The sequence below is a fragment of the Ylistrum balloti genome, unplaced genomic scaffold (genome assembly GCF_031769215.1).
Source record: "Ylistrum balloti isolate Yb309-2 unplaced genomic scaffold, AGI_CSIRO_Ybal_v1 Utg370086, whole genome shotgun sequence".
NCBI lineage: Eukaryota > Metazoa > Mollusca > Bivalvia > Pectinida > Pectinidae > Ylistrum > Ylistrum balloti.
In genome coordinates this window covers 180,639-252,727 of record NW_026782120.1, presented here as the reverse complement: position 1 = coordinate 252,727, position 72,089 = coordinate 180,639, and the positions used below count along the sequence as shown (strand labels likewise).

Here is a 72,089-nt window from a genome sequence, read left to right as displayed (position 1 = left end):
GCCGGTTTCTACTGTACCATGTCTTCTGGTTACAAGTGGGAGAATGCCAACTGTTAATAGGTTATAGTCAGAACACCGAAAAAAATTAGTTTATATCTTCTGAGGGGTTATACCCAGAACTAAACCTCCCAAATACTGTGTATATCTTTTGAGAGGTTATAGTCAGAACTAAACCCCCCAAATACTGTGTATATATTCTGAGGGGTTACAGTCAGAACTAAACCCCCCAAATACTGTGTATACCCCTAAATACTGTGTATGTCTTCTGAGGGGTTACAGTCAGAACTAAACCCCCCAAATACTGTGTATACCCCTAAATACTGTGTATGTCTTCTGAGGGGTTATACCCAGAACTAAACCCCCAAATACTGTGTATGTCCCCTAAATACTGTGTATATATTCTTCTGAGGGGTTATAGTCAGAACTAATACCCCCCAAATACTGTGTATATATTCTGAGGGGTTACAGTCAGAACTAAACCTCCCCCAAATACTGTGTATACTGAGGGTTACAGTCAGAACTAAACCCCCCAAATACTGTGTATGTCTTCTACTGTGTATATATTCTGAGGGTTACAGTCAGAACTAAACCCCCAAATACTGTGTATATATTCTGAGGGTTACAGTCAGAACTAAACCCCCAAATACTGTGTATATATTCTGAGGGTTACAGTCAGAACTAAACCCCCAAATACTGTGTATATATTCTGAGGGTTACAGTCAGAACTAAACCCCCCAAATACTGTGTATACCCCTAAATACTGTGTATGTCTTCTGAGGGGTTATACCCAGAACTAAACCCCCAAATACTGTGTATATATTCTGAGGGTTACAGTCAGAACTAAACCCCCCAAATACTGTGTAAATACTGTGTATATATTCTGAGGGTTACAGTCAGAACTAAACCCCCCAAATACTGTGTATATCTTCTGAGGGTTACAGTCAGAACTAAACCCCCAAATACTGTGTATATATTCTGAGGGTTACAGTCAGAACTAAACCCCCAAATACTGTGTATATATTCTGAGGGTTACAGTCAGTCTTCTGAACTAAACCTCCCAAATACTGTGTATATATTCTGAGGGGTTACAGTTAGAGAACTAAACCCCCCAAATACTGTGTATATCTTCTGAGGGGTTACAGTCAGAACTAAACCCCCAAATACTGTGTATATCTTCTGAGGGGTTACAGTCAGAACTAAACCCCCAAATACTGTGTATATATTCTGAGGGTTACAGTCAGAACTAAACCCCCAAATACTGTGTATATATTCTGAGGGGTTATACCCAGAACTAAACCCCCAAATACTGTGTATGTCTTCTGAGGGGTTACAGTCAGAACTAAACCCCCAAATACTGTGTATATATTCTGAGGGGTTATACCCAGAACTAAACCCCCAAATACTGTGTATATATTCTGAGGGTTACAGTCAGAACTAAACCCCCCAAATACTGTGTATGTCTTCTGAGGGGTTATACCCAGAACTAAACCCCCAAATACTGTGTATATCTTCTGAGGGGTTATCGTCAGAACTAAACCCCCAAATACTGTGTATATCTTCTGAGGGGTTACAGTCAGAACTAAACCCCCAAATACTGTGTATGTCTTCTGAGGGGTTATCGTCAGAACTAAACCCCCCAAATACTGTGTATATCTTCTGAGGGGTTATACCCAGAACTAAACCCCCCAAATACTGTGTATGTCTTCTGAGGGGTTACAGTCAGAACTAAACCCCCCAAATACTGTGTATACCCCTAAATACTGTGTATGTCTTCTGAGGGGTTATACCCAGAACTAAACCCCCAAATACTGTGTATATCTTCTGAGGGGTTACAGTCAGAACTAAACCCCCAAATACTGTGTATATATTCTGAGGGGTTACAGTCAGAACTAAACCCCCCAAATACTGTGTATATATTCTGAGGGGTTACAGTCAGAACTAAACCCCCAAATACTGTGTATATCTTCTGAGGGGTTACAGTCAGAACTAAACCCCCAAATACTGTGTATATCTTCTGAGGGGTTACAGTCAGAACTAAACCCCCCAAATACTGTGTATATATTCTGAGGGTTACAGTCAGAACTAAACCCCCAAATACTGTGTATGTCTTCTGAGGGGTTATCGTCAGAGTTAAACCCCCCAAATACTGTGTATATATTCTGAGGGTTACAGTCAGAACTAAACCCCCCAAATACTGTGTATATATTCTGAGGGTTACAGTCAGAACTAAACCCCCCAAATACTGTGTATATCTTCTGAGGGGTTACAGTCAGAACTAAACCCCCAAATACTGTGTATATCTTCTGAGGGGTTATACCCAGAACTAAACCCCCAAATACTGTGTATGTCTTCTGAGGGTTATAGTCAGAACTAAACCCCCAAATACTGTGTATATATTCTGAGGGGTTACAGTATACCCCTAAATACTACTGTGTATATATTCTGAGGGTTACAGTTACTAGTCCCCAAATACTGTGTATATATTCTGAGGGGTTACATCCTCAAAACTGTGTAACCCCCCAAATACTGTGTATATCTTCTGAGGGGTTACAGACAGAACTAAACCCCCCAAATACTGTGTATATCTTCTGAGGGGTTACAGTAAACCCCCAAATACTGTGTATATCTAAACCCCCAAATACTGTGTATATATTCTGAGGGTTACAGTCAGAACTAAACCCCCCAAATACTGTGTATACCCCTAAATACTGTGTATGTCTTCTGAGGGGTTATACCCAGAACTAAACCCCCAAATACTGTGTATATCTTCTGAGGGTTACAGTCAGAACTAAACCCCCAAATACTGTGTATATCTTCTGAGGGGTTACAGTCAGAACTAAACCCCCAAATACTGTGTATATATTCTGAGGGTTACAGTCAGAACTAAACCCCCCAAATACTGTGTATATCTACTGTGTATGTCTTCTGAGGGGTTACAGTCAGAACTAAACCCCCCAAATACTGTGTATATATTCTGAGGGTTACAGTCAGAACTAAACCCCCAAATACTGTGTATATCTTCTGAGGGGTTATCGTCAGAACTAAACCCCCAAATACTGTGTATATATTCTGAGGGGTTATACCCAGAACTAAACCCCCAAATACTGTGTATATATTCTGAGGGTTACAGTCAGAACTAAACCCCCAAATAAGGTGTATATATTCTGAGGGTTACAGTCAGAACTAAACCCCCCACTGTGTATACTGAGTATACCCCTAAATACTGTGTATATCTTCTGAGGGGTTATATATTCTGAGGGGTTATACAGTCAGAACTAATACCCCCAAATACTGTGTATATATTCTGAGGGGTTACAGTCAGAACTAAACCCCCAAATACTGTGTATATATTCTGAGGGGTTACAGTCAGTCAGTGTATATATTCTGAGGGTTACAGTCAGAACTAAACCCCCAAATACTGTGTATATATTCTGAGGGGTTACAGTCAGAACTAAACCCCCAAATACTGTGTATATATTCTGAGGGTTACAGTCAGAACTAAACCCCCCAAATACTGTGTATATATTCTGAGGGTTACAGTCAGAACTAAACCCCCCAAATACTGTGTATATATTCCCCTAAATACTGTGTATATATTCTGAGGGGTTATCGTCAGAACTAAACCCCCCAAATACTGTGTATATATTCTGAGGGTTACAGTATATATACTGTGTATGGGTTATCTTACTGTGTATATCTTCTGAGGGGTTATACCCAGAACTAAACCCCCAAATACTGTGTATGTCTTCTGAGGGGTTATAACCACAATTGCATCTTAATTTTGTTTCCTGAGTGATTTCGCCCAAACGTAAGACACTCTCTCTTTTTTTGTCATAAACAAGCCATACACGAGTTATATACAATTTGCATATCCTCTCTTAACTCTTATTTGTTTAAATAGTTTGGTCAGTATTTTAAGGAAAGATAATTGATATTGATGAGGTCTTAACAATAACAGTGTAGAGGCTAGACATCTTGTACTAAGGATTAATTGGAAATTTGATTAATTGTAGGAGCAACAATCAGCGGGATCACAGAAAATGAGAGAGGGTATGTATGTGATCACTTCCTTCCAACCAATCGCCATTCCTTTATCTCTTGTTATTATAACCACATTGCGTGAATTCCGATTTACAATCTCAACACACACAGAATTTTTCACCTTGTACATCTGTCTCTGACTATCTCGGTTGCCACTTTTACTCTCTCACAATTTAATCCCACGCAACATCCCTCTCACAATCTCACCAAAAGCATCATCATTCCCACAATCTCACCAAATGCAACATCCCTCTCACAATCTCACCAAAAGCATCATCATTCCCACAATCTCACCAAATGCAACATCCCTCTCACAATCTCACCAAATGCAACATCCCTCTCACAATCTCACCAAATGCAACATCCCTCTCACAATCTCACCAAATGCAACATCCCTCTCACAATCTCACCAAAAGCAACATCGCTCTCACAATCTCACCAAACGCAACATCCCTCTCACAATCTAACCAAACGCAACATCCCTCTCACAATCTCACCAAACGCAACATCCCTCTCACAATCTCACCAAATGCAACATCCCTCTCACAATCTCACCAAAAGCACCATCATTCTCACAATCTCACCAAAAGCATCATCATTCTCACAATCTCACCAAAAGCATCATCATTCCCACAATCTCACCAAACGCATCATCATTCTCACAATCTCACCAAACGCATCATCACTCTCACAATCACTGACCTTTCTTTCTTTTACATTTTCACATTCTCGTTCCGCAAATTCTCTCACATAATCTCGCCACACGCACTCTTGTTTTCCAATAATCTCGCCACAGGCACCCTTGACCTCCCATAATCACGCCACACGCACCCTTGTTCTCAGGTAATCCCGCCACATGTACCCTTTATCTCACATAATCTCGCCACATGCACCCTTGTTCTCACTTAATCTCGCCACATGCACTCTTGATCTCACGTAATCTCGCCACATCCACCCTTGTTTTCACATAATCTCGCCACACGCACCCTTGACCTCCCATAATCTCGCCACACACACCCTTGTTCTCACGTAATCTCGCCACATCCACCCTTGTTCTCACATAATCTCGCCACACGCACCCTTGACCTCCTATAATCTCGCCACACACACACCCTTGTTCTCACGTAATCTCGCCACATGCACCCTTTATCTCACATAATCTCGCCACACGCACTCTTGTTTTCCAATAATCTCGCCACAGGCACCCTTGACCTCCCATAATCACGCCACACGCACCCTTGTTCTCACGTAATCTCGCCACATCCACCCTTTATCTCACATAATCTCGCCACATGCACCGTTGTTCTCACTTAATCTCGCCACATCCACCCTTTATCTCACGTAATCTCGCCACACACACCCTTGTTCTCACGTAATCTCGCCACATGCACCCTTTATCCCACATAATCTCGCCACATGCACCCTTGTTCTCACATAATCACGCCACACGCACTCTTGTTCTCCCATTATCTCGGCACATGCACCCTTGTTCTTCCATTATCTCGGCACATGCACCCTCGATTCCACATAGTTTCGCTACATGCACCCAAGATTCCTCATAATCTCGCCACACGCACCCTTGTTCTCACATAATCTCGCCACACGACCCTTTATCTCACATAATCTCGCCACACACACCCTTTTTCTCACATTGTCTCGCCTTGAGAACTCATTATCTTAAGTGAATATAGTGAAAGTTTCACAAAAATTGAAAACCGGTAAAATTGCCATTTATATTTCTAGAAATTGCAACGAAGAATAGTATAATGATCTAATAAACAGTAATCCGACAAGGCAAACATTTACCAAAAATTCACTGGAATTTTAATTTGTGATTTTTCATCATTTTACAAATGTCATTAAATTGTATGTATTAAAATGAAGTGACCTAACAACAACAATGAAGAAACCCTATATATGTATATAGAGCCTAGAGGTAGCTGTTGAAAAACAGTTAGGTCAAAATAGTCACCTTACATAAAGGACATACCTGAGCCTCAACAGAGTGTAGTGGTCTTATTTCATCTAATTCCTGTAGTATGTGAACGATTCTGAAGTGTTACAGTTCTACATTCAGTTGTGAGAGGTATAGCAATATATATCTATTGGTTGAATGATATCATCAAGTAATAATTTGTACCAATAGTCAAAGTAGTTTAGTTATTGCATCAAAATAAATGACAGGTGCGTCATTCCAAGTTGCCGAGGTTCAAAAACTGAAAACAAAACCTTATAATTGCCAGATATACTCCTCCAGTTTTGGGCAAAATTAAAAACCAATTTATCCTGGAAGGAAATGACGGTAGTTACAAATTTGTGCCAAACCTCACTCTGTAGGCTATTTCACAAAGTTGTAGATATTTTGAACACAACAATTGTACCCAAATCTCGTGGTACTTCCCATATCTCTAGTGAAGAAGTCCATGCATACAACACAGCTTTCACAAAAACATTTGAGTGAGAAAAAGTCAACATCATATCTGATGGTACATATATTAATATCAACAAGAGAAATGACCATCAATTCCAGAGGGCTTCCTATGGAGGACAGAAAAAACGCAACTACTTGTAATTCATATCCATTGTTTTATTCGTGGGATGTGTTTTGGACACTATTGGCCCTTACTAAGACATATACTCAAAATGATCCCGGCCATTAACGGGGCGACAAACCGAATAACAACCATCCCTACCTGTCTATCGTGTCACCCCTTATCCACGCCCCGCCCCTCCCCTATCCTTCCTTTCACGCCCGCCGCTCCCATAATCTCCCTTCCACGCCCCGCTCATTCCTTATCCTTCCTATCATGCCCCGCCCATAACCTCCATTCTAGCCCCCCCCCTCTCTCCCTAATTTCCATTCCACGCCCCGCCCCTCCCCTAACCTCTCTTCCACGTCCCGCCCCTTTCTTACCTCCTTTCAACGACCCGCCTCTTTTTTACCTCCCTTCAACGACCCGCCGCTCCCTTCACCTCCCTTCCACGCCCCTCACCTCCCTTCCCTTTGGGTGGTCGGGTGGTGCAGTGGTAAAGCACTCGCCTTTCACCTAGCCATCCGGGGTTCGATTCCCGGAATGGATGTAAAAAGGTATGGGGTCATCTGCCCGACCACGTGGGTTTTTCCCCCGGATACTCCGGTTTCCTCCCACACTAAGACCCCTCGAGCGCCTCCATCCGAGCCAACAAGAGTGATTAATATAAGTTGGAAAAACTGTAAAATAAATAAAGTTTATTATAACCTTCCTTCCATGCCCCTCACTTCCTTTAACCTCCCTTCTATGCCTTGCCCCTCCACTTACCCCGCACCCCTAATTTCTCATACCTTATTTCTAGTCTCATTATACTACAGTGCTGTCGTCTCCCTCATTCAACGGTACAACAACAACCCAACAACATCCTCACACCTGACAAGCTCCGTATTTATACCAGAAATGTATTTATTGTTATAAAGTTATGGACAGGAATCCGGTATACGAACATTATACCAGAGTGAAGAGACACGACAATTCTATACCTTCATAGGATAACAGCATTATCTGTATCAATTAAGCAATTAAGACGGAGCATTGTTCCGTTTATAATTAATACATGTAGACCTAAGTTAAAATCCAGACAAACAAAAAAACGGAAGCCTGGCCACGACGTCCACCCGTTTACCAGATGAACAATAAGGAATACGTCTATTTTAGGTACAATACACATTGAAATATGGACGTTTATAAATGATATAAACACTATAGAAACCGCCCCCTTCTTTTGTCAATAAAGGATCTAACGATCTAAACAAATTAGAAAGAACGCAAATATCCAAAGGTTGAGCCACGCCCCCTCCAGTACCCCAGTCTTCACGACGTCCTTCAATACACGCTACCTTGAATACGCCATAGATACACATGTACAGAATTGTGAAGAACAGATTAGGTTTTGTATCGTTAGGGGATTGGCGTGTTAGGTACTCGTTATCCAAGCTACTGCTTGATACAATTAATTACAGTATATTACTATGATACAGATGTCGTATCCCGATTGTCTGAAATCCTGAGTCATGGCAATAATTATTATCAACATTTCTCCACTTAATCGACACCTCCACATCGACAAACATACACCTTAACAGAAAATTGTATATGAAATATGACTTTCTTCTAGCGAGTGTAGTAAGGTTAATGTATTGTCATTCCCCGCTTTATAACACTTCTTTACTTAAACCAAACCACCATTTCTTTAATAGCACATCTCGTCCACTTTATCTACTATAACTACATCAGGCCACTTATCTCCTTTATCTACTATAACTACATCAGGTCACTCCCCCCCTTTATCTACTATAACTACATCAGGTCACTTATCTCCTTTATCTACTATAACTACATCAGGTCACTTATCTCCTTTATCTACTATAACTACATCAGGTCACTCCCCCCCCCCTTTATCTACTATAACTACATCAGGTCACTTATCTCCTTTATCTACTATAACTACATAGGTCACTTATCTCCTTTATCTACTATAACTTATCTCCTTTATCTACTATAACTACATCAGGTCACTTATCTCCTTTATCTACTATAACTACATCAGGTCACTTCTCCCCTTTATCTACTATAACTACATCAGGTCACTTATCTCCTTTATCTACTATAACTACATCAGGTCACTTATCTACTATAACCTTTATCTCTCCTTTATCTATAACTACATCAGGTCACTTCCCCCTTTATCTACTATAACTACACCAGGTCACTTCTCCCCTTTATCTACTATAACTACATCAGGTCACTTCTCACCTTTATCTACTATAACTACATCAGGTCACTTCTCCCCTTTATCTACTATAACTACATTAGGTCACTTCTCCCCTTTATCTACTATAACTACATCAGGTCACTTCTCCCCTTTATCTACTATAACTACATCAGGTCACTTCTCCCCTTTATCTACTATAACTACATCAGGTCACTTCTCTCCTTTATCTACTATAACTACATCAGGTCACTCCCCCCCCCCTTTATCTACTATAACTACACCAGGTCACTTCTCCCCTTTATCTACTATAACTACATCAGGTCACTTCTCCCATTTATCTATTATAACTACATCAGGTCACTCCCCCCTTTATCTACTATAACTACATCAGGTCACTTCTCCCCTTTATCTACTATAACTACATCAGGTCACTTCTCTCCTTTATCTACTATAACTACATCAGGTCACTTCTCTCCCTTTATCTACTATAACTACATCAGGTCACTTCTCTCCTTTATCTACTATAACTACATCAGGTCACTTCTCTCCTTTATCTGCTATAACTACATCAGGTCACTTCTCTCCTTTATCTACTATAACTACATCAGGTCACTTCTCTCCTTTATCTACTATAACTACACCAGGTCACTTCTCCCCTTTATCTACTATAACTACATCAGGTCACTTCTCCCCTTTATCTACTATAACTACATCAGGTCACTTCTCCCCTTTATCTACTATAACTACATCAGGTCACTTCTCCCCTTTATCTACTATAACTACATCAGGTCACTTCTCCCCTTTATCTACTATAACTACATCAGGTCACTTCTCTCCTTTATCTACTATAACTACATCAGGTCACTCCCCCCTTTATCTACTATAACTACACCAGGTCACGTCTCTCCTTTATCTACTATAACTACATCAGGTCACTTCTCCCCTTTATCTACTATAACTACACCAGGTCACTTCTCTCCTTTATCTACTATAACTTCATCAGGTCACTTCTCTCCTTTATCTACTATAACTACATCAGGTCACTTCTCCCCTTTATCTACTATAACTACATCAGGTCACTTCTCCCCTTTATCTACTATAACTACATCAGGTCACTTCTCCCCTTTATCTACTATAACTACATCAGGTCACTTCTCCCCTTTATCTACTATAACTACATCAGGTCACTCCCCCCTTTATCTACTATAACTACATCAGGTCACTTCTCTTTATCCTTTATCTACTATAACATAGGTCACTCATCTACTATAACTACATCAGGTCACTCCCCCCTTTATCTACTATAACTACATCAGGTCACTCCTCCCCCCCCTTTATCTACTATAACTACATCAGGTCACTTCTCCCCTTTATCTACTATAACTACATCAGGTCACTTCTCCCCTTTATCTACTATAACTACATCAGGTCACTTCTCCCCTTTATCTACTATAACTACATCAGGTCACTTCTCCCCTTTATCTACTATAACTACATCAGGTCACTTCTCCCCTTTATCTACTATAACTACATCAGGTCACTTCTCCCCTTTATCTACTATAACTACATCAGGTCACTTCTCCCCTTTATCTACTATAACTACATCAGGTCACTTCTCCCCTTTATCTACTATAACTACATCAGGTCACTTCTCCCCTTTATCTACTATAACTACATCAGGTCACTCCCCCACCTTTATCTACTATAACTACATCAGGTCACTTCTCCCATTTATCTACTATAACTACATCAGGTCACTTCTCCCCTTTATCTACTATAACTACATCAGGTCACTTCTCCCCTTTATGTACTATAACTACATCAGGTCACTTCTCCCCTTTATCTACTATAACTACATCAGGTCACTTCTCCCATTTATCTACTATAACTACATCAGGTCACTTCTCCCCTTTATCTACTATAACTACATCAGGTCACTTCTCCCATTTATCTATTATAACTACATCAGGTCACTTCTCCCCTTTATCTACTATAACTACATCAGGTCACTTCTCCCCTTTATCTACTATAACTACATCAGGTCACTTCTCCCCTTTATCTACTATAACTACATCAGGTCACTTCTCCCCTTTATCTACTATAACTACATCAGGTCACTTCTCCCATTTATCTACTATAACTACATCAGGTCACTTCTCCCCTTTATCTACTATAACTACATCTACTGTATCTAACTCTAGATTATCAGAAGGTGATTTTCATTTTTTGTCTTTTGTACAATCTTTAGTTTAGATAAAATAGCTACTAGGCGCTTACTTTTCATCTGAGCTGTGACGGTGAGTTTTTCATGTGTTGTGTTTGGGCATTGCTAAGGGTTTAGGTTCATATGCTTCAGTGTCCATGACGACTATGCCTTTGTCTGCTGGTAAAATCATGATAGATATGTCCTTACTTTCAAAGTGTAATGCGTTCTTTCTGAGAAATGATTAGTGTCGCTATAACATACATAACGTCACATTAATTTGAGACTTCAAGCAAGATACATCGTGCAAAAACATCCCAGCTTACTTAAGCATGATAGCTTTGATTTTAGTGATTACAACTTATTTCTAAAACCTCTATTGACGTAGAGTATTTAACTAAAATCGATGTGTTGATTTAAAGACTGCTTGCCTCACCTAGCAGCAACATCCTCGTCCTAACTGCCTTGTCATCATGATCAATATTTCTTGCCTGACTAGCATATGATTTTGTTTAATTGATCATCTATGTTTACCGAATAACAATTTCCTTATTAATTGTGACAATAATCTTTTTAATCAAAAACTTAATTATCTTGTATAATTTCAGTCAGCCAGTAATTACTTGGCATTTGGCCAAAAATCGCTTTACCTTTGATGTCTAAAATTATTTGATGTTATTATTTTTTTAAATGCTTGTTTAGACTTCTATGAACATCACATATGATACAATAAAGCGTTCGTCTTAACTTATCTAAGTTACATTGGAATGGAGAGATATATTTCGACTGACTACTTACTGAATAACAGAACTTTAATCTTATTAAGAGCGCTTGGAAATATCGGCTGGTGGGCAAAAAAATCTAACTCAAAATAGTCCAAGAGTGCACCAGATTTAATACAAATTTGTCTACAAAAATGCCCCTGAAATATCTAGACAATTAAGAGTCTCCGAGATTTGACGTAATATTCATGCAACGTTTAAAATTTGTTCGAATATTGGCACGGTTCAGGTATATATATATATAGTTGAACTTCGTTATTTCGAAGTCGACGGAACAATTGGAAAACTTGGAGTTGTCACAGTATTCGATTTAAGTGAGATCAAAAATGTTTGGTGAAAAGTTTGGCCGCGAGAGATTAAATACCTCGAATTAAACTGTGTGTTCGAGTTATAAAAGTTCGAGATAAAAAGGTTTGTATATAAAAGCTTAGGTGTTTAGATATACGTGTTAAAGTTTATGGTTATTCTCAGTATAATTTTAAAATGAGAAACACTTCGCATATCGTGTATATCAAAATACAAAACATTAACAAAGTTCTATGCCAATGACCAACGCGACTTTGTGGTTTCGAAGATGAAAGATACAAGACGTCAGCACAGTAGGGCATTCATTAATACTCAAGAACGGACAAGTTATAAAACTAAATAGTGACTTAGATTGTAAAAGCCTTATTCACTCTGTTACGCCTCCACGACAATTTATAACTTCAACTCCGAATAACCTTGCTATTCTTTATTGCCATGGATAGCCGTAAACAACAACAAAACAGAAATAACAAATAATCACACATTAGAATTTACATATCTGACATTTCGACACACAGGCAGAACCACGCGTTATGTTACGTTACAATTTTCAGCAAGCAAATTATCAAACACACAAACCTACACTGTCGTGGTATTCTGGATTGTGTATAGAGCATCCCAGATGCCGTAAGGTAGAAGTGACTATCGTCCCAGATGTTTCATTGTCACTTGGCATGCATACATTGCAACTGGCAGACGACAACACGTCTGCAAAACGTTATCAAAACGAAACCACTTCCGGTGGGTAAAACTAATGTCCGGACCAAAATACTGAACAAGAATCCAGGATTTAAGCGACTCTGGCGGCGTAACATACTCTATCACCTGTCCAACTTGCCTCGACAGCTATATGTGACAGACCGGAATTGCCCAATCCGCAATGGGTCAAATCCGCTGACTGCAGATTTTGTTCACCAGAAACGCGAAATATCCGTTGAGTGAACATTTGGCAAACCGACGAACATTTGCATAATGGTGACATTGTTGTTTCACTACAACAACACTACCTACATACTTACATACCTATACATCCATAACGAGAGACAGGCAGTTTTACTTCAACGTACATAGGTAGTAAGTAACACAGAGAACATACGTATAAACACAAAGCCACAAAACAATAACAAGATAACAAGAGGACACAGTTTTCCACCATTATAAAGAAGGAGCAGGCTAAATCTGAGGAAGTATTCTTTCTGTGAACGGGTGGTAAACCACTGGAATTCACTTCCTAATGCCGTTGTAATATCACCAACAATCAAAACTTTCGAATCCCGATTGGATAATCATTGGAGGCAAACTGAATGTGTTTATAATCGTGAACTAGACAATAACACACTGATCCATATTCGGGATTCTAACTTTTTAAAACTCTGATCTGGATATATAGGCTTAATAAGCCTGCGTCCAGTATATTATCATTACACGTATTATAATAAGCATATCAATATCAGCGCAATGATATCCTGGCCTTCGGACATTGTTGTGTGTACAAAAACGAGAGTACAGTGTATATAAAACAAACGTAAAAATAGGCGATAAAATATCATTTTTAAAAGAATAATTCCATGTTTTTGATTTATTTGCAGAAATAAAAAGGACGTTTGAACTTTTTGATAAAGATAAAAACGGTAAGATAACGGAGAGAGAACTCACAGACGTCATGCGAGCTTTAGGTCAAAATCCGACGTCACAGCACGTGCGGGCGATTATAGCGGAAGTTGATAAGGACAGTAAGTATAAATACTAAGCGTAAATACAACACAGAAAATACCGAAAATTAAAAAAAAAATAACTTAAACGCAAATTAAATAAGGTTTAATTATAAACAAAACAAAAATTTACACACAAATCCATAAAAAGTACAAGGAAAATCGGACCAGGTGTTCCGAACGGGTTGAAGACTTCAGCTTCATCAACAACACTACTCTTGGAGATAAATTTTTTACCTCACGACCTGATGGAAAACATTCCAACAAACTACAGGTCTGATTTTGTATAATTATCAGTGTGTATGGAGATAAAGCCCATTCTCACGACCTGATGGAACATTTTCCAACAAACTACAGGTCTGGTTTTGTATAGTTGTCAGTGTGTATGGAGATAAAGCCCATTCTCAAGAACTGATGGAACATTTTCCAACAAACTACAGGTCTGGTTTTGTATAGTAATTAGTGTGTATGGCGATAAAGCCCATTCTCACGACCTGATGGAACATTTTCCAACAAACTACAGGTCTGATTTTGTATAGTTGTCAGTGTGTATGGAGATAAAGCCCATTCTCACGACCTGATGGAACATTTTCCAACAAACTACAGGTCTGAACTTTTGTATCAAATAACAGTGTGTATGGAGATAAAGCCCATTGTTAAATCATAACTATGATGGAACATTTTCCAACAAACTACAGGTCTGGTTTTGTATAGTATTCAGTGTGTATGGAAAAAAGCCCATTCTCACGCTGTATGAACATTTTCAACACTACAGGTCATGGTTTTGTATAATTATCAGTGTGTATGTCATATCACTGCCCATTCTTGAACACAGACAGCTGTATGGAACATTTTCCAACAAACAGGTATGAACTCGTCGACTCATCAAATAACAATTGTTTCACTATAATCTATAGGTGTTTGTTAAATCATAACTATGGATGGAACTTTCACCTATGATTAAGATTTTGTGGGATGGTTCAATATCGTATTTAAAAAAGGACATGACAGCTGTATGATGTATCATCACTGACGAGTCATTGAAGGAAGAAACAGCAGTATGATGTCATATCACTGACGAGTCATTGAACGACAGAACAGCTGTATGATGTAACATCACTGACGATTCCTAGAAGGACGAAACAGCAGTATGATGTAACATCACTGACGAGTCTTAGAAGGACGAAACATCTGTATGCTGTAACATCACTGAAGATACCGAGAAGGACGAAATAGCTGTATGATGTAACATCACTGAAGAGACCTAGAAGGACGAAACAGCTGTATGATGTAATATCACTGACGAGACCTAGAAGGACGAAACAGTTGTATGATGTAACATCACTGACGAGTTCTAGAAGGACGAAACAGCTGTATGATGTAACATCACTGACGAGACCTAGAAGGATGAAACATCTGTATTGTGTAACATCACTGAAGATACCTAGAAGGACGAAACAGCTGTATGATGTAACATCACTGAAGAGACCTAAAAGGACGAAACAGCTGTATGATATAACAGCACTGACGAGTCATTTAAGGACGAAACAGCTGTATTATGTAACATCACTGAAGAGACCTAGAAGGACGAAACAGCTGTATGATGTTACATCACTGACGAGACCTAGAAGGACGAAACAACTGCATGATGTAACAACACTGACGAGTCTTAGAAGGACGAAACAGCTGTATGATATAGCATCATGACGAGTCCTAGAAGGACGAAACAGCTGTATGATATAGCATCACTGACGAGTCCTAGAAGGACGAAACAGCTGTATAATATAACATCACTGACGAGTCCTAGAAGGACGAAACAGCTGTATGATGTAGCATCACTGACGAGTCCTAGAGGGACGAAACAGCTGTATGATATAACATCACTGACGAGTCCTAGAAGGACGACACAGCTGTATGATATAACATCACTGACGAGTCCTAGAGGGACGACACAGCTGTATGATATAACATCACTGACGAGTCCTAGAAGGACGAAACAGCTGTATGATATTACATCACTGACGAGTCCTAGAAGGACGAAACAACTGTATGATATAACATCACTGACGAGTCCTAGAAGGACGAAACAGATGTATGATATAACATCACTGACGAGTCCTAGAAGGACGAAACAGCTGTATAATATAACATCACTGACGAGTCCTAGAAGGACGAAACAGCTGTATGATGTAGCATCACTGACGAGTCCTAGAGGGACGAAACAGCTGTATGATATAACATCACTGACGAGTCCTAGAAGGACGACACAGCTGTATGATATAATATCACTGACGAGTCCTAGAGGGACGACACAGCTGTATGATATAACATCACTGACGAGTCCTAGAAGGACGAAACAGCTGTATGATATTACATCACTGACGAGTCCTAGAAGGACGAAACAACTGTATGATATAACATCACTGACGAGTCCTAGAAGGACGAAACAGCTGTATGATATTACATCACTGACGAGTCCTAGAAGGACGAAACAACTGTATGATATAACATCACTGACGAGTCCTAGAAGGACGAAACAGCTGTATGATACAGTTTATCCTATTTATCTTATACAGTATCTAATTCTATGTTCTTTTTCTTTTTCATTCCCTCTGTGTGTTTTATGAGATTTATACTGAGTAATTCTTCGGATGAGGACTATAAGAACGCTTTAAATACTTCTATTTTAGATGATGGTGAAATAGACTTTGAAGAATTCGTTTCGATGATGTCGAAAAAATGGCGAGACCTAGAAAAGGAAGAGGAAGAAATAAAGAAAGCTTTTAAGGTAGAATTTCGAAGTTTGCAATTCATTTGTATGTTGTTTTTTTATTATTTTATTTACATGTGAAACTAGGGTAAAAGCGAACAAAAGAAACTTTTACATTGAGACTCATGAATAAAACCAGATGTTCCATAAAAGTAAGCGTCTCTTGCTTCATCGACGATACGCGCCATGTAACGTTGGGTCAATCCAAGTAAGTTATGTCACGTTCTCAAATGAGAACAAAGGAAACAACAAAGAAACCAACAGACAACCTAACGAGCATCAAACACGTGCAGCTTCATATCGCACGAAGAAATAGAATAGTTTCAGTGAGATCATTGCATACAGAAATAATTCTCAATGATGACCATAAAACTTCCCCATAAATTCCAGTAAACTACATCTTTTGAAGGCGTGTGTTACGAGTTTTTCCTTCAGTTTACGACATCTTACGCGAAAATCGTAAGTAGACTCTGGAATATAGAATCAACTGCGACATGTCAACACCATAGGTTGTGGACGCAGGAATGTTGCTATCTAGAAATGAAAAAAGGACAACTGGACTTATCGTACAGCTAAATGGTTGGCTGTCCTTGTTCGATTGGCCGAAACAATACTTGAGTGGTAAACGCTACCATGAAAATGATTTATACATTTTCAATCTTACTTAAATTTTCAGAACAGTAAGTCCGGTTCGAAAACATATTTTTGATGTGACTTATAAAAATATTCAATTTCGATGGTTTTTGGAATCGGGGTCGCTCACAAAAATCAGGTCGCATTCCTACTTCTATTAGCAATAGTACTTCCCAATTTCGATTTTGTTTTTTGAAGGTGAAGTTTCTCACATTATTGAAAAAAATTTAAGTGGAACTCTTTTGTTTTTAAAAACCCGGGGAAATGTGTAGGAAATAAGTGTTATTGTGACCTAATGCATCTGTTTGTTGTCTTGAGGTTTTTGACAGAAACGGAGATGGTATGATTGAAATGCGTGAACTGAAAGCTGTTTTAACTGGTCTGGGAGAAAAGATGACAGAAGAGGAATTTCAGAGCCTGATGCGCGAGGCGGATCTAGACGGCAACGGTGTTATCACTTACGAAGGTATGTATTATACGGGAAAATTTAATATAACAATGAAATGACTTTATCCACGTGATAGGTAGAGATTTTAAACATTAAACTAACGCGTTGAACCTGAATGTTCTCACTTGACATTTATAATTCCCAGGAAAAAGCAGTTTAATACTTCAATTCTTTCAATATTCATCCTACTTTGTTTACCTTGTTCTTATTTGAGAACGTGACATTACTTATCTCGATTGATCAAGAGTTACATGGCGGGTGTTGTCGACGAAGAAGAAGTCGCTTAAGATTTTGGAACATCTGGGCTTGTATTCATGAAACCATTCTCATGCTCAAGCATAGATTTTGTGCTCAAACAAGCCTTTTTATCATTCGTCTAAATCATAGAAAATAATACAAATGTCAAATATAAGCATTGAATATAGCTTTGGCTTGAAGTCCTTTCAATTTTTTTAATCTTTGGCAAAATCAGCCTTATTTATTAATTTTTAACTTAAACAAGACATAAGGCTTGAGCACAAAATTCATGCTTGAGCATGAGAACGGTTTCATGAATACGGACCCTGGTCTCAATGTCCTTGTACATTTTCAGGGGTAAATCTTTTCTTCGCTTGTATATTGCCATTGTTTACATGTCGGTGTTATCTTTGTGTTTTTAGGAAAGCAAACGCAAATTGTTAGCATTACCAGCAATATTCATAAGTCGTTGGCAGCGCATGCGCTGGTGATACCCAACTGTTTTTGGTCAGGTAACACCTTCGCAATGTCATATAGTGGTAAATATTTACCATCGTAGAATTGATAAATGACCATACGTCCGTCTTAATTTTGTCTGGATGATATCACAAAAATATAACAGCTATTAACATGAAACTTTATAAGTAGATAAATCAAGGTAAGAGAAGTGCAGTGTACAAGAACGATAACTCTCTTTTGCATAATTAAGGAGATATTGCACTTTGTTATTTTCCATACTGAAACTTTGTCAAAATTCGCCCATTTGGAACTAGTGTCTATTCGGTTCTTTTTTTTTAACTTCGCGTATGTCATTACATTTGTAATTACAATGATATGTTTTGTCTTTTATTTATTTACTTATTTTTTTCATTTTTTTCTTTTATTTTGCAGAGTTTTCCTCAGTTCTAGCAAACAAATTTATCTGATGTTTGGAAGCGAAACCATGACTGTTGCGGTGATAGATTTTGAGACATATGCAGTCTCCCGATACAACCCCCGAATCATCCCGGAGAAGATGTACGAGGCATTTTCCGGACCCGAGATTGGTTCCCAATGTTAGTCTTGTACTGTATAAGAACATTTTTGCTGGTAAAATGTTGACGACGCATTGTTCAACAAGAACCGTTTCCTGCTTTGAAACTTTTATCGTTAATATTGTATTTAGAGAAAGATGAATTCCTTTTATGGATTCTTTTTACGTACTTCATTTTTTTCCATGTAGAAGAAATCACTTTGATTTTATCTTATTTTATCAATCTTATTTGAACAATGTTTATCTTAGTTGATCAATGTTTATCTTAGTTTATCAATGTTTATCTTAGTTGATCAATGTTTATCTTAGTTTATCAATGTTTATCTTAGTTGATCAATGTTTATCTTAGTTGATCAATGTTTATCTTATTTTATCAATGTTTATCTTATTTATCAATGTTTATCTTATTTTATCAATGTTTATCTTAGTTTATCAATGTTTATCTTAGTTTATCAATGTTTATCTTACTTGATCAATGTTTATCTTACTTCATCAATGTTTATCTTAGTTGATCAATGTTTATCTTATTTGATCAATGTTTATCTTATTTATCAATGTTTATCTTATTTTATCAATGTTTATCTTAGTTGATCAATGTTTATCTTACTTTATCAATGTTTATCTTAGTTGATCAATGTTTATCTTAGTTGATCAATGTTTATCTTAGTTGATCAATGTTTATCTTAGTTGATCAATGTTTATCTTAGTTGATCAATGTTTATCTTAGTTTATCAATGTTTATCTTAGTTGATCAATGTTTATCTTACTTCAATGTTTATCAATGTTTATCTTATTTGATCAATGTTTATCTTAGTTGATCAATGTTTATCTTAGTTGATCAATATTTATCTTAGTTGATCAATGTTTATCTTAGTTGATCAATGTTTATCTTATTTTATCAATGTTTATCTTATTTGATCAATGTTTATCTTAGTTGATCAATGTTTATCTTAGTTGATCAATGTTTATCTTATTTCATCAATGTTTATCTTAGTTGATCAATGTTTATCTTACTTTATCAATGTTTATCTTAGTTGATCAATGTTTATCTTAGTTGATCAATGTTTATCTTAGTTGATCAATGTTTATCTTACTTTATCAATGTTTATCTTATTTTATCAATGTTTATCTTAGTTGATCAATGTTTATCTTATTTTATCAATGTTTATCTTAGTTTATCAATGTTTATCTTATTTGATCAATGTTTATCTTATTTGATCAATGTTTATCTTAGTTGATCAATGTTTATCTTAGTTGATCAATGTTTATCTTATTTTATCAATGTTTATCTTATTTTATCAATGTTTATCTTAGTTGATCAATGTTTATCTTATTTGATCAATGTTTATCTTAGTTTATCAATGTTTATCTTAGTTGATCAATGTTTATCTTATTTGATCAATGTTTATTTTATTTCATCAATGTTTATCTTATTTTATCAATGTTTATCTTAGTTGATCAATGTTTATCTTAGTTGATCAATGTTTATCTTAGTTTATCAATGTTTATCTTATTTTATCAATGTTTATCTTAGTTGATCAATGTTTATCTTATTTTATCAATGTTTATCTTAGTTTATCAATGTTTATCTTAGTTTATCAATGTTTATCTTAGTTTATCAATGTTTATCTTATGAGCAAATTAACACAACTTGATGCACATTGATCCATTAAATTAAACATTTAAAAAAACATTCAGGAGCAAATTAAACCGAGTGTAGTTCCTACACTGGACACCATTAAGTGGAATCCAAACAACGTTATTTTCTTCTTGATATGCAGGAAGGATTGGGCCATTGAACTGAGTCCTTTCTTTACTTATCTTTATTTAATCTTTGGTAAGGTTAGATTTTCAATTGACGTGTGTGATAAATCAATATCACACAACAAGCAGTTGTTGTGTATATTTCTTTCACTCGAGTTAGCCATTTTTCAAAGGTTGCAAAAGCGAATATTTTTGTACCTAGCTAAAAAACTAACAATAGTGGATATGATTCCATTCACAACATTCGAGGTTGTGTGACCTGTTTCTGGTACAATAAACCACCTACTTCGAACGTCCGAACGTCCGAACGTCCGAACCACCTGTTCTGTTCCAAGTATTCTAATAACTGACAATTTCAGAAATATGTAGATTTTTTTACTCATAACAAGCGAATTAGCGGGTTTATTATCTTCAAAACAATAAATTGATAAAGACACTTACCAAAAATTCAAATTATTACAACAGCAATTGTTAACTACTTGTTGGGCTAGTGTTTGAAGCGCCATTCAGGTCAAAGTTCATCAAAACGCGTTTACAGTTTATACAATATGAGGTTAAAATGTTGATACAACAGTTTTACTGGTTAATTGATGCCTTAAGGGTGGAATTGTAAGCAGTGGTCGTGGCAGAAAATGATGTCCACGTCTTCAAGTGAAAAACGGTTTTACCAGTTACTCCTGTTTACCCCATGAGGGAGTTAGATTTGTTTTATTCGTATGGTTGACATTAGTATACAGTCGAACCTCGTTATCTGGAACTCGGCGGGGTCATAGGAAAAACTTCGAGAAAACCGAGTTTTCGTTTTAAGTAATTTGAATGTTTTGTGTAAAGTAAGGCAAGGTCCGACTAAATGCTTCGAATTAAACGACATTTTTGAGTTCGAGATAACGAGGTTCGACTTATTTAATGTTCCACTCACAATATATCGTTGGTGTGATAATTTTGTATTCTGTATTTCATCTGAACAAGGCTGACCGCGTAAAATATTGTCATTATAATAAAATGGATTTTTGATGTCACAATTTGTCTTTTTCTTTATAAACATTCCTTTGTAAATATTGGAGATGTGGAATAAGGTTGATATTCAGCGAGAATGGAGTTCTTCTTATAAAAAAGTTTTTTCTGCTAAAACGTTATAAATGTCCACAAAGAGACACACGTTGGTGTATTTGATATATCCCTCCCGATATTTTAGAGATCGTTGGTTTGAAAGGTTTGTAGAGGTGGAATATAAGGGCTGTATTTATCACATGTACCTGATGTGATAGTAAGATCATCGGTAAATTACGAAAGTTATTGAATTATGGAGCGAGTGTACCTCGTCGTCCTCAATTTGATTATTTCGATGTCTTGGATTCCTCAGGAAGCTGAGAAAACTATCGTTCTTTAACCTTATTGCTCTTGACGTCATGCGGCGGACTTCTTGCATGTTGTTCAGTGAAGTAGTCACTAGATTCCACAGGGACATTTTACCGTAAAATATCTGTACAGGACAATAAACCTAACAGCAGCAAATCTAGAGTGAACAAGTTTATATGATAGCTACTTCACAGTTTGTAAGACTCAACATAAGTAAGCTTCACGTCTCTTAATCTTTCCAGTTTAATTAAGACGTTTTTGCTAAACAAATCAACAATAAAAATACATCAACATTATTTTCCAACAGTATTGTTTATTTTTCAGTGAATAGGTCCAAAACAGACAGACTGAACTAATAAGGTAAGAAAAGCAGATTTTTTTCATTGGTGATGTATATAAATGGAAGGTAAGAAAAAACTCATGTTTTCATAACAATTTACATATCAAATCGCTATGAACATAGGAACTATCAGCTGTGTTATGTTATTACACGTGCAATCAACCCACGCGTAAGTCCGTGATGAAGGATATTCTAAATGGAAAGTAACGCATTTTCCCAAAGCTATACATCAAGCAATTGACGTGCAGTGATTTTGTTGTGTGTACATCGCGTGACTTAAGATAGATAAAAGTTAAGTTTCGGACATATATATGTGGGATTTGTTACGTTGATAGAACGTATCGATTTCCTATCAATACAATCAGACGGTACCAATTTGTACTGAAACTAACTGTAAATATTACACTTAAAACCAAGATGCTTAAATGCTTTAATATAACTTTATCAGATAACTGTTTTGTTATCAGTGTAATAACACCCATCATCTACATACCCTGTTATCAGTGTGATAACTCCCATCATCTACCTACCCTGTTATCAGTGTGATAACACACATCATCTACCTACCCTGTTATCAGTGTGATAACTCACATCATCTACATACCCTGTTATCAGTGAGATAACACTCATCATCTACCTACCCTGTTATCAGTGTGATGACTCCCATCATCTACCTACCCTGTTATCAGTGTGATAACACACATCATCTACCTACCCTGTTATCAGTTTAATAACACCCATCATCTACCTACCCTGTTATCAGTGTGATAACACACATCATCTACCTACCCTGTTATCAGTGTGATAACTCCCATCATCTACCTACCCTGTTATCAGTGTGATAACACACATCATCTACCTACCCTGTTATCAGTGTGATAACACCCATCATCTACCTACCCTGTTATCAGTGTGACAACTCACATCATCTACCTAACCTGTTATCAGTGTGATAACACATCATCTACCTACCCTGTAATCAGTGTGACAACACCGATCATCTACCTACCCTGTTATCAGTGTGATAATATCCATCATCTACCTACCCTGTTATCAGTGTGATAACTCAAATCATCTACCTACCCTGTTATCAGTGAGATAACACACATCATCTACCTACCCTGTTATCAGTGTGATAACACCTATCTTCTACCTACCCTGTTATCAGTGTGATAACACACATCATCTACCTAACCTGTTATCAGTGTGATAACACCCATTATCTACCTACCCTGTCATCAGTGTGATAACTCCCATCATCTACATACCCTGTAATCAGTGTGATAACTCCCATCATCTACCTACCCTGTTATCAGTGTGACAACACCCATCATCTACCTACCCTGTTATCAGTGTGATAACTCCCATCATCTACCTACCCTGTTATCAGTGTGATAACTCCCATCATCTACCTACCCTGTCATCAGTGTGATAACACCCATCATCTACCTACCCTGTTATCAGTGTGATAATATCCATCATCTACCTACCCTGTTATCAGTGTGATAACACCCATCATCTACCTACCCTGTTATCAGTGTGATAACACCCATCATCTACCTACCCTGTTATCAGTGTGATAACACCCATCATCTACCTACCCTGTTATCAGTGTGATAATATCTGTCACATCAATCGTGTAATAATACAGAAATTGCCTGGGACATCATGTCATAGAAATTGTCACGTGAGAAAGATCGATATGGTGAGATGTCTCCGGTTTAGATTATATATTCACGAATGTTTGTGATATGATCGACAGAATCTCCCATTTACTTATATATATATACTTCCTTCACCAAATGATGATCGTAAGAAAAAAACTTTTTTAAAATACTTAAACAAACTTTGATGCAGGAAAATTGACTTTAGGAAATACTTAAACTAACTTTGATACACGAAAACTGACTTTATCAAATATATCAGAATATTGTTACAAAGAAAAGTTTAGTTTGTCACAATCTGTAAAGAAACACTACTTCTATCATATACCTGTATGGATCTCTACTGTGACTACGTGACCGATCTGACAATTCAACAACGCCCTAAGGCGTGGAGCAAGAAATCATGGACTTAAAATATTCTGTTGTTTTCGATCGGTACAATTAGCCTTGGTAACATTTGCATTGAATATTGGAAATTGTGGTGTTCAAAATAAGTTACAAAAGTAATTGAAAAGCAATCTTCTGAAATATTTCTGCACGCAAGGAGAGAAAGTTTTAATATATGTAATTACTTTTCCAGTATAAGGAGATACATTCTCCTGGGGTTGCTCTTGTTGTCGCCTGAAAACGTTCGTTTTATACAAGAAAACGTTCATTGCTTTAACGTTTTCATTTTTGCTCTATGCTAGATGCATTCTAAAATATCCCCCACCGCCCTTCTTCAAAAAATTACTGCTTGCTTAAACATCCATTTGCAGCCCACTTTTAATGTTCGCCTTATTTACAAATGGCTAAAAAGATCAGAAGTGAACTGCGATGAACATGCCCCTGGGCACAGTATATCCTAGTTATATATACAGTCGAACCTCATTATGTAGAACTCCTATAACTCGACAACATCGTTTAATTCGAAGCATTTCGTCGGTTCCTGCTCAATTTCACACGCAACATTCGACCTCATTTAAACCGAATACTCGCTTATCTCGAAGATTCCCCATGGTCCCGTCGAGTTCGAGATAACGAGGTTCGACTGTGTGTTTTAGTCTATATATGTGGTTATCGTGGAGGAGTCGATCATATCTGTTTGCCGTCCTTAAATGTGTACGAGTTGTCTACCTTGGTACATAGCATCACGAGTGTCAGAATCATCATCAAGAGCTGAAAGAAAAACGATATTTTTTCAATATTGCATTTGAAATATAAAATTACATTTTATGAACAAAAACAACAAAAAATACTAATATGTCTGTATTAAAATAAACCAAACTCAAATTCAATAAAGCTAGTACAACATATGAACAAAATAAGAAAGAATAATACAAAGACCCCTGAAAAGATACGAGGAGATTAATACCAGGGTGTTTCGGAAGAGTAAGCTTCTTGTACACATTAGCCAATCCGTGTAAACTACATGTAATTTTATGTATCACCAAAGTTACTAGTAAAATATTTTTGACCTTCGACTTATGTTAAATCGATTTGATACTAAACCTGTGATCACGTGACTTACCTGACAAAACACAATAGCAGCTGCTACACCTATGATAACACACTCATAGCGATAAAATAAGTCTTCAATAGCATTCTGACAGCCCTGAAAAAAGGAGACAACACATGACCACAACAGTTCCACAGAATCACAGGTTTTAGAGGTTTTCGTAAATATACTAAACAAAAAAAGAAAGGTAACACTACTTCATTCTGTGATTAATTAATTAACCCCTTCATAAATCCTTACCAATCATGTACGAATAAAGTAATTGATCAATTCTGATAAAACTGCAGTCATGGTTCATTATAAAAATTTGCGTTCAGTTGATTTTATTCGACTGTAAAGGACGTTGGGGTCAATTTCAAAGGTAACACCATTAGTAACGGGTAGGCCACCGTTTGCGAAGTAAACAGCATTGCAGCGTCGTCGCATGGAACTCGTAAACCGGCGGATAATTCGAGGAGAGATGTTGTTCCATTCAGTGGTCAAGGCTTGGGCCAGCTCCTGCAAGTTTGACAGCTGATTTTGATGTTCTCTCGCGCTTCGCCCAAGAACGTCCCAGACATGCTCAATCGGTGACAAATCAGGTGATTTAGATGGCCAATCTAACACCTGTACGTTATTCTGCTGCAAGAAAGTTCTGCTGACGCGACTGGTGTGCGCTGGTGCGTTATCCTGTTGAAAAATGGCGCCAACGCCATGGCGTCTTAAGAATGGCAGAACCAATGGTCTTAAAATTTCGTCCCGATATCGAATGCCGGTTAAATTGCCATTTAACACAACAAGCCTGGTAAGAGTCCCCCCACAAATACCACCCCAAACCATTACACTTCCGCCGCCAAAGCGGTCCCGTTCTGCGACGCAGCAGTTCGCAAAACGCCTCCCCTCGTCGCCTCCACACTCTGCGCCTTCTGTCACCGTGTTGCAGACAAAACCTGGACTCATATGAAAACAGAGCATTGTTACATTGTCGTAAGGCCCAACGACGGTGAACACGGGTCCAGTCACGCCGATCATTACGGTGACGTCGCAACAAATTGGGTCCAGTGTAGGGACGCCGCGCTTTCAATTGGTAGGCCCTCAACCTGTTGCGGACTGTTTGGGAAGACACACGACGCCCAAACAATGTCCTTGTAGTCTCTACTGCGGTTACGAATCGATTGCGCAAGTGTATCAATCGTATACGACGATCATCCCTGGCGGTCGTTTTACGGGGTCGGCCGCTTCGGGGACGATCGGATGTTGACCCAGTTTGGTTTAAACGACTTACCAACTGGCGAATTGTCTTAACACTGCAACCAAAATGCCGTGCAACTCGACGGCGAGACGCCTCAGCCTGGATCATGCCTACAGCCCATTGTCTCTGAACTTGTGACAGCCGGGGCATAATGATAAAGTTGATAGATAGCAAGATTCGGTGATTTCTAAGTCCTAAGGATCTAAGGAACAATTGTCAGTTTGAATGTTTATGACAAGCGAAGATACAAGTTAGTCGCAGAAAACCTAGTGCAGCTCTTTCGCTAATACAGACTTTCACGCTTGAATGATTTTGGTAACCCCCCTTGAATTTTGTAATGTAAAAACATTACCATTTTCTTATATTGCACAAACGTCATTTTCTTTTCACTCATTTACAGGTATTCGCCAAGGAAACATGTTAACCTTTCATTTTTTGTTGAGTATATTTATGAAGAAACACTTGAACTTTATGTCGTTCTGAAATAAACAGACATGAAAATTGCAGAATTCATTGAAAAGTAGGGTTAATGCAACTCTCCATTTAAATTTTTACTTTTTTTTTCAAATCATGTTGAAATTTTTTTGATCGCCTCCTAGACTATAACATGTATGTCTGTATAACATGTCCCTAGGCCTGAAAGGACGAAACAACTGTATGACGCAGTTTTGAAGTCTAGGGGTAATTAAGAGCTGTTATTCCTTGGCGTGTCTTATGTACAATTTTCGGACTGTTTGCCAAGCACTGACGCAAACTATATTTTGTTTACTGTTTTTTTTTTTTCGTTTATGTTTTAATATGCTATGTATTTCGGTTTGTTACTGTGCTATGTATTTCGGTTTGTTACTATACTATGTATTTCGGTTTGTTACTATGCTCTGTATTTCGGTTTGGTACTGTGCTATGTATGTCGGTTTGTTACTATGCTATGTATTTCGGTTTTTTAACATGCTATGTATTTCGGTTTGTTACTATGCTATGTATTTTGGTTTTTTAACATGCTATGTATTTCGGTTTGTTACTATGCTATGTATTTCGGTTTGTTACTATGCTATGTATTTCGGTTTGTTACTATGCTATGTATTTCGGTTTGTTACTATGCTATGTATTTCGGTTTGTTACTGTGCTATGTATTTCGGTTTTTTAACATGCTATGTATTTCGGTTTTTTAACATGCTATGTATTTCGGTTTGTTACTATGCTATGTATTTCGGTTTTTTAACATGCTATGTATTTCGGTTTGTTACTATGCTATGTATTTCGGTTTGTTACTATGCTTTGTATTTCGGTTTTTCAACGTGCTATGTATTTCGGTTTGTTACTATGCTATGTATTTCGGTTTGTTACTATGCTTTGTATTTCGGTTTTTTAACGTGCTATGTATTTCGGTTTGTTACTGTGCTATGTATTTCGGTTTGTTACTATGCTATGTATTTCGGTTTGTTACTGTGCTATGTATTTCGGTTTGTTACTATGTTATGTATTTCGGTTTGTTACTATGCTATGTATTTCGGTTTGTTACTATGCTTTGTATTTCGGTTTTTTAACGTGCTATGTATTTCGGTTTGTTACTGTGCTATGTATTTCGGTTTGTTACTATGCTCTGTATTTCGGTTTGTTACTATGCTATGTATTTCGGTTTTTTAACGTGCTATGTATTTCGGTTTGTTACTATGCTATGTATTTCGGTTTGTTACTGTGCTATGTATTTCGGTTTGTTACTGTGCTATGTATTTCGGTTTGTTACTGTGCTATGTATTTCGGTTTGTTACTGTGCTATGTATTTCGGTTTGTTACTATGCTATGTATTTCGGTTTGTTACTATGTTATGTATTTCGGTTTTTTAACGTGCTATGTATTTCGGTTTGTTACTGTGCTATGTATTTCGGTTTGTTACTATGCTATGTATTTCGGTTTGTTACTATGCTATGTATTTCGGTTTGTTACTATGCTATGTATTTCGGTTTGTTACTATGCTTTGTATTTCGGTTTTTTAACGTGCTATGTATTTCGGTTTGTTACTGTGCTATGTTTTTCGGTTTGTTACTATGCTATGTATTTCGGTTTGTTACTATGCTATGTATTTCGGTTTGTTACTATGCTATGTATTTCGGTTTTTTAACGTGCTATGTATTTCGGTTTGTTACTGTGCTATGTATTTTGGTTTGTTACTATGCTATATATTTCGGTCTGTTACTATGCTATGTATTTCGGTTTGTTACTATGCTTTGTATTTCGGTTTGTTACTATGCTATGTATTTCGGTTTTTTAACGTGCTATGTATTTCGGTTTGTTACTATGCTTTGTATTTCGGTTTTTTAACGTGCTATGTATTTCGGTTTGTTACTGTGCTATGTATTTCGGTTTGTTACTGTGCTATGTATTTCGGTTTGTTACTATGTTATGTATTTCGGTTTGTTACTATGCTATGTATTTCGGTTTTTTAACGTGCTATGTATTTCGGTTTGTTACTGTGCTATGTATTTCGGTTTGTTACTATGCTATGTATTTCGGTTTGTTACTATGCTATGTATTTCGGTTTTTTAACGTGCTATGTATTTCGGTTTGTTACTATGCTATGTATTTCGGTTTGTTACTGTGCTATGTATTTCGGTTTGTTACTGTGCTATGTATTTCGGTTTGTTACTATGCTATGTATTTCGGTTTGTTACTATGCTATGTATTTCGGTTTTTTAACGTGCTATGTATTTCGGTTTGTTACTGTGCTATGTATTTCGGTTTGTTACTATGCTATGTATTTCGGTTTGTTACTATGCTATGTATTTCGGTTTGTTACTATGCTATGTATTTCGGTTTGTTACTATGCTTTGTATTTCGGTTTTTTAACGTGCTATGTATTTCGGTTTGTTACTGTGCTATGTATTTCGGTTTGTTACTGTGCTATGTATTTCGGTTTGTTACTATGCTATGTATTTCGGTTTTTTAACGTGCTATGTATTTCGGTTTGTTACTATGCTATGTATTTCGGTTTGTTACTGTGCTATGTATTTCGGTTTGTTACTATGCTATGTATTTCGGTTTGTTACTATGCTATGTATTTCGGTTTGTTACTATGCTATGTATTTCGTGGATTCGTATTCTTACACCATATTTTAAGTACAAATTCCGGTTGGGCTCACTTTCCTAAATCAGCCCAAACCGGCTTTCGTATATTAGAAAATGCTTCATTGTTAGTAAAAGTCCAAGAATAAGGATTTATCATTAAATATTTCAATTTCTACCTAAATCGGACTCAATGAAACTACTAAATGTGATCTGTTTCAATTACCGATGGATTTGACCAGATTAACGTTGCCAAGGCGTATGAATACAAATATTAGGTAATGACTAGACTGGCAACATATCACAAGTATGAGATTTAAAAACATCAAAATAAAAATTAAATTCAACATTTAATAACTGTAACTTTACGTTTCAATTGATGTGAAGCGGCTGAAGAATAATATTGCTTGCTCTCCGCTTCGGTGCCTGTAAAAAAAATGGCCGACACCGCTTCGTTTGCGAACCGGCGCACCACGTCTAGACGTTATTCCTCCACGGGGAAAAATGCATACTGTCTTTGTTGCACACTGTTATTTAAATTTTCATTAAAGTTGTCAAAAAATATATCAAATTTTGTTCTTATTTATGTTTCATTGAATATTAAGTAACCATGCTGAATTATATTTCAACCTGTCACAATAATCTGTCTTCAAATGACAGACTATTTGCTTGTATGACGTCAGACGATATGATGACAAGGAACGAAAGTAGTTCAGCGTCAGTTCCAATGCTATAGAAAAAAGAAGCGTGAATTGAAATATAAGGATTGAATCTTACTTATGTCGATTTCATGGGATGATGAATTGAGTTGGTCTTGAGATAAATTCAACATGAACTGCTTTGCAGTTAAATAATTATATACATTCTCATTCTGTACATTTTCTAATAGCTAATGATACATTTTTTGTTTTTGTTGTTGTTTTTTTTTTATCTTTATTGTCTTTTTTTTATCTTTATTGTCTTTTTTTTTTATCTTTTTTTGTCTTTTTTATGTTGTCTTTTTTTCTGTCTCTAATAAATTCCTATCTACTTGTATTACTGACATTGATAAATTATTTTTGATTTCAAAACGGAAAAAAGTTTCAAGAAATAAAATAGGTATCGTCTAAGAAAAACAAAAGTGGAAAGCAACTTCGATATCAAATTAAATCATATACATGATTGCAATGAATTCAACTGCATCTCACAGTTTTGTCGTCCTAGGACGCGTCAGTGATGATACATCACACAGCTTTGTTGTCCTAGGACGCGTCAGTGATGATACATCACACAGCTTTGTTGTCCTAGGACGCGTCAGTGATGATACATCACACAGCTTTGTCGTCCTAGGACGCGTCAGTGATGATACATCACACAGCTTTGTCGTCCTAGGACGCGTCAGTGATGATACATCACACAGCTTTGTCGTCCTAGGACGCGTCAGTGATAATGCATCACACAACTTTGTCGTCCTAGGACGCGTCAGTGATAATGCACCACACAACTTTGTCGTCCTAGGACGCGTCAGTGATAATGCACCACACAGCTTTGTTGTCTTAATACACGTCAGTGATAATGCATCACACAACTTTGTCGTCCTAGGACGGGTCAGTGATAATGCATCACACAACTTTGTTGTCTTAATACACGTCAGTGATAATGCACCACACAGCTTTGTTGTCTTAATACACGTCAGTGATAATGCATCACACAGCTTTGTTGTCCTAGGACGCGTCAGTGATAATGCATCACACAACTTTGTCGTCCTAGGACGCGTCAGTGATAATGCACCACACAGCTTTGTTGTCCTAGGACGCGTCAGTGATAATGCATCACACAGCTTTGTTGTCCTAGGACGCGTCAGTGATGATGCATCACACAGTTTTGTCGTCCTAGGACGCGTCAGTGATGATGCATCTTACAGTTTTGTCGTCCTAGGACGCGTCAGTGATGATGCATCTTACAGTTTTGTCGTCCTAGGACGCGTATTTGATGATACATCACACAGTTTTGTTGTCCTAGGACGCGTCAGTGATGATGCATCACACAGCTTTGTCGTCCTAGGACGCGTCAGTGATAATGCATCACACAGCTTTGTCGTCCTAGGACGCGTCAGTGATGATGCATCTCACAGCTTTGTTGTCCTAGGACGCGTCAGTGATAATGCATCACACAACTTTGTCCTTCTAGAACGCATCAGTGATGCTAAAAAATGAAGTTTGAAATCAAATCAAAGAAGCTATTGAGGAAAATAGAAATTATATCTAAAGAAAATTGTCAAAATCCGGACGGGGAGGTGCGTTGGCTATATTTTGTTTATTAGTTTTAACAATGAATACCCATATGATCAGGACACTTGCTACACTTGCAGTCACGTGTTTCAATCTTGTTGTATCAAGCGTTTTCATGTTAGATGGCTAGTACCATAGATATCTAATCGCTGGTACACCCACTAAAACATCACAAAAACGTGCAGTTTGTTATCTTCAGGCTAATTTAAATCTTATTTTTTGCTTATAAAATGGATGATTTTTTTTGTAAATCTGAATGATTTCTTACATTACGGAGTCGTAAAGTAGGATGAAGTATGGTGAATTTTTATTGATAATTTGTGTTGTATATCATTATTTCATACTCAGTCGCTACCAAGAGTTATCGTTCCTTAGCGATTGTAAAGAACGATAACTATAAGGTTCTGTATTATAAGAGGTCGCTGCTCGGCAGATTTAACATATGATGCTATTTTGTCGACAACGACTTCTCTTCCCAAGCTTGATGCTCGTTCCACCCTCAAATCAGAGCGGAATGAAATATTTCATTTCGTCTCTGTTGACGACTTCAAACTTTATGACAACTATGTGTACTGGCAGAATCAATAATCCTATTTAAATCCACAAAACACTATGATATTGAATGTAAGTATTCATGTATCACACAGCCGCAGTCTATGGCTGTGTTCACTTATAAATATGGCGGTTTCAGTTCATACAAAACACAAATGAATCAACTGTACGAAACGAATACTAGCAATCATTAGAGAAGTTATGTCGTTATATTTCTCATTTACACATTTTCTTTTCGTTTTTATATTAACTGACCTTTTTACATCTCTGTGGTGGAGAGTGTGCATATGCACGAAATAATTTTGATTTTGTTCAGGATTTTCGGCTAGTTTCCAATCTATACCAAAACGTCATTTCGTTATCGAAATCTGGACTTTAAAAATAAGTATGGAGTAAATCGCCTGTTAAAAGTTTCTCTTGTAGTCAAGAAAACATTTACGTTACCGTGAGATAAGCGTTGTCCGGTGTAGGATCGTACACACAGTTCTGTAGGGTTGATGTATCATTAGTCGATGAAGGTTTACAGCAGGCGGGAGGGATCACCATGGCAACAGACGAGTCTATTGTCCGGTTCCATTTTGTTGAATTTGTTACGAAATCTTTATAGTCGTAAAATCCACAACATTCCATCTACATCAAACAAACACAAAATAGAATCTACACAGGACATTTACTATTTCACAACATTCCATGTACATAAAGACAATAGGTTAGAATCTAAACCAAGGCGTAATATCTATATTGCAATATTTATGATAATAATAACACAATGTATAACCGGGGATATTAAAGATAGACACAATGTATTACCGGGGATACTAAAGATAGACACAATGTATTACCGGGGATATCAAAGATAGACACAATGTATTACCGGGGATATTAAAGATAGACACAATGTATTACCGGGGATATCAAAGATAGACACAATCTATTACCAATGTATTACCGGGGATATTAAAAGATAGACACAATGTATTACCGGGGATACTAAAGATAGACACACTGTATTACCGGGGATATCAAAGATAGACACAATGTATTACCGGGGATATTAAAGATAGACACAATGTATTACCGGGGATATTAAAGATAGACACAATGTATTACCGGGGATATCAAAGATAGACACAATCTATTACCAATGTATTACCGGGGATATTAAAAGATAGACACAATGTATTACCGGGGATATTAAAGATAGACACAATGTATTACCGGGGATATTAAAGATAGACACAATGTATTACCGGGGATATTAAAGATAGATACAATGTATTACCAATGTATTACCGGGGATATTAAAGATAGACACAATGTATTACCCGGTGATATTAAAGATAGACACAATGTATTACCGGGGATATTAAAGATAGACACAATGTATTACCGGGGATATTAAAGATAGACACAATGTATTACCGGGGATATTAAAGATAGACACAATGTATTACCGGGGATATTAAAGATAGATACAATCTATTACCAATGTATTACCGGGGATATTAAAGATAGACTCAATGTATTACCGGGGATATCAAAGATAGACACAATGTATTACCCGGGGATATTTAAAATAGACACAATGTATTACCGGGGATATTAAAGATAGACACAATGTATTACCGGGGATATTAAAGATAGACACAATGTATTACCGGGGATATGATAGATAGACACAATGTATTACCGGGGATATTAAAAGATAGACACAATGTATTACCGGGGATATTAAAGATAGACACAATGTATTACCGGGGATATTAAAGATAGACACAATGTATTACCGGGGATATGATAGATAGACACAATGTATTACCGGGGATATTAAAGATAAACACAATGTATTACCGGGGATATTAAAGATAGACACAATGTATTACCGGGGATATTAAAGATAGACACAATGTATTACCGGGGATATGATAGATAGACACAATGTATTACCGGGGATATTAAAGATAGACACAATGTATTACCGGGGATATTAAAGATAGACACAATGTATTACCGGGGATATTAAAGATAGACACAATGTATTACCGGGGATATGATAGATAGACACAATGTATTACCGGGGATATTAAAGATAGACACAATGTATTACCGGGGATATTAAAGATAGACACAATGTATTACCGGGGATATGATAGATAGACACAATGTATTACCGGGGATATTAAAGATAGACACAATGTATTACCGGGGATATTAAAGATAGACACAATGTATCACCCGGGGATATTTAAGATAGACACAATGTATTACCGGGATAAGAATAGCAGCATCAATGAAATGTTGATTTTTTTTCTGATGTACCTAGAATGAACTAAATGACTTTATAATTGTCAGAATATTGAAATTCCCAAGACAAGTCGTTATAATCCTAACGATAAGTTAGGACTTCTCCTCCGTCACTTTCAGTCATAGTTATCGAAATTACACTACTGAGTACAAAGAAGGTTATTTATAAAACTTTCAATTTATTTCACAGATATATGTAACAGAAGATGAAGGAAAACCATAAACACACTTGATGGTTACTGATACCGCCCTGTTTCGGTTAGTGAACATCCAGGGTTATCTCATTATAATCGTGTTACCGTCTACAAAATTATTGGTGAGCTGACCTGTAAATAAAAACTTATACAATACACTGAAAACTATGACACAATAAATTTAACACATTCGAAACGAATTTTCTGAATTTGTCAACAAGAGGTTCCCACAGGATAACTGTTTTCGCATTGGTAAACACGTGTTTTTCGGTTTAGTACAATACACTGGATATATAAAGACTTAGGACCCTACAACATTTAATTAGAATGCATTCTTTCCAATACACTGGACACCTAAAGACTTAGTACAATATACTGGATATATAAAGACTTAGTACAATACACTGGACACCTAAAGACTTAGTACAATATACTGGATATATAAAGACTTAGTACAATACACTGGATATATAAAGACTTAGTACAATATACTGGATATATAAAGACTTAGTACAATACACTGGACACCTAAAGACTTAGTACAATATACTGGACACCTAAAGACTTAGTACAATACACTGGACATATAAAGACTTAGTACAATACACTGGACATATAAAGACTTAGTACAATACACTGGACATATAAAGACTTAGTACAATACACTGGATATATAAAGACTTAGTACAATATAAAGACTTAGTACAATACACTGGATATATAATAGACTTAGTACAATACACTGGACATATAAAGACTTAGTACAATACACTGGATATATAAAGACTTATTACAATACAGTGTACTATAAAGACTTAGTACAATACACTGGATATATAAAGACTTAGTACAATACACTGGACACCTAAAGACTTAGTACAATACACTGGATATATAAAGACTTAGTACAACATACTGGATATATAAAGACTTAGTACAATATACTGGATATATAAAGACTTAGTACAACATACTGGATATATAAAGACTTAGTACAATACACTGGATATATAAAGACTTAGTACAATACACTGGATATATAAAGACTTAGTACAATACACTGGATATATAAAGACTTAGTACAATACACTGGATATATAAAGACTTAGTACAATATACTGGATATATAAAGACTTAGTACAATACACTGGACACCTAAAGACTTAGTACAATACACTGGACACCTAAAGACTTAGTACAATACACTGGATATATAAAGACTTAGTACAATACACTGGATATATAAAGACTTAGTACAATACACTGGATATATAAAGACTTAGTACAATACACTGGATATATAAAGACTATAAAGACTAGTACAATACACTGGATATATATAAAGACTTAGTACAATACACTGGATATATAAAGACTTAGTACAATACACTGGATATATAAAGACTAGTACAATACACTGGACATATAATATATAAAGACTTAGTACAATACACTGGACTTAGTACAATACACTGGATATATAAAGACTTAGTACAATACACTGGATATATAAAGACTTAGTACAATACACTGGATATATAAAGACTTAGTACAATACACTGGACACCTAAAGACTTAGTACAATACACTGGACATATAAAGACTTAGTACAATACACTGGACATATAAAGACTTAGTACAATACACTGGATATATAAAGACTTAGTACAATACACTGGACACCTAAAGACTTAGTACAATACACTGGATATATAAAGACGTAGTACAATATACTGGATATATAAAGACTTAGTACAATACACTGGATATATAAAGACTTAGTACAATATACTGGATATATAAAGACTTAGTACAACATACTGGATATATAAAGACTTAGTACAATACACTGGATATATAAAGACTTAGTACAATACACTGGATATATAAAGACTTAGTACAATACACTGGACACCTAAAGACTTAGTACAATACACTGGATATATAAAGACTTAGTACAATATACTGGATATATAAAGACTTAGTACAATACACTGGACACCTAAAGACTTAGTACAATACACTGGACACCTAAAGACTTAGTACAATACACTGGATATATAAAGACTTAGTACAATACACTGGAAAAATAAAGACTTAGTACAATATAAAGACTGGTACAGATTTCTCCTTAGTACAATATACTGGACACCTAAAGACTTAGTACAATACACTGGATATATAAAGACGTAGTACAATACACTGGACACCTAAAGACTTAGTACAATACACTGGATATATAAAGACTTAGTACAATACACTGGATATATAAAGACTTAGTACAATACACTGGATATATAAAGACTTAGTACAATACACTGGACACCTAAAGACTTAGTACAATACACTGGACAAATAAAGACTTAGTACAATACACTGGACATATAAAGACTTAGTACAATACACTGGATATATAAAGACTTAGTACAATATACTGGATATATAAAGACTTAGTACAATACACTGGATATATAAAGACTTAGTACAATACACTGGATATATAAAGACTTAGTACAATACACTGGATATATAAAGACTAAGTACAATACACTGGATATATAAAGACTTAGTACAATACACTGGATATATAAAGACTTAGTACAATACACTGGATATATAAAGACTTAGTACAATACACTGGACACCTAAAGACTTAGTACAATACACTGGACATATAAAGACTTAGTACAATACACTGGATATATAAAGACTAGTACAATACACTGGATATATATAAAGACTTAGTACAATACACTGGATATATAAAGACTTAGTACAATACACTGGATATATAAAGACTTAGTACAATACACTGGATATATAAAGACTTAGTACAATACACTGGATATATAAAGACTTAGTACAATACACTGGACACCTAAAGACTTAGTACAATACACTAGATATATAAAGACTTAGTACAATACACTGGATATATAAAGACTTAGTACAATACACTGGATATATAAAGACTTAGTACAATACACTGGATATATAAAGACTTAGTACAATACACTGGATATATAAAGACTTAGTACAATACACTGGATATATAAAGACTTAGTACAATACACTGGATATATAAAGACTTAGTACAATACACTGGATATATAAAGACTTAGTACAATACACTGGACACCTAAAGACTTAGAACAATACACTGGATATATAAAGACTTTATACAATACACTGGACACCTAAAGACTTAGTACAATATACTGGATATATAAAGACTTAGTACAATACACTGGACACCTAAAGACTTAGTACAATACACTGGACATATAAAGACTTAGTACAATACACTGGATATATAAAGACTGAGTACAATACACTGGATATATAAAGACTTAGTACAATACACTGGATATATAAAGACTTAGTACAATACACTGGATATATAAAGACTTAGTACAATACACTGGATATATAAAGACTGAGTACAATACACTGGATATATAAAGACTTAGTACAATACACTGGATATATAAAGACTTAGTACAATACACTGGATATATAAAGACTTAGTACAATACACTGGATATATAAAGACTTAGTACAATATACTGGATATATAAAGACTTAGTACAATACACTGGACACCTAAAGACTTAGTACAATACACTGGACACCTAAAGACTTAGAACAATACACTGGATATATAAAGACGTAGTACAATATACTGGATATATAAAGACTTAGTACAATACACTGGACATATAAAGACTTAGTACAATACACTGGACATATAAAGACTTAATACAATACACTGGATATATAAAGACTGAGTACAATACACTGGATATATAAAGACTTAGTACAATACACTGGATATATAAAGACTTAGTACAATACACTGGATATATAAAGACTTAGACTTAGTACAATACACTGGATATATAAAGACTTAGTACAATACACTGGATATATAAAGACTTAGTACAATACACTGGACACCTAAAGACTTAGTACAATACACTGGATATATAAAGACTTAGTACAATACACTGGATATATAAAGACTAAGTACAATACACTGGATATATAAAGACTTAGTACAATACACTGGATATATAAAGACTTAGTACAATACACTGGACACCTAAAGACTTAGTACAATACACTGGACACCTAAAGACTTAGTACAATACACTGGACACCTAAAGACTTAGTACAATACACTGGATATATAAAGACTTAGTACAATACACTGGATATATAAAGACTTAGTACAATACACTGGATATATAAAGACTTAGTACAATACACTGGATATATAAAGACTTAGTACAATACACTGGATATATAAAGACTTAGTACAATACACTGGATATATAAAGACTTAGTACAATACACTGGATATATAAATACTGGGATATATAAAGACTTAGTACAATACACTGGATATATAAAGACTTACTGGATATATAAAGACTTAGTACAATACACTTAGTACAATACACTGGACATATATATATAAAGACTTAGTACAATACACTGGATATATAAAGACTTAGTACAATATACTGGATATATAAAGACTTAGTACAATACACTGGATATATAAAGACTTAGTACAATATACTGGATATATAAAGACTTAGTACAATACACTGGACACCTAAAGACTTAGTACAATACACTGGATATATAAAGACTTAGTACAATACACTGGATATATAAAGACTTAGTACAATACACTGGATATATAAATATAAAGACTTAGTACAATACACTGGATATATAAAGACTTAGTACAATACACTGGATATATAAAGACTTAGTACAATACACTGGATACATAAAGACTTAGTACAATACACTGGATATATAAAGACTGGATATATATATAGACTTAGTACAATACACTGGATATATAAAGACTTAGTACAATACACTGGACATATAAAGACTTAGTACAATACAATGGATATATAAAGACTTAGTACAATACACTGGATATATATATAAACTGATATAAAGACTTAGTACAATAGAGAACTGGATATATAAAGACTTAGTACAATACACTGGATATATAAAGACTTAGAAGAGAAAAGACTTAGTACAATACACTGCTGGATATATAAAGACTTAGTTGAGAATGCCATCATTGAAAGTTGTTGAAATGGTAGGTGAAAAAATCGTCGCTGTTGAGAATGCCATCATATCTATCCGCTAGCTTCGCAACTATTGATTCCTCCATGTTCTCTTCCCACTGAAAAAAACGTAAATATTTACTGTAGTAACGTCAAATACTATCTGTGATATAGTCTACGCACTTCACGACAATATAGTCTACAGTTAACTTGTTACAGGTGCTTCAAACGCACTTCACGACAATATAGTCTACAGTTAACTTGTTACAGGTGCTTCAAACGCACTTCACGACATTACAGTTAACTTGTTACAGGTGCTTCAAACGCACTTCACGACATTACAGTTAACTTGTTACAGGTGCTTCAAACGCACTTCACGCCAATATAGTCTACAGTTAACTTGTTACAGGTGCTTCAAACGCACTTCACGACAATATAGTCTACAGTTAACTTTTTTTTTACAGGTGCTTCAAACGCACTTCACGACAATACATTGAACTTGTTACAGGTGTTACAAACGCACTTCACGACATTACAGTTAACTTGTTACAGGTGCTTCAAACGCACTTCACGACATTACAGTTAACTTGTTACAGGTGCTTCAAACGCACTTCACGACAATACAGTTAACTTGTTACAGGTGTTACAAACGCACTTCACGACATTACAGTTAACTTGTTACAGGTGCTTCAAACGCACAATATAGTTTACCTGTAGTTACAGGTGTTTCAAACACACTTCACGACAATATAGTTTATCTGTAGTTACAGGTACTACAAACACACTTCACGACAATATAGTTTACCTGTAGTTACAGGTACTACAAACGCACTTCACGACATTACAGTTTACCTGCAGTTACAGGTACTACAAACGCACTTCACGACAATATAGTTTACCTGTAGTTACAGGTGTTACAAACACACTTCACGACAATATAGTTTACCTGTAGTTACAGGTGCTTCAAACGCACTTCACGACATTACAGTTTACCTGTAGTTACAGGTGCTACAAACGCACTTCACGACAATATAGTTTACCTGTAGTTACAGGTACTACAAACGCACTTCACGACATTACAGTTTACCTGTAGTTACAGGTACTGCAAACGCACTTCACGACATTACAGTTAACTTGTTACAGGTGCTTCAAACGCACTTCACGACAATATAGTCTACAGTTAACTTGTTACAGGTGCTTCAAACACACTTCACGACAATATAGTCTACAGTTAACTTGTTACAGGTGCTTCAAACGCACTTCACGACATTACAGTTAACTTGTTACAGGTGCTTCAAACGCACTTCACGACAATATAGTTTACCTGTAGTTACAGGTGCTTCAAACGCACTTCACGACATTACAGTTTACCTGTAGTTACAGGTGCTACAAACGCACTTCACGACAATATAGTTTACCTGTAGTTACATGTACTACAAACGCACTTCACGACAATATAGTTTACCTGTAGTTACAGGTACTACAAATGCACTTCACGACAATATAGTTTACCTGTAGTTACAGGTGTTACAAACACACTTCACGACAATATAGTTTACCTGTAGTTACAGGTACTACAAACGCACTTCACGACATTACAGTTTACCTGTAGTTACAGGTACTACAAACGCACTTCACGACAATATAGTTTACCTGTAGTTACAGGTACTACAAACGCACTTCACGACAATATAGTTTACCTGTAGTTACAGGTGTTACAAACACACTTCACGACAATATAGTTTACCTGTAGTTACAGGTACTACAAACGCACTTCACGACAATATAGTTTACCTGTAGTTACAGGTGTTACAAACGCACTTCGAGGCTGTTTGAAACGTTCGGCAATTTCCTATCTTGGATTTTTAATTCTTACAAAAGATCGATAAATGCGTTTCAAATAAATGCTGTGAACTAAAATTAAAGTAAATGTCGATATGAAGATATCCATTTGTCAAGAAACTCCAAACTCAGTTTGTCAAGAAAATCCAAACTCAGTTTGTCAAGAAACTCCAAATTCAGTTTGTCAAGAAACTAGACTCAGTTTCAAAGTTGATGAATAAAAGGCAACATATGCGCAAAAGAAACATTGCCTTAGATACTCCGGAGATGCATGGACAATGAGACAGACAGACAAGCAAACAGTGACCAGATTCCTTACCATGTGTTTAAAGACCACTCCTAAAACGGTAGCTGCAACTTCAATGGCCATGACCAGTGACAGCAGTGTAACGTACTATAGAAACAAAATGTTCCACAATTAAAATATTGACATATACAAAATACTAATGCCAGACAGAAACTGATCAACACTGCAGCTTATAATCTGGATTTTTAATTTTAAAGGACAAATAAGATGTATTATGAAGTTAAATTCATTGTTTGGCAATTGCATGTAATACTGAATAGTATTCTTCACTTGTGTCGTGTGTAAAACGTTTTAGACAGCAGGAGGTTAACACTGCTGGTGGATTTATTCACTTGTGTCTAGTGTACAATCTTTGAGACAACAATGCAGGTAAACGTTTACCTCCCGCAGTTGGCTGTAACGGCATGCAACGTTTTAATTTATTTCAATCGTGCCACTGTTCAGGATATGCACACGCACTCGACGCTGTTCTAAAGTTAGCACATTAATAAAGGTTACGAGATTAATTTAATTATGGGGCTGCTGTACCTCTTTGTGTAGATTCTCACTTTTCTTTCTGTTGATTTGGATTTTCTCTGTCACCTACTATGCTTCAAAATTTAGGCCCTTAGCATCAAAGACAAGTCCTAGATGAAATAATTGTATTATATAGTATCACTGACGAGTCCTAGATCGACGAAACAGCTGTATGATCTGACATCATTGACAAGCCCTAAAAGACGAAACAGCTGTAAGATGCAGTTTACTTCATTATTTGGCCCGTCTGTATCTTATCTTAAATTTAAAGGTGTAAATCGCTTGTGTGTGACTATGTATATTTTTGTAGGCAGGTTGTAATCATAGACATAACGATAAACAGAAGATGTAAGAAAAGTATCCATCCGGAACTCACCACTCCTAGTAAAACGGGACTCTCTGTTGCCGCAGCTATCACGCCGTATATCCCAAAGGCAAGTACGCATGCCCCGCCAGCAATGACGATGTATGCTCCATTTCTGACAAATGATTGGTCGACGACCGAAAATTCTTCAAGGTGTGTCAATCCAATGAAGCTCGGGTTGTCAAATGCGATCCATAACCCCATACCCAGAGATATGGCACCAATAACCTATTAAACATAAAGCTGGGGTTAATTCATGTGATCGTTAATCCCAAACCTAGAAATAGGACACCGATAACTTGATATATTATTTTTGATATAGGTATTGTTGGCGTGAAATCCTTTGTTAATGATTTATTATTAAAGAAAATTGATGACGTTTAATGATGGCCATGGAGATAAGATAGTTTACTGAACAATCCTTTACAATATATATGAAATATTGACGATAAACAGACATGTTATAAATTATATCTCTAAAGACTAGGTTCTCCTCGGTTTAAAGAATATTTCACCAAACTAGCATGTTCAATGTTGTAGTCTTCGACCGTCGCCTCCTAGGTAGAAAAATCTTTGCATCATTAGGAATCTTGGGAAGACTAAATCGTGCTGTAGTTTTATTCATTATTAATTCCTCTATTGTATCTGTATATTTGTATTGTAAGGTGTATTTCGTCAGCTTTTCTTTAATGCAATCGTTGAAGGTGTCCCACAAATGATATTAAACAAAATTTTTTTTTCCAATACAGCTTCAAATTAAAAATCTTGTGAAGGAAATGGAACCACCATGTCATGAAGAAAAGGATTGTTTTTTGTTTTCTTGTTTTTTGATGAATTTGTAAAACCGTCACGCGATATTTGATGAATTTGTAAAACCGCCACGTGATATTAATGGATTTGTAAAACCGTCACGTGATATTTGATGGATTTGTAAAACCGTCACGTGATATTTGATGAATTTGTAAAACCATCACGTGATATTTGAAGAATTTGTAAAACCGTCACGCGATATTTGATGAATTTGTAAAACCGTTACGTGATATTAATGGATTTGTAAAACCGTCACGCGATATTTGATGGATTTGTTAAACCGTCACGTGATATTTGATGAATTTGTATAACGCTTTGATATGTAAATGTGAGCACCACCCCATGAAAAAATAGATGAGATGAGATAACATTGAGGTCAAATGAATACGTTGTATGTTGTGTACTGTATACGATGTCAAATAAATACATTTAAGATTTGTCCTATAATGATCAACAACAAATATCTACGTGAATCAGAAGTCTCAAAATTAATTAGAGATTCTATTTCTCATTCATTACAACACCTACCGAATCTGTAATTCAATTGTTAATCTGCATCTCAGCTTTCAATATCGATATTGGGAATATCTCTCAAGCCTCTAAGACAGGTATATCAGTGTAACAGCTTGTGCAGATTTATCGATCTTGTATACCACTATTATACAACTATAAAATTTCCACGAGGAAATCTTACACTATATCATAACGATAACATTACACTATATCATAACGATAATCCACGAGGAAGATAAATCACTATCACTATATCATAACGATAATCCACGAGGAAGATAAATCACTGTCTCTACACTATATCATAACGATAATCCACGAGGAAGATAAATCAATATACACTATATCATAACGATAATCCACGAGGAAGATAAATCAATATACACTATATCATAACGATAATCCACGAGGAAGATAAATCACTGTCTCTACACTATATCATAACGATAATCCACGAGGAAGATAAATCAATATACACTATATCATAACGATAATCCACGAGGAAGATAAATCACTGTCTCTACACTATATCATAACGATAATCCACGAGGAAGATAAATCAATACACTATATCATAACGATAATCCACGAGGAAGATAAATCACACTATATCATAACGATATCATAACGATAATCCACGAGGAAGATAAATCTCTACACTATATCATAACGATAATCCACGAGGAAGATAAATCAATATACACTATATCATAACGATAATCCACGAGGAAGATAAATCAATGTACACTATATCATAACGATAATCCACGAGGAAGATAAATCACTGTCTCTACACTATATCATAACGATAATCCACGAGGAAGATAAATCAATATACACTATATCATAACGATAATCCACGAGGAAGATAAATCAATGTACACTATATCGTAACGATAATCCACGAGGAAGATAAATCACTGTCTCTACACTATATCATAACGATAATCCACGAGGAAGATAAATCACTGTCTCTACACTATATCATAACGATAATCCACGAGGAAGATAAATCACTGTCTCTACACTATATCATAACGATAATCCACGAGGAAGATAAATCAATATACACTATATCATAACGATAATCCACGAGGAAGATAAATCAATATACACTATATCATAACGATAATCCACGAGGAAGATAAATCACTGTCTCTACACTATATCATATAATCCACGAGGAAGATAAATACTGTCCACGAGGAAGATCTACACTATATCATAACGATAATCCACGAGGAAGATAAATCACTGTCTCTACACTATATCATAACGATAATCCACGAGGAAGATAAATCACTGTCTCTACACTATATCATAACGATAATCCACGAGGAAGATAAATCAATGTACACTATATCATAACGATAATACACGAGGAAGATAAATCACTGTCTCTACACTATATCATAACGATAATCCACGAGGAAGATAAATCACTGTCTCTACACTATATCATAACGATAATCCACGAGGAAGATAAATCACTGTCTCTACACTATATCATAACGATAATCCACGAGGAAGATAAATCACTGTCTCTACACTATATCATAACGATAATCCACGAGGAAGATAAATCAATATACAATATATCATAACGATAATCCACGAGGAAGATAAATCACTGTCTCTACACTATATCATAACGATAATCCACGAGGAAGATAAATCACTGTCTCTACACTATATCATAACGATAATCCACGAGGAAGATAAATCACTGTCTCTACACTATATCATAACGATAATCCACGAGGAAGATAAATCACTGTCTCTACACTATATCATAACGATAATCCACGAGGAAGATAAATCACTGTCTCTACACTATATCATAACGATAATCCACGAGGAAGATAAATCACTGTCTCTACACTATATCATAACGATAATCCACGAGGAAGATAAATCAATATACACTATATCATAACGATAATCCACGAGGAAGATTAATCACTGTCTCTAAACTATATCATAACGATAATCCACGAGGAAGATAAATCACTGTCTCTAAACTATATCATAACGATAATCCACGAGGAAGATAAATCACTGTCTCTACACTATATCATAACGATAATCCACGAGGAAGATAAATCACTGTCTCTACACTATATCATAACGATAATCCACGAGGAAGATAAATCACTGTCTCTACACTATATCATAACGATAATCCACGAGGAAGATAAATCACTGTCTCTACACTATATCATAACGATAATCCACGAGGAAGATAAATCACTGTCACTACACTATATATCATAACGATAATCCACGAGGAAGATAAATCACTGTCTCTACACTATATCATAACGATAATCCACGAGGAAGATAAATCACTGTCTCTACACTATATCATAACGATAATCCACGAGGAAGATAAATCACTTTCTCTACACTATATCATAACGATAATCCACGAGGAAGATAAATCACTGTCTCTACACTATATCATAACGATAATCCACGAGGAAGATAAATCACTGTCTCTACACTATATCATAACGATAATCCACGAGGAAGATAAATCACTGTCTCTACACTATATCATAACGATAATCCACGAGGAAGATAAATCACTGTCTCTACACTATATCATAACGATAATCCACGATAAATCAATATATCACTATATCATAACGATAATCCACGAGGAAGATATCACACACTATATCATAACGATAATCCACGAGGAAGATAAATCACTGTCTCTACACTATATCATAACGATAATCCACGAGGAAGATAAATCACTATACACTATATCATAACGATAATCCACGAGGAAGATAAATCACTGTCTCTACACTATATCATAACGATAATCCACCAGGAAGATAAATCACTGTCTCTACACTATATCATAACGATAATCCACGAGGAAGATAAATCACTGTCTCTACACTATATCATAACGATAATCCACTATATCATAACACTATATCATAACGATAATCCACGAGGAAGATAAATCAATATACACTATATCATAACGATAATCCACGAGGAAGATCTACACTATATCATAACGATAATCCACGAGGAAGATAAATCACTGTCTCTACACTATATCATAACGATAATCCACGAGGAAGATAAATCACTGTCTCTACACTATATCATAACGATAATCCACGAGGAAGATAAATCAATCTCGACCCAATATCATAACGATAATCCACGAGGAAGATAAATCACTGTCTCTACACTGTCTCTACACTATATCATAACGATAATCCACGAGGAAGATAAATCAATATACACTATATCATAACGATAATCCACGAGGAAGATAAATCACTGTCTCTACACTATATCATAACGATAATCCACGAGGAAGATAAATCACTGTCTCTACACTATATCATAACGATAATCCACGAGGAAGATAAATCAAGATAATCCACGAGGAAGATAAATCACTGTCTCTACACTATATCATAACGATAATCCACGAGGAAGATAAATCACTGTCTCTACACTATATCATAACGATAATCCACGAGGAAGATAAATCACTGTCTCTACACTATATCATAACGATAATCCACGAGGAAGATAAATCACTGTCTCTACACTATATCATAACGATAATCCACGAGGAAGATAAATCAATATACACTATATCATAACGATAATCCACGAGGAAGATAAATCACTACACTATATCATAACGATAATCCACGAGGAAGATAAAAAAATATACTGTCTCTACACTATATCATAACGATAATCCACGAGGAAGATAAATCACTGTCTCTACACTATATCATAACGATATATATATCATAACGATAATCCACGAGGAAGATAAATCACTGTCTCTACACTATATCATAACGATAATCCACGAGGAAGATAAATCACTATCCACTCTATCATAACGATAACTATATCATAACGATAATCCACGAGGAAGATAAATCACTGTCTCTACACTATATCATAACGATAATCCACGAGGAAGATAAATCACTGTCTCTACACTATATCATAACGATAATCCACGAGGAAGATAAATCAATATACACTATATCATAACGATAATCCACGAGGAAGATAAATCACTGTCTCTACACTATATCATAACGATAATCCACGAGGAAGATAAATCACTGTCTCTACACTATATCATAACGATAATCCACGAGGAAGATAAATCACTGTCTCTACACTATATCATAACGATAATCCACGAGGAAGATAAATCAATATACATAATCCACGAGGAAGATAAATCACTGTCTCTACACTATATCATAACGATAATCCACGAGGAAGATAAATCACTGTCTCTACACTATATCATAACGATAATCCACGAGGAAGATAAATCAATATACACTATATCATAACGATAATCCACGAGGAAGATAAATCACTGTCTCTACACTATATCATAACGATAATCCACGAGGAAGATAAATCACTGTCTCTACACTATATCATAACGATAATCCACGAGGAAGATAAATCACTGTCTCTACACTATATCATAACGATAATCCACGAGGAAGATAAATCACTGTCTCTACACTATATCATAACGATAATCCACGAGGAAGATAAATCACTGACACTATATCATAACGATAATCCACGAGGAAGATAAATCACTGTCTCTACACTATATCATAACGATAATCCACGAGGAAGATAAATCACTGTCTCTACACTATATCATAACGATAATCCACGAGGAAGATAAATCACTGTCTCTACACTATATCATAACGATAATCCACGAGGAAGATAAATCACTGTCTCTACACTATATCATAATAACGATAATCCACGAGGAAGATAAATCACTGTCTCTACACTATATCATAACGATAATCCACGAGGAAGATAAATCACTGTCTCTACACTATATCATAACGATAATCCACGAGGAAGATAAATCACTGTCTCTACACTATATCATAACGATAATCCACGAGGAAGATAAATCACTGTCTCTACACTATATCATAACGATAATCCACGAGGAAGATAAATCACTGTCTCTACACTATATCATAACGATAATCCACGAGGAAGATAAATCACAGACTCGACACAAAATCATAACGATAATCCACGAGGAAGATAAATCACTGTCTACACTATATCATAACGATAATCCACGAGGAAGATAAATCACTGTCAATCTACACTATATCATAACGATAATCCACGATCATAAATCACTGATATACACTATATCATAACGATAATCCACGAGGAAGATAAATCACTGTCTCTACACTATATCATAACGATAATCCACGAGGAAGAGAAATCAATATACACTATATCATAACGATAATCCACGAGGAAGATAAATCACTGTCTCTACATATCATAACGATAATCCACGAGGAAGATAAATCAATGATACACTATATCATAACGATAATCCACGAGGAAGATTCAATAACCACTATATCATAACGATAATCCACGAGGAAGATAAGGTTCCAGGGGTACATAGAGAGAAAGTGATCATAACCCTTGGAATATCCAGGATGGTTCCAGGGGTACAGAGAGCGAAAGTGATCATAACCCTTGGAATATCCAGGATGGTTCCAGGGGTACACAGAGAGAAAGTGATCATAACCCTTGGAATATCCAGGATGGTTCCAGGGGTACAGAGAGAGAAAGTGATCATAACCCTTGGAATATCCAGGATGGTTCCAGGGGTACAGAGAGCGAAAGTGATCGTAGCCCCTGGAGTATCGAGAGTGGTTCCAGCGGTACAGAGAGAGAAAGCGATCGTAACCCCTGGAGTATCGAGGATGGTTCCAGGGGTACAGAGAGAGAAAGTGATTGTAACCCCTGGAGTATCGAGGATGGTTCCAGGGGGACAGAGAATGAAAGTGATCGTAACCCCTGGAGTATCGAGGATGGTTCCAGGGCGACAGAGAGCGAAAGTGATCGTAACCCCAGTAGTTTCAATGATGGTTCCAGGGGTACAGAGAGAGAAAGTGATCATAACCACAGTAGTATCGAGGATGGTTCCAGAGGTACAGAGAGAGAAAGTGGTCGTAACCCCTGGATTATCGAGGATGGTTCCAGGGGTACAGAGAGCGAAAGTGATCGTAACCCCCGGAGTATCGAGGATAGTTCCAGGGGTACAGAGAATGAAAGTGATCGTAGCCACTGGAGTATCGAAAATGGACCAGAGGTACAGAGAGCGTAAGTGATCGCAGCCCCTGGATTATCGAGGATGGTTCCAGGGTAGCATAGAGCGAAAGTAACGAGGATGAACTAAAAGAGGTGGTGCTAAGTTGTAAACACATCTTACATTCTTGAATAATAATTCAAACGGATCGATTAGCCTTATCTGCTTCATTACTTACAATGACAGGAACGCTTGCGATCATTATCGTCGCTTTCATGCAGTTTTTCGTGGACGTCATCTCTCCCATTTCCGCTATTACTCTGCCAGTGAAGAGTCTTCGTCCTCAACCAGTTTCTTGTACTCTGGAACGAAAAATAAAGATAGTATTGATTTCAATGACAGCCCCCCTCCCCCCCTTCTCTCTCTCCACCCCCTCCCCCCCCCCCCACACACACGCACTCACGCACGCACACACACACACACACACACACTCACATTTCAAATGCAGAACGAAGTCACATGACACGTGATGTCAAAGTATTACTTTTATTAACAGGGAACAGTGTTGTCAATAAACTGGGGACAGTGTTGTCAATAAACTGAGGATGGTGTTGTCAATCGTAATAAACTGAGGATGGTGTTGTCAATCGAAATAAACTGGGGATGGTGTTGTCAATCGAAATAAACTGGGGAAGGTGTTGTCAATCGTAATAAACTGGGGATGGTGTTGACAGTCGTTATAATCAGGGATGGTGTTGTCAATCGTTGTGAACTGCGGATGGTGCTAGCACTAGTTTTATAAAAAATAGTGATGTTGAAATGTTAACGATCATTTAATTTTTTTTCAGTTGGTTATGAACAAAAACAACTTTTCTGCCAAATTAATTTGTATTTGCTTTAGGTGAAGTACGCCGTTTTAAGAAAATTCATGATTTAAAAAATAATAAGAAATCAAACACAAAGGTTTCATGTTCAAATTTGATCTGAGATTAATTCCTTCAACTTCAGGACTGAATTTCATTTTACAATATCCAGTGGTATTGATAAATTCTTATGAAATACTATCTTAAGGCTGAACATTTAGACCGCCGTTAGACAACATTAATTATTTTGATTAAAAACTTGATGAAATAGAAAAAAGACAGAAAGTAAAACTTGTTTGTCAACATTTAGATCAGCTGCGTTCAGACAAATTAACATGTATGTTATAGCTGGTGATGGCCATTCTGAGGTGTCAAAGTTAATTTCTAACAATTTCCTATTAGGCAGGTCAAATAATGGACTACACTGACGGTAATCATTACATACAGCAGGTCAAATAATGGACTACACTGACGGTAATCATTACATACAGCAGGTCAAATAATGGACTACACTGACGGTAATCATTACATACAGCATAATGGACACACTGCAATCATTACATACAGTCAAATAATGGACTACACTGACGGTAATCATTACATACAGCAGGTCAAATAATGGACTACACTGACGGTAATCATTACATACAGCAGGTCAAATAATGGACTACACTGACGGTAATCATTACATACAGCAGGTCAAATAATGGACTACACTGACGGTAATCATTACATACAGCAGGTCAAATAATGGACTACACTGACGGTAATCATTACATACAGCAGGTCAAATAATGGACTACACTGACGGTAATCATTACATACAGCAGGTCAAATAATGGACTACACTGACGGTAATCATTACATACAGCAGGTCAAATAATGGACTACACTGACGGTAATCATTACATACAGAACAGGTCACTACACTGACGGTAATCATTACATACAGCAGGTCAAATAATGGACTACACTGACGGTAATCATTACATACAGCAGGTCAAATAATGGACTACACTGACGGTAATCATAAGATACAGCAGGTCAAATAATGGACTACATCGGTAATCATTACATACAGCAGGTCAAAATAATGGATTACATACGGTAATCAATTACATACAGCAGGTCAAATAATGGAACACTGACGGTAATCATTACATACAGCAGGTCAAATAATGGACTACACTGACGGTAATCATTACATCAAATAATGGACTACACTGACGGTCATTAATACAGCAGGTCAAATAATGGACTACACTGACGGTAATCATTACATACAGCAGGTCAAATAATGGACTACACTGACGGTAATCATTACATACAGCAGGTCAAATAATGGACTACACTGACGGTAATCATTACATACAGCAGGTCAAATAATGGACTACACTGACGGTAATCATTACATACAGCAGGTCAAATAATGGACTACACTGACGGTAATCATTACATACAGCAGGTCAAATAATGGACTACACTGACATACAGCAGGTAACGGTATCATTACATACAGCAGGTCAAATAATGGACTACACTGACGGTAATCATTACATACAGCAGGTCAAATAATGGACTACACTGACGGTAATCATTACATACAGCAGGTCAAATAATGGACTACACTGACGGTAATCATTACATACAGCAGGTCAAATAATGGACTACACTGACGGTAATCATTACATACAGCAGGTCAAATAATGGACTACACTGACGGTAATCATTACATACAGCAGGTCAAATAATGGACTACACTGACGGTAATCATTACATACAGCAGGTCAAATAATGGACTACACTGACGGTAATCATTACATACAGCAGGTCAAATAATGGACTACACTGACGGTAATCATTACATACAGCAGGTCAAATAATGGACTACACTGACGGTAATCATTACATACAGCAGGTCAAATAATGGACTACACTGACGGTAATCATTACATACAGCAGGTCAAATAATGGACTACACTGACGGTAATCATTACATACAGCAGGTCAAATAATGGACTACACTGACGGTAATCATTACATACAGCAGGTCAAATAATGGACTACACTGACGGTAATCATTACATACAGCAGGTCAAATAATGGACTACACTGACGGTAATCATTACATACAGCAGGTCAAATAATGGACTACACTGACGGTAATCATTACATACAGCAGGTCAAATAATGGACTACACTGACGGTAATCATTACATACAGCAGGTCAAATAATGGACTACACTGACGGTAATCATTACATACAGCAGGTCAAATAATGGACTACACTGACGGTAATCATTACATACAGCAGGTCAAATAATGGACTACACTGACGGTAATCATTACATACAGCAGGTCAAATAATGGACTACACTGACGGTAATCATTACATACAGCAGGTCAAATAATGGACTACACTGACGGTAATCATTACATACAGCAGGTCAAATAATGGACTACACTGACGGTAATCATTACATACAGCAGGTCAAATAATGGACTACACTGACGGTAATCATTACATACAGCAGGTCAAATAATGGACTACACTGACGGTAATCATTACATACAGCAGGTCAAATAATGGACTACACTGACGGTAATCATTACATACAGCAGGTCAAATAAATAATGGACTACACTGACGGTAACATACAGCAGGTCAAATAATGGACTACACTGACGGTAATCATTACATACAGCAGGTCAAATAATGGACTACACTGACGGTAATCATTACATACAGCAGGTCAAATAATGGACTACACTGACGGTAATCATTACATACAGCAGGTCAAATAATGGACTACACTGACGGTAATCATTACATACAGCAGGTCAAATAATGGACTACACTGACGGTAATCATTACATACAGCAGGTCAAATAATGGACTACACTGACGGTAATCATTACATACAGCAGGTCAAATAATGGACTACACTGACGGTAATCATTACATACAGCAGGTCAAATAATGGACTACACTGACGGTAATCATTACATACAGCAGGTCAAATAATGGACTACACTGACGGTAATCATTACATACAGCAGGTCAAATAATGGACTACACTGACGGTAATCATTACATACAGCAGGTCAAATAATGGACTACACTGACGGTAATCATTACATACAGCAGGTCAAATAATGGACTACACTGACGGTAATCATTACATACAGCAGGTCAAATAATGGACTACACTGACGGTAATCATTACATACAGGTCAAATAATGGTCAAATAATCATTACATACAGCAGGTCAAATAATGGACTACACTGACGGTAATCATTACATACAGCAGGTCAAATAATGGACTACACTGACGGTAATCATTACATACAGCAGGTCAAATAATGGACTACACTGACGGTAATCATTACATACAGCAGGTCAAATAATGGACTACACTGACGGTAATCATTACATACAGCAGGTCAAATAATGGACTACACTGACGGTAATCATTACATACAGCAGGTCAAATAATGGACTACACTGACGGTAATCATTACATACAGCAGGTCAAATAATGGACTACACTGACGGTAATCATTACATACAGCAGGTCAAATAATGGACTACACTGACGGTAATCATTACATACAGCAGGTCAAATAATGGACTACACTGACGGTAATCATTAGATACAGCAGGTAAAATAATGGACTACACTGACGGTAATCATTACATACAGCAGGTCAAATAATGGACTACACTGACGGTAATCATTACATACAGCAGGTCAAATAATGGACTACACTGACGGTAATCATTACATACAGCAGGTCAAATAATGGACTACACTGACGGTAATCATTAGATACAGCAGGTCAAATAATGGACTACACTGACGGTAATCATTACATACAGCAGGTCAAATAATGGACTACACTGACGGTAATCATTACATACAGCAGGTCAAATAATGGACTACACTGACGGTAATCATTACATACAGCAGGTCAAATAATGAACTACACTGACGGTAATCATTACATACAGCAGGTCAAATAATGGACTACACTGACGGTAATCATTACATACAGCAGGTCAAATAATGGACTACACTGACGGTAATCATTACATACAGCAGGTCAAATAATGGACTACACTGCATCATACAGCTGTTTCATATTTTTGGATCAGTGATGCTAAGGGTCTAAATGTTCAACTAAGAAGACGAATGAAGAAAAGTAAAAAATGAGCGAACTAAATTTCAAAAAGATTATACAAAAGACACACAAGCGAGTAACACCTCTTAATCATTAAGAGGTAGATACGATAGAGCCAAACAATGAATTAATCTACATCATACAGCTGTTTCATCCTTCTAACTTTTGAAGCCTAGGAGGCGATGAAGGAAAACCAAAGTGACGTAAACAGAAGTCTGGATGGTGAGGTGTATCAGGAATATTCCGGGAATCTTCTCTGAAACTGTCTCTTTTATAATAATTAACGCGTTCTTAAATGCAATAACAGCGACGCAGGTGAACCCTAGTGTAAAGGAAGTACATTGACCATCCGGGTAACTAACACGGTCTTGTTCGGAGTACCTAAATAGCGTACATTTTACCATATAAACATTATTTATCAAAAGTACTCCATTCTGAAATCTAAGAATCAAAATGGCAAGGGCAGTTCAGCTATTGACCAGTTTATATTGATGTTTTGTTCTCACCTGTGTTAGAAGTGACCCAAACGAAGATCTTCTCGCCTCTGAAATTTGATATCAATCTCCTTGTGTCGTATACACGTTCATATGATATATTTTCTGGCGAATATAAGCTCAATCTGTTAGGGTTGGAGAGGGGGTTTAATTCGTTTTGCGTAAAGGCAAAGAAAGTTTATAAAACAATAAAACTACTGATAGTTTATACTGACATTAAACGATACACTTTTTTTCTGGCTATAACTAATCAGATACATTATAGTACCATAGTTATTGATTATATTGATTTTTACTGCATGTTTCAATGTCAAATTAAACTAAAATAAAAATAGGAAAATGTGTGTTTTATTAGTCGTAGGTACTTCATTATCAGGTAACAATAATTTTCACTAAATCTACCTCGGTTCTAGAATATATTGTGTCTTTGTGGAATATGTGTTTTATCATCTCTCCTGAATTCCCCTTAACGAGTCCCCCGTGAATATTACTCACCTGGTAGCGAGTATTACGGTCGATAGGATGCAGAGATTTATTTGATGTCAGGACGCAACAGTAACAGCTTGGGTAACTATCCTTCCACAATGTATCATTACAATTCTGTTCATGGCGCATGCGCCAAATGTCCAGTAATGATGACGTTGAGTTCTACGTTTGGGATAAATGTTACCTGCCAATATGGCTGATAAAAATGTCTCTGTGGATTAAAAGAGCATTACTGCTAACAGCACCTTTCAGTAAAATGTAGGTGTGAACAAAAGGAATATTAACATGGGGACTCATGAAAAAGTACGAGAATAAAAAGGTCCGGTGTTCCGAAAGTTTTGCAGAAGTCATTTTGATAAGGGAATTTACTGCAGATGCAATACAGATGTTTGATGTTGCTTGAGGAACAATCGTCCTTTAAGATATATTTAAAAAATCTGGTAGGCAACACTCCTTTTTATTTGAATCTTAAAATTTTGTATAAAAGCATCACAAAAGTTGCCTGTTTAAAAGGAAATTGAACGTTTTGAACCACAAATGGCGGACTTTTCTCTTTTATCGCTTCTAATATTTATTACTGTCCGTTATCAGAAATGTTGATATTAATTTTTTTTTATTTGTCATTGAGTTTGGTAGGTAAGTATTGTCAAAAACAACTCGCCCTCGGGGCCATTTTCTCCTATGCCTTTTTAAAGTATCATTTTCAATGGCTTTGGGTTTTGATAGATAAGAGCAACCGTTTTATCTCTCTACTTAATTATCCATTTGTTCATTTCAATTATTGATTTATTTCAAAGAGAGGATTTGTACTAAAGGCAATACAAAATTTTGATATATGATTGATGTAAGTATCATAAAAACGACAAAGACAACGAGAAATTATCAACATTTTATACCAAATTATTATCCAAACTCCTGAAAATATATACGGAGAATACAACACCGAAGGGTAAGCGTCTTCTGCTTCATCGACGACACCATCCACGTAAACCTTGGTCAATCCAGGTAAGTAATGTCACGTTCCCAAATGAGAACAAGGTATACAGTAACGGAACAAACAGGTAAACCAACAAGCGTCAAACAAAGCAAAAATATTGTCAACCAGAAACTCGATCATTTTTAGGATTTCGTCTTTCGTATATTTCTTATTTGATTTGGACATTTTGTGAAATACGCTTCAGTTTGTTTCATAGCCATTTATTAATACCGCCGTTCACCCTTCTTGGGGAAGAAAGTTCTCATAACAAGAGAATGAAGGCATTCCTTCAGTTTAGAATTGGGTATAATGGTGTACAAGGTGAAAAAATCAGATGTTGTTATAGAAGAAATGTTTTTGAAAGAAGATGCTGAAGATTGGTCAAAAGCTCTGTGGAGATCTTTAAAATCCACATACTGCCAATCGATTAAACAGTATCACAATATGACTGTAATTCCGAATTGTGATATGGTTGGTGGTTAGTAGTTTTGACAAAGGTTTGGTTACACAGCTACAAGAGCCAGAATTAACCCAGAGTTTTATACAGGACTGTTTACGTTGTCGACAGTCAAAACAATACAATTATTCATACAGTGATATGTCACAGCTAATGTCTTTTTGAAACAGATCTATTTTAAGAAACACTTAACTAATATTTTATATTTCTTTCTTTATACATCATGTTGATATGTCTTTTTATTGCAAGCCGTTTGACACTGTTCGAGCCATTCAGAGTGTGTGAAAGTATCATTTTTATAATGATGATGATGATAGCTTTCGTCACTAATAAAATTGATGAAATGAGTAAAAAATTAACAACAAAAAATATCAACATGTTTTCACAATCAATATCGAAACCCGAAATTATTAAAACTAGGGTAAGATATTAACAAAGAGAGATTTACATGGAGACTCCTAAAAACTCAATGAGAATAAGACTATGTGTTCCGGAAGAGTGAGCGTCTTTAGATTGATTTTTATTTTACTGAGCCTGTGGTATCTTAAAGATAAAACCTACATTTAACGAGTATCACTCTATCAGGAGCCTTTTGCATGGAATGTGTATTTAATGACATTACACCACCTAACGGGTGAAATCAATTTTTACTCTTTTTTTAATTTCCGTTTAAGGTGACCAGCACAAACATTTTAACACAAGGAAAAATCTAGTTGCATCAAATACTATTTTAGTATTTTAATGTATTATGTTGTATAAGCAACATTTCCATGGTTTTTTTTTTATAAAAACGAACTAAATACCTTCTGAAACCCTACCAGAGGTTATTGAAAATTTGCACCACACGTGTTGAACAGGTTTGAGTTTATGTCCTTTTAACAGCCAGCGTCGTTTAAGGACGTGCTAGGTTTGGGTGTTGCTGGAATGCCAGCGTTCCAGGAAAAAAACCCGTCGACGGCCAGCACTTGGGGACTGCCCCCCACGTACTGTATGTCTCGAGCTCGCCACCAGGTGGCGGTGGGTTAGTGATAAGACCACCGCGGCTACCAGTTGAACAAGGGAATCAGATGCTGTTTCTGTTTCAAAATTGGAGAACGCACTGATTTAACTCTGTGAATTAGCAGTATGAACAGTTGTGGACAAATCAGTATCCATATGATGTACATTTTCAGTGCTTATCTATGACATCGAAACATTTCAGCTATTTCTATCAAAACACGAATCCCGAAGGACATACACTACATGATTGCTTTCATTTTTTTGCATTGAAAAAAGCAGCAGTATGAAAACCAATGATAGTATCTGCCAATATGTCGTTTAATTCAGTCCCTTTCATCACGACGAAATCCCCAATATCCCATTTTCTAGGAAATAACACTGATAAGGCTTTAATGAGGTATTCTTTCATGTGACCCGACTCCGTAATCGCGGAATACAGAACAGCCTACAGTCTGAGTTGTTCCGTATTCAACAGTTGCTCTTATTTACAATACTGGAAGCCATTGTTATTCACAATCTTTAACAGTTTAGAACGCTGCGTTTAGAAGGCTATATTTAGAGATAATTATGTAAAAATGAAAAGGCTATAATGAACTCTATTCTTTTATGTCACCCAATTCGCGGAATACGGAACGGTTTAGTCTAAATGGATAAAGCTAGATCACATGGAATACAACCTTTTACAGTAAAGGACGCTGTAAAGGCGATGTATATGATGATACTGTTACAAGTTTTACTCGCGAACCACGAGAACGGATGTTTGTGACAGCTGATTTACAACATTCTATCATCAATTGGAAATGGTAGATATATCGTACCAATCTCTAACCTTTAACAAGCAGAATATTAGTGGATTTTATCAGAATTCTGGATCATGACTTCTACAGATGTCTGATACTATTTCCATCCGGGTATTCAATGTTTACGATTTTTCTCCAGTAAAGACACTGATCGAAGCTGCAGATCATGATGAATCAGAATGAACTTTGACCCTAGATACAACATCATATTCTTTTCGTCATAAATCTATGTATCTATTCATTTATTCATCAATTATTTATGTATTTCTTTATCAATTTCGTACGTGTTTTTAAATATGATTCCAATATTTGCGGCGGTAATAAACACTTGTAGTAAAAACGTGGATTTTTTTAAGTGAGGTCATAAAACCGATCTTGAATCCAGGTATCAATTTCATTTTCACTTCTACATCACACCTGTACGCTTTCTATACCAGGCGTTGTTAGGTTCCTAGGTATTATTCAACACTTTGTCCATGAATTAGCTGAACATAAAATAATGATACCGAACATTAAAGTAATAGTCACGTGACATGTTATGTAGTATATGATGTTTCTCGTCTACACTTTTACATATCCTTTGTAATCCTGCTCGAGCGGGCAGTTACCCATACAAATAAAATGAAGATAGAAACGTCACGTGATTGGCAGAATATGTTGTTTTATTTCTGTACCCAGGAATGACGGGATGTGTGCATGAAGAAAACAAGTTGTACCACATCCTAAACTATTGCTGTATACAACTGTAGCTGATGTCGCTTAGGTGACAATAATATTACCTAGAATGCATTGCGGTACTTTAATAAAAACAAAAATAAAAAAACCTATGTCTTTGTACGAAAAGATCCAAGTACATTCGAACGTCCCTAGTTCAGTACTAAGGTCTAACATCTGTGTTATGTCTTTGCTCTATTTTGTGTAAGTATATCGTGTATACTTGTAATGTTTATTTTCGAAGAAGTGTCATATCTTTAAATGTAACAGGATCAGCGCCATATTTGTGACGTCGTGAATTCGCCTTATTCAAAGAGATGATCTCATTTAAACCTAGATGCAAAGATTAAGCTATAAATCGTAAAGTGACCTCGTGTCGTTGCTTAGGAACAATCTCTATAAAGGTGCATGGACAATGTGGAGTAGTGCATCAACCACAACTAACTGTTGATAAGACGTATTTTCATCTCGCAGGATATATAGATATGTCATATCATTGTCATGAAATATTACGCTTCAGAAAAAAAACGTTACATAAAAGCCTATTTCAAAGAAGAGAGTTTCAGTTATAACCATCAGTAAAAACCAAAATAAAGCGTTCAACCACCAACATTAATTACATCAAGCCTGGGGCATATGTCGGAGTCGGTATCATTTCGGACTCAGATTAGGTAGCATATAGCCTTAAGTGATTCACTAGCATAGTACACAAGGTAAAGGTTATGAAATTAGATCACCTCAAGGGGGATAACTCTTACTCGCTATTTAGCTGTGATATTTTTAAAATCGAAATTAGATCATTGTTTAATCTATTTATTAATATGTTGTTGTTGCTGTTGTTGTTTATAGATCGTGAATATCTAAACAATACAGGTTCAAGGCGATATAAACTGGCCAGATTGCCATTCTATTGTTACCGTGTAGAACATTTAAGGCGACGAACAAACAGATATTGTTATCTAATCATTTATTTGCATTTTTGAGATTGTCTAACAGCCGTCTTAAACTTTAAAGTGAACAGTCAACAAAAAGGCTCAGTTCTAGCGAGAATCCATTTTGCTTCAGAAAAACACATTGGCACTGATGTATCTCCTTGTTTTAGAGGTCGTATTTTAGATTTTTTTAGCACAAAATCTTAAATTCATATACAATGTAATTCCAATTCAATTCCACATTATCAAGTACAACAACAAATAACTAACACAAAAGAGCCATTTAAAGCACATGATACAACAGCGCCGTTTAAAGCACATGATACAACAGCGCCGTTTACAACACATGGCACCAGCACCGTTTACAACACGTGGCACACCAGCGCCGCCTACAACATATGACACAACAGCGCCGCCTACAACACAAGACACAACAGCGTCGCTTACAACACATAATACAACAGCGCCGTTTAAAAAACATGATACAACAGCGCCGCCTACAACACATGACACAACTTCGCCGTTTAAAAAACATGATACAACAGCGCCGCCTACAACACAAGAAACAACAGCGTCGCTTACAACACATGCCAAAACAACATCGTCTACAACAGCACCGCTTACATCATATCACACAACAACGCCGCTTACTACACATGACACAATCGCGCCGTTTACAACACATGCCACAACAACACCGCTTACAACACATGAAACGCCAGCTTCGCTTACAACACATGCCAAAACAACACCGTATACAACACATGCCACAACAACACCGCTTACAACACCTGAAACGCCAGCGCCGATTACATCACACAACAGCGCCGTTTACAACACATGGCACACCAGCGACGCCTACAACATATGACACAGCAGCGCCGCCTACAACACAAGACACAACAGCGCCGTTTACAACACATGGCACAGTTGCGCAGTCTCAACATATGACACAGCAGCGCCGCCTGCAACACATGACATAACATTGTCGCTTACCATACATGATTCAACAGCGCCGTTTAAAACACATGATACAACAGCGTCGCTTACAACACATGATACAACAGCGCCGTTTAAATCACATGGCACATCAGCACCGTTTACAACACATGGCACACCAGCGTCGCCTACAACATATGACACAGCAGCGCCGCCTACAAACAAGACACAACACCGTCGCTTACAACACATAATACAACAGCGTCGTTTAAAAAACATGATACAACAGCGCCGCCTACAACACATGATACAACAGCGCCGTTTACAACACATGGCACACCAGCGCCGGCTACAACATATGACACAGCAGCGCCGCCTACAACACATGACACAACAGCGTCGCTTACAACACATGATACAACAGCGCCGTTTAAAACACATGATACAACAGTGCCACCTACAACACGTGACACAACAGCGCCGCCTACAACACATGACACAACAGGGCCGCTTACAACACATGAAACACCAACACCGCTTACATCACATCACACAACAGCGCCGCTTACTACACATGACACAACAGCGCCGTTTACAACACATGGCACACCAGCGCAGTCTACAACATATGACACAACAGCGCCGATTACAACACCTGAAACAACAGTGCCGCTTATATCACACAACAGCGTCGTTAACATCACATCACACAACAACGCCGCTCACAACACATGCCAAAACAACACTGTATACAACATATGCCACAACAACACCGTTTACAACACATGACACACCAGCGCCGCATATACCATATTAAAGAACAGCGCTGCATACAAACGTGACACAAGAGTGCCGTATACAAACATGACACAAGAGTGCCGTATACAAACGTGACATAACAGTGACGTGTACAAACGTGACACAACAGTGACGTATACAAACATGACACAACAGTGTCGTATTCAAACATGACACAACTGTGCCGTATTCAAACATGACACAACAGTGACGCATACAAACACGACACAAGAGTGCCGTATACAAACGGGACATAATAGTGCCGTATACAAACGTGACACAACAGTGACGTATACAAACGTGACACAACAGTGTCGTATTCAAACATGACACAACTGTGCCGTATTCAAACATGACACAACAGTGACGTATACAAACACGACACAAGAGTGCCGTATACAAACGGGACATAATAGTGCCGTATACAAACGTGACACAAAAGTGCCGTATACAAACATGACACAACAGTGCCACATACAAACATGACACAACAGTCCCACATACAAACACGACACGATAGTGCCATATACAAACGTGACACAACAGTGCCACATACAAACATGACACAACAGTCCCACATACAAACATGACACGATAGTGCCATATACAAACGTGACACAACAGTGCCACATACAAACAAGACACAACAGTGCCACATACAAACATGACATGATAGTGCCACATACAAACGTGACACACAGTGCCACATACAAACGTGACACAACAGTGCCACATACAAACGTGATACAACAGTGACCCATACAAACGTGACACAACAGTGACCCATACAAACGTGAAACAACAGTGACCCATACAAACGTGACACAACTGTGCCGTATACAAACGTGACACAACAGTGCCAAATACAAGCGTGACACAACAGTGACCCATACAAACGTAACACAACAGTGACCCATACAAACGTGACACAACAGTGACCCATACAAACGTGACACAACAGTGACCCATACAAACGTGAAACAACAGTGACCCATACAAACGTGACACAACAGTGCCGTATACAAACGTGACACAACAGTGCCACATACAAACGTGACACAACAGTGACCCATACAAACGTGAAACAACAGTGACCCATACAAACGTGAAACAACAGTGCCGTATACAAACGTGACACAGCAGTGCCGCATACAAACGTGACACAGCAGTGACGAATACAAACGTGACACAACAGTGCCGTATACAAACGTGACACAGCAGTGACCCATACAAACGTGACACAACAGTACCGTATACAAACGTGAAACAACAGTGACCCATACAAACGTGACACAACAGTGACGTATACAAACGTGAAACGACAGTGCCGTATACAAACGACAAAATTACAGCATCAATTTCAACATATGACACAACAACGCAAAATGCACGTGACGAGTAATCCCGATAAATACTAGCCGCAATATACCGCTTGGCTAGAGTGAATTTCAATTTAGCTCGATGTAATGATAAATGACAGCTCTTGATACGACAACATGTGACAACACAGCGCCAGATGTAATGACAAATGACAGCTATTGATACGACAACATGTGACAACACAGCGCCAGATTTAATGACAAATGCCAGATTTTGATACGACAACATGTGACAACACAGCGCAAGATGTAATGACAAATGCCAGTTTTTGATACGACAACATGTGACAACACAGCGCCAGATGTAATGACAAATGACAGCTCTTGATACGACAACATATGACAACACAGCGCCAGATGTAATGACAAATGACAGCTCTTGATACGACAACATGTGACAACACAGCGCCAGATGTAATGACAAGTGCCAGTTCTTGATACGACAACATCTGACAACCAAGTGTCAGTGTCTAATCAAAAAAAAAAGAATAAAAACGTTAAAAAACAGATGATGCAACACCGCCTATTAGAAATTTTACAAACTATAATTGTATTCGAGACGGAAAGTTACACGTGAATATACAATATTACAATAGCTTGATTGTATATATATATATATATATATGTATTGTTTACAATATGGACGTGTTTTGAAAATGGCAGCGGTATATTGTAGTTATAGTGTTTTTCCTGTTGTTCTACCTGATGAGAGGAGACCGAATATAGATATAAAAGAGGATACATATGTATTTTTATATAATTTTGTATTCGATAGTTCTAGTGTATCCAAGGTAAATCCGTATTAATGTGATAATATCACCACCCTATCAAAACGAGCGGATAAACCTACTATTGTAATATAACCTTGACTCGCTATCGCGGAAAGCTGTATTGCCGATGTAGAAAACACAACCGGTGGTATTTTAACAGTTTGGCTCCATGTTGTGACTGCACGGGATTGTGATTTCCATGGCAACTATAGCAATACAACAGGCGTGGTTACTGGTGTCATCTGTTCTGTCTTGTGTTGAGGACTCGAGACGGATTTCCACCACAAAGAGCATCTGTTGTGGTAGTAGCTTTGCGGAGGGTCACACACACAATATTCGATGTTCACGACAGTCATACAATGAATTCTTAAACAAAGGGAAAATGACACCGTGACACTATTTGTATACTATATGTAGCAGTGAGTTATTGCTGGGATCTGTTGACTACCAGATCGATACATGGTGTATATCTGGATGATGAGCGGATATTCTGAACGTTTCCTTCCGAACTGATTTTGGTCGAGATGTATGTACAGGTAAGCTTAAAACAATCAAAATTTAAAAATTTATCTATAATAGAATCACGTGGTTTTTTTTTATGCAAATTCAATCACTCTTATAAAGAATGTTACTGAACTTTTGTTGATTTAGATACATATCGTGATATTGGAATTAAATATCAAATTAATATATAACTGATATTTAAGATATTGATTATTTTTGTACAGTACACTTATCTAGTAGTGTTATACACTCTTCGACCTCACTGACTCCCTCTCCTTGCATTACATTCAGTTAGGATCATTTGTTTTTTGCTGGGTTTTTTTTCGATTCTTTAACGGGATAAAAACATAAGTGTTTGTCATTTCCATATCTCAGAATAATTGGTGTAAACTCCTGTAACTTTTAAAACTTTTAATAAGAAATGATTCATTATCATGTTCACTTCAAACACGGAATACGAAAATGAAGTGTATTCACAACTAGCGATATATTCATGTTAAAGGTAAATTAAATTACCAACGTTTTCTTGTATGTAAATCTCAACTCATTACAGCTTCATCAAGCTGGTCAAAGGTCACGATAAACTAAGTGTAGACACGCCCCACAATAAGTAGGATTATCACCAGTAAGGAGTCCGTGATTAACGGCTAATGTTAACATCTTAGTATGGAAGGAGATTCCGACTATAAACATTTCGTCTTGTCATTGTTCATAGATTTAAACTCATACTGTAAAATAAACGAAATGTTTTGTGTGTATGCCATTACGTGAAACACAAACGCCACTAAGTTATCTCTTTAGTGTAAAGATGCTGAAGCAATTTACGTTTTTTGGAGAAAAAAAAACCGATATCTGACTTTTTTATCATTGTTATTTGTTTTATTCATGCAAAATTGATTCAATATGTTTTTTCCATAAAAAAAATCGGTAAAAGTAAAAGTTTCTACTCCCTTGGAATCAACACGCGCAAGATGTAGGTCACGATTTTTTATTTTGTTTTTTTGTTTTTGTCATGATTTGATTTTGAAATGGATATACATCAATTTATTGCTATGAAGAAAACGAACCTTTGGATTACTTGTTAAGGTTTGTATTAACAATATTTTAAATATCTCTAAATTTGTCAGTTTTTTGTGTTAATAAGCGGCATTTCACTAAAGGTCATATTGTAACGCCCTAGTTAATCTACTTAATTTAACACATCTGGGTATAGAGCATGAGAATAAGACCATGTGTTCCGGAAGGGTCTTCAGCTCCATTGACATCACCCACCATGTCGTTTCATCTTTACAAAAGAACTCTTTGTTTTGGTATAAACAAGTCAAGCAGACTCATCATTGTCGTATATTATATTTCTTCCATTATCGTTGATCATTTTTACGAAATTAAAATAAATAAAAAACTGAATAACACCTGCTAAAGCTCGTGATTGTTTTGTAATTTTTAAATGCTAAATAACTTGAGGGAGAGAAGATTCTATATATCTCCCCTTCATTTATTTTGTAGTCCTAGTTTTACTGTTATCTGTTAAAATACAATCACCTGTTGGATATAAACAATGCAAGAAATTAGGAGACAAAAAGAAATTGCAAAAGTCAAATGTGGCATAATAGAATCACCCTCTTTAGGATAAGATATGGGGATATCAACCAGAGTGGAGGTTCGTAATTTGTCTGAAATGAGGCTTGCCGAGTGTTTGTTAGTTTTATAATTTTAACCAGAACCGTCCGGAAATACTGTTTTACATCATCGGTTTTCGTTATCAGGTTTCTAAGCGTCCGAAATACTGTTTTACATCATCGGTTTCCGTTATCGGTCTTCTCGGCGTCCGAAATACTGTTTTACATCATCGGTTTCCGTTATCGGGCTTCTCGGAGTCCGAAATACTGTTTTACATCATCGGTTTCCATTATCGGGCTTCTCGGCGTCCGAAATACTGTTTTACATCATCGGTTTCCATTATCGGGCTTCTCGGCGTTCGAAATACTGTTTTACATCATCGGTTTCCGTTATCGGGCTTCTCGGCGTCCGAAATACTGTTTTACATCATCGGTTTCCATTATCGGGCTTCTCGGCGTCCGAAATACTGTTTTACATCATCGGTTTCCGTTATCAGGCTTCTCGGAGTCCGAAATACTGTTTTACATCATCGGTTTTCGCTATCAGGCTCCTCGGCGTCCGAAATACTGTTTTACATCATCGGTTTCCGTTATCGGGCTTCTCGGAGTCCGAAATACTGTTTTACATCATCGGTTTTCGCTATCAGGCTTCTCGGAGTCCGAAATACTATTTTACATCATCGGTTTTCGCTATCGGGCTTCTCGGAGTCCGAAATACTGTTTTACATCATCGGTATCCGTTATCGGGCTTCTCGGCGTCCGAAATACTGTTTTACATCATCGGTTTCCGTTATCGGGCTTCTCGGCCCCTGGAAATACATTGTTACATGTACCTCATGGTTTCCTGCGTGAAGCCGTGCGAACAAAAACAACCATTGAATTATCTACACACCAAAGAGACATCTAAGGATACACATGAAATCTGAACATTAGAATATCCCAGTATGGTATTTGAAACACATACCATTAATAGAATCGTAGCCAATGACTTTGTTTGTCGGTTGTTGAGGCGGGTCCTTTTGAAGTGGCTGATGGCTACCTCACTGAACAACATATGAGAGGACCGTCACATGTCGTCTAGGGCAAATAGTATGAAATGTTTCCCCGAGGACACAACCATGCTGGTACCGATTGTTCCGTTTCTCTTTAAACGTCACGAGTACGGAGATTTGAATCACGCATCTCGAATCTTCCCCCGAGGTTACTTTGGGCGAACGCGCTAACCGAATAAGCAATCGTGACCCCCTTTAATGACAATGAGGAAACTGTCCTTGTTCCATATTAAATCTTTACTTTCTCTGATTTCAACTTGAACTCGAGATCTCGAGATTTTAGAGGGTGACTCCGGAGGGAAAATTCTATAGATTGATTAACAAACGTTTTAAGAGTGAACACCTTATCAAATTTTATCTATAACAAACCACGTGAAATGTTTTTTTAAAATAATATCACTCAAAAACGAATGCCTCGTTTTGAAATTTGTCATATGATACAATTGATTTTGCTAAACTTTGTTATTTTTATGAACACTTGATTTGTTAAAGTAGACATTCGGAATGGACTGCTTACACTGGTAGACAAACTTCTATAAACTTTGTATTCACCATGAGGTCCACACGGTAATGATCCCTCGCCCCCTCTCCTTATATTCGTGACGTCAGATAGGACGACGTCACAATTCAAGTCTATACAAGAATTGGCTAGATGACTGGGGACGTGAGTAAGAAAGCATACAAACGGCATACATAAACAAGCTTCTTGGAGTGATACCTCACAAATGTTTTCTTACAAAAAAAATCAGAAAAAAATGTTTTCTTGTAGAATATCGAGGTCTGTCTGTCCACCTTTCTGACTTTTATCTCAGAGATATCATTTCTGCCAAATGTTGGTCCAGATTGATCTAATTTGTAACAAATGCCCAGGTCCTGGAGATACCGAACACGCCTGTGAGTCAATCTCGTATCAACAGGACCTGATTAATCGTGTTTGTTTCATTAACAGCTTCCAGTTTTCGCCACGCCCTATCGATCGTCTGTTCGACACATTGTTTATATAAAACCCGCTCAAGTTCGTTGTCTGTTTGATCACTTTCTGTTAGAAAACAATATACCACGTGATGTCTGAGGATATCGTACAAATGATGGAAAATGATTGATCAGCCCCTTCCGGCAAATTTAAGAAATGACCAACTAAACTTTTTGCTCTGATTTTTATATTGGTCTCGTCTTATGTTTAGGAAATCTGAAGGTCGAGTGGTAGAGAATCCTGATAAACAGTATAAAGTAAATTGGGATCCATACACTTATGATGGCATCAATAGTTTTTTTTTTATTTTTATTACTTTTTTATATTAGAGAATGTGAACTTGAGGTATATTCAAGGGATATTTAATTCCTGGAAACCATATATTCGTAAAATTACAATCTAGGAAGATTTTGAAAAAAAGATCATGGTGATTTCTATTGTCGTATTATTTACAAACAATTCTGATAGATACAACAGTGTAAAACGGGAGGATGACCAGTCCATATTTTGTCACTGTATTTTGTGAAAAGGTAAGAATTATTGGCGTGGTGTGAAATCATTGTATCCGTAGTTTTGTGGATATAACTCAGAAACCATTTTAACTATAAAATATATTTGAAGGTTATTTTCAGCGGGGTTGTGTAATTGAAAGTATCTGTGGAAGAGAATGTCTGACAGTAAGAACATACCAAGATATATACTAAACAGTCTTGTTTTTAGACGTAGATTTTAACATAGAAACTATCTTATGGGGCGACAGTGGTGCTTACTTCTATGAAACTAATTTTAATATTGTTAAATCTGTCCGAAAGTTTATAAAACAATGAAAAGCGTTTTAACACTACCTAATTAAGAACTGTTTCCAGTCGGCACTGAATTGATATAGAATTGATATAAAATCTCTTTTTCTCTTCTTTTCTTTCTAACCTATCATTTCATCTTTTCCTCCTTTTGACAAAATGATTTAAACTTACAATTGTACGTCTACGAATTACTTATCTTCATATTTATAGTATAAATATGTGTCACGTGCAGTATATTAATTATTTGTAATTTTGTTTATGGAGAAGGGTTCATAAGTTGCTAGAACTTGTCTCTGATCCATTTATCTGATGCTGATAATAAAACATGTTTAAATCAGTCTTGGCCATGGACGTTTAATGGTGATCGAAATAAAACAGACTCTGATTGGTTGGCTATATCTAGCTTTAAAATACTTCATATTAAACAGTAAAAAACAAGAAAGAGCTAAGGTCGTAGTTAGGTCCGTGTCCCAGTCATTGTGATTTTATCTGAAATGCACTTATTTGACACAACGGTGTCGCCTCGATATGGGTAGACCACATCTGTGACGTCACAGGTTTAATGCCGTCGAAACAGCCCTTACAACAATTTACAGGAAACTGCTATTGTGTGGTTGATATGTGAGCTTTTGAAGCTACTTATATGATATATATTCCGTCGATACTTACTTATGTAAGTTATATCTAAAGTGCTACATACATATTGAAATGAATTCTTTTTACAATTCCAATAGTCATTTTTTTCCTTTCGAGTAGAAAAACGATGTACATGCTGATATGTCTAGATTAATCGATGATTTCATAATTCGAGAATCTAGAGACTTTAAATGATATCCTTTTTTTATAATCCAATTGATGTCTAGAAATTATGACGAATCGCAATTCATACTACACCAACTTACAACCGATTAAAATTAAATTAACGAAGCACTCATTTCTTTACAAATGATGATATGTATTATTGGAACAAATACGCAAGATATACACAGATAGTAGGTAGTAACACGTGCCTTTTAATCTGCAGTTATAACAGGCAGAAACAATTTTAATAAATATGTAGTATTTGTGTATTTAATAACTACAGAGAATTGTTCCTTACAATTGATATGTTTCGGAAACGTATTCGGATCATGTGGTCTTTCTTGACTTAATCAGCTGTTTTATTTAATATTTAATATGACTGGAGCTTCGTTTCGTACATCAAACACTTTAAATTCCATTGTTATCCTGTATCACTGTGAATCTATAACAAATCATAAATATCCAAACGAAGTATATTCACCAACAAAAAAATTTTTCATACGATATTTCATTAAAATTCAACCTTGAGGGTTAACGATTACATGAACACGGCTGTTTAAGTTTTGTTTTATTATTTGGTGTAAGATGTCTCCTAAGGATTTTAAGTGAATTAAATACAAAGAAAATAGACATCGGATGCTTGTTTTTGTGACCGCGCGACAAAACATTTTGATGATGAAGAAAACTGCAATGTAAAATGACCCTTATAGGTTTTCACAGTGTTATGAGCTGTTATATAGTCAACACACTGGCTTTCACTGGCGAACAGCTCTGTACATACAATGCCATTTGCCATGGAAACTCCAGTTTTCATTAATATCTGTCTATAT

The 72,089-nt window shown here is 36.5% G+C and overlaps 2 protein-coding genes across 2 annotated transcripts in view; one reads left to right on the top strand and one right to left on the bottom strand.

Moving 5' to 3' along the window:
• LOC132549880 (neo-calmodulin-like) overlaps window positions 1-18,804 on the top strand; it is a 20,725-nt gene extending 1,921 nt beyond the window's left edge. The window contains exons 2-6 of the mRNA XM_060213848.1: window positions 4,014-4,050; window positions 13,668-13,811; window positions 16,481-16,578; window positions 17,512-17,659; window positions 18,770-18,804. Of these exons, the coding sequence (XP_060069831.1) occupies window positions 4,014-4,050; window positions 13,668-13,811; window positions 16,481-16,578; window positions 17,512-17,659; window positions 18,770-18,804 (462 nt within the window). The remainder of the gene's footprint in view (window positions 1-4,013; window positions 4,051-13,667; window positions 13,812-16,480; window positions 16,579-17,511; window positions 17,660-18,769) is intronic.
• Window positions 18,805-25,112: 6,308 nt separating this feature from the next.
• Window positions 25,113-51,023, bottom strand: LOC132549879 (tetraspanin-1-like). The gene is made up of 7 exons (XM_060213847.1): window positions 50,955-51,023; window positions 43,291-43,506; window positions 42,411-42,485; window positions 40,267-40,368; window positions 33,097-33,282; window positions 25,549-25,632; window positions 25,113-25,196 (listed from the first exon to the last, which is right to left on the bottom strand). The coding sequence occupies exons 1-7, from the start codon at window positions 51,021-51,023 to the stop codon at window positions 25,113-25,115; spliced, it is 816 nt and encodes a 271-aa protein (XP_060069830.1).
• Between the last annotated feature and the right edge of the window lie 21,066 nt (window positions 51,024-72,089).

Coding starts and splice junctions, on each gene's coding strand:
- LOC132549879 (XM_060213847.1), bottom strand. CDS start 51,023: ATGGGAGAGATGACGTCCACGAAAAACTGCATGAAAGCGACGATAATG. Junction 43,507..50,954: donor TCGCAAGCGTTCCTGTCATT/GTAAGTAATGAA, acceptor TATGTTTAATAG/GTTATTGGTGCCATATCTCT. Junction 33,283..40,266: donor CCTACCATTTCAACAACTTT/CAATGATGGCAT, acceptor TGTTTGATGTAG/ATGGAATGTTGTGGATTTTA.